This window comes from Diceros bicornis, unplaced genomic scaffold (assembly GCF_020826845.1).
Source record: "Diceros bicornis minor isolate mBicDic1 unplaced genomic scaffold, mDicBic1.mat.cur scaffold_301_multi, whole genome shotgun sequence".
NCBI lineage: Eukaryota > Metazoa > Chordata > Mammalia > Perissodactyla > Rhinocerotidae > Diceros > Diceros bicornis.
This window is the reverse complement of record NW_026691174.1, coordinates 1-69441: the sequence shown is the minus strand read 5'-3', so window position 1 is coordinate 69441 and position 69441 is coordinate 1. Positions and strand designations below refer to the sequence as shown.

The following is a 69441-nucleotide window of genomic DNA, read 5'->3' as shown; positions in this document are numbered from 1 at the left end:
AAAGTGACTACTTTTCCCTTTGCAATTCACAGATATCTTGGGGGGAGATACATCGAGACGATGCACATACCCTACTTCTCCTCAAACTTTTTCCCACTGATTTTAGCATGTGGATAGATTTGGAAGGTCAAGCCAACAGGACAATTTCCAAATTTCTAATTTGGTCACTGAGGGTGCCCCACCCACATCCCCTCAGCCCACCCCAGACGTCACCTGCTGTCAGTTCCTGAATGGTGCAAGTTGAGGGTGTTCTGTGGTCCGGGCACTGTGACTATGCCCCAGGAGTGACCTTCAACTGGTGGGACACAGGAATTGGGGGATAAAGAGAGGGACAATTCTTGAGGTGTGTTCTGTGCAGGCTCCCTGAGTCCCACAGGGCACACCTCCCGCATCGCCCCTTCCCTGCCCTGTCTCCCTTCCCCACCCCATCCAAGGGCTTCCTCTGCTCCCCCATGAAGTATGTGTCCCCACATCCTTGTCAAAGGGGCTGCTACAAAGAGCTGGTGTTCAGGGCATCCACATGAGTTCCAGCTTGGATCCGGGGATGCTTTTTTCTAAACAGCTTTATCAAGATATAATTCACATACCGTACAATTTGCGCCTTTAAAGTGTACAATTCACACTAGTTTTTTTCTGTCTGTTTTTAGTATACTCAGAGAGTTGTGCAACCATCGCCACAGTCTAATTTAGAGCATTTTCATCCCCCTAAAAGAAAATCCCCTCCCCATGAGCAGTCACTTCCTACCCCCCATCCCCAGCCCCTGGCAACCACTAACCCACTTTCTGTCTGTGGATTTGCCTGTTCTGGACATTTCACATCGATGGAATCACATACCGTGTGGCCTTCTGCGTCTGGTTCTCTCACTGAGCAACGTGTGTTCAAGGTCCATCCATGGTGTGGCTGTGTCAGGGCTTCACTCCTTTTCATGGCTGCGTAATATTCCACTGGATAGCTGGACCACATTGTGTGTATCCATCATCCGTCAATGGACATTTGGACTGCTCTCACTTTTTGGCTGTCGTGCATCATGCTGCTGTGAACATTGGTGTATACATTTTTGTGTGGACGTATGTTTTCACTTGTTTTGGGTATAGACCTAGAATTGGAATTGCTATCACCTGGCAACTCCTTGTTTAACTTGTCAAGGAGGGGGATGCTCTGAGGCACTCCCACACACACTGGGCAATTGTACCACCATCTCTGATTATCTGTTTCTTGTGGAATTGTCCATTCCCCCTGGCAAGTCAGCCCCACAGAGATGGGATCTCCCTACATTTTCTTCAACGTCCTGTCCCCACGGGCCAGCCCCGTGCCTGCCACACAGCAGGTGCTGGATAAATATTTGTTAAGTTAAAGAAAGGAAGTTAAGGCCCATGGAGAGCTTTACATGGTGCCCGGCACCCAGTGAACACAGACGCCTGCTAACTACTGATTTACTGCCCGGTGCCCCCGGGGGTGCGGGAGGTCTGGGCTGGTTCTGTTGTTCTGTCGGCTGTGTCCCCACGCGAGTCTGTGTTTGGTCCTCATCCCCCCGCCCCCTCCCCAGGAAAATCCCCCCATCTTCCTCTCTTGACGTCTCCAACTCACAATTTTTGGTTCATAGGTCTGGACCACTTTTTCTGTTCATGTTTAGTTGTTGGTGTCTTTCTCCTCTCTGTCTCTGTCTCTGTCTCTCTGTTTCTTTGTGTGTGTCTCTGTGTCTTTCTGTGGCCTTCTCTCTCTCTCTTTTTCTTTCTGTCTCTTGGTTTCCCTGTCTCTCTCTTTCTTGTTCTCTCTGCATCTCTCTCTCTTTGTCTTGGTTTCTGTCTCTCTCTCTTTCTCTCTGTCTCTCTCTCTCCCATATCCCTCCCCCTGCCACCTCCTTTCTCTGTCCCGTCTCTCCCGGTGGCCCTGGCTCTCCCCCTTGGTGGCTCTGTGCCTGCAACATTGTCCCCTTTCTGTCTCATTTTCCTCTCTCCTTCCTCGCCTGACTTTTGGTCTGTCTTTATCTCCATCTCTTTCCTTTCGTCTCCTTCTCTCTCTCTCTCTCTGTCCCTGTGTTTCTGGCTCTCTCTGGGGCCCTGTCTCCCGGCTCCCCGCCCCCATCCCCTTTAAGTGCAAGCAGGAGGGACCCGCAGCCCCGTGGGTCTGGGACGCCCCCCTCATTGGTTGCCAGGGCGCTGGGGCCGGGAGGGGCTGTGGGCTCATTACCCTAATGGTGTCTGCGGAGGGCGCCCAGCCGGCCCAGGAAATGGGCCACTTAAGCCCATCGGAGCTGATGGCAGCCTGGGCCACTTCTCCTGCATCTTTCACCCCGGGGCTGGGGAGGGGAGGGAGGGGAGAGGAGAGAAGAGAAAGGGGACAAGGGGACGGAAGTGAGGAGGGAGGGTAAGGTGGGAGGGGGCTGTGTCTCCATTTCAGGCCTGGGGCGTCCTGGGAAAATGCACCTGGGAGGCGGGACCTCAGACCCCAGGAGCAGGCCCCCCACACGCTTGCACAGCCCAGAGAGCACCACCCACACGATCCCACTCGGGGTGACCCCAGAGCCACCCCTCCCACTCAAGCAGTTCTTGGGACCCCCCAGGCCCCTGGGACGCATCTCACAGCTTCACACACGTGTGCCTCCAGAGGCACAAACATGCCAGGCGAAGGGCCCTGGACACAGTGTGCTTATGTCCACACTCATGCACACGTGGTCACAGACACACAGTCACATGTTCACACACACGATCACAGGCCTCATTCACACAACTTCGGTCATGGATGCATGATCATAGCGCACACTCACACACACAGCACAGGCACAAACGATCCTAAAACCCCAGAGCACAAGCAGACTGCTTCACACACACAGCGCTGGGCTACACGGAGAACCTAAAGGACACACGCTCACAAAATGTATAAACAGTTGCACACACAGCCGTGCACACACTTACAGGCTGCAAATGGACCCGTTGGGCACAACTACTGCAGGCCAACTCACGTGGGTTGTGAATTCACCATCACACACCCTCACACCCACGGTCAGGCACAACCCGTCGTAACCACACCTCCAGCCACACGGGTTCACAAACGCGCGGGCACACGCAGAGGTGACCCCACACTCACCAATGACACACTCGACCGCAGCCAGCCAGGCGGGGCCACCCCAGCCTCCGCTCACGGCAGCACGTCGCCGGGCAGGAAAGCCAGCCCAGCCTGGCCTGACCTGCCAATTTTTTCCAGAGAAGCTGGCAATCTGGATTTTATGTGAAATCATTTAAAATTTTTAAAAAAGAAAATAAGCAGTGTGCAGCCTAAACCAGCGGAGCTGATGGTCTAGACTTTAGCCCCCAGCTTGCACAGGGACTCCAGCCACACCGTTAATAGCTGGACAACCACCGCCCCTCCGACCCAGTCTGAGCCTCCACTTTCCCTTCTAGAACATTCTATCATTACCGTCCTCATCTCCAGGGCCTATTTTGAGGACTGTGGTATGATGCCAGCTCAGCCAGGGAACAGGGGAGGACTCCTGTGCTCTCCATCTCTCCGTGTCTGCCCGCCTCTGTCTCTCTCCCTGGATTTCTCTGTCCTGCTCTGCTGCAGTCCTACCCCATCTGCGTCTTTCTGCCACACACACACACAGACACACACACACACACACACACACACACACAGACACTCACATGAGTGGCCTGGAGGCCCCGCCGGGAGGAGGCGGGGAGGCCGCTTGGCTGAGCTGGGTTCCCCCGGAAGCTTTGATCTTGAAGAATCAGAGATGGGATGCTTGTGTCTGTGTGTGTCTCTGTGAGTTTGCGTGTGTGCGCCTGCGTTTGCCTGTGTACCTTTGCATGTGTGACACACGAGTGAACACATGAGTGTGTGCCTGTGTGTGTGCACTGGGTGGATGAGGGGCGGGGTGGTCTGGGGAGGGGTCTGCGTTTGAGACCAGCCTCTGCCTCCCCAGAGAGCTGAGTTCTTCATTCTGCTCTTTATTTCTCTCGAGCACCCTTGGGGGCCGCCTTTGGTGCTGAGCTAGAATAGAGGCCCCTCCATCCCTCCTCTGTGCATGGAGTCTCCATCCAGGAGCCCTCCCGCTCCCCTCCTGTTGCTGGGGTCACCCCAACCTGGCTTCCAGTCCTGGCTGCAACTTGTTCTTGTTCTGCCACTTTGGGCAAGTCAGTGGTCCTCTCTGAGCCTCAGTTTCTTCATCTGTAAAGTGGGGAGGAGAATAGTTCTCTATCAGGCAGGGTGATCGTGAACATTAACGGAATGAAAAAAGAACTATTAAAAGAATAAAGAATTAAAAAACCAAATGATTTGAATGGACAGTTCTCCAAAGAAGATACACAGACAGACAATGAGCACATGAAACGATGCTTGACCTCATTAGTCATGAGGGAAATGCAAGTTAAAACCACAGTGAGATGCCACGTCACCCTTACCAGGGTGGATAGGATACAAAAACAGACAATAATAAGTGTTGACGAGGAGTTGGGGCAACTAGAACCCTCACACACGGCTGGCTGGTGGGAATGGAAAATGGTGCAGCTGCTATGGATACAGCCTGGTGGTTCTTCCAAAAGTTAAACAGAGTTACCACGTTACTCAGAAATCCCACTTCTAGGAGAATGAAAACATATGTCCACACAAACCAGCGCACGCATGTTCATAGCAGCATGATTTGTGTGACCTGGGGACACTTGCAGGGGACACTACCAACCCGACAAACATTGCTTACAAAAGCAACGCATGTTCATTAGCAACGATTTAGAAGGTCCAGAAACACATGGGGAGAGGGTGTAAAAATTACCTGTAAGGTCACCCTATTCTCTTATTTGTTTGAAGCATTTAAATTAAAGAGTGCGAGTTCCCTCCACCCCCCTCTGTAGTTGTAGACAGATCGGCCTCGATGAATAGTGTCATGGGCATTTTTTGATGAGATTCAAGGCAGATCTCTGTCTCCTTCTGTCTCTCTCTTTCTCTCCCCACCCTCCACCCCTCCCACAGATTTGCTTACAAAGTATCGTTTCATTGATTTTTCATTTAATGAATTTCACGTATCACACCAAATCAGTGCATATCAATTTACCACTCTCTTTCTGTTTTTTAAATAGGATTATTTTTGCATAAGTAATCCAAGCACATGGGACAGAATTCCAAAGGCACTAAAGAATTTATCTTGAAAAGTCTCTTCCTGGTCACCCAAATGCCTTTCCAGTGTGACCACTGTTACTGGTTCCTTTTGTCTTTTTCTGAGATTTTAGTCTTATTGGGGTAAATATACATATAAATATACATTCTTGGTGTATGTTTACATTATATGATACATGAGATGTATATTACTATATATAACGTAATATAGAGAGATTATATAACATGTACATATAGAATATGTGCACATATTATATAAAATATAACATAACTTTATATAAAATGTATAATTCATCTACACGTGGAAAGATGGAGAGAGAGAGACAGTGACTAGATTTGTAGCTCTGTCCACCATTTGCCCAGTTCCACAGATAAGCACTTTTTTTAGCTTTCAGAAAAACATATTCTTACTCCCCCCATCCTTTTTCAGAGGGGAGAGGGGCATAAGCCCCTTTGCTTTTTTTTCCAGTTTTAATGAGATGTAATTGGCGTATAACATTGTATTAGTTTCAGGTGTACCACGTAACGATTTGCTACATGTATATACTGTGAAATGATACATTGTAATAAGTTTGAAAAGAAAGAATTATTGTAATAAGTTTAGCTAACATCCATCACCTCACATAGTTACAAATTTGCCTCCCTGTGACGAGAATTTTTAAGACCACTCTCTTAGCAACTTTCAAATATACAACACAGTATTACCATCATTTTATATATAAAGATAGCATGCTCCACACATTCTGTGCTCTGCTTTGTTTTTACTTAGCAATCCACACTGGAGATTTTTCCAGATCCCTTCATCGAGAGCCTCCTGCTTCCTATTTCACAGCTCCTTGATTCTTTCAACATTTCAGTGTACAGATGTTATCATGATTGATTTATCTGGTTCTCTATGAGGGGACATTTTGGTGACTTTTGAAGGATGCTGTAGTGACATCCTGGGCACCACAGCTTCATGCATGCCTGGGAGAACTTCTGCAGGTATGTTCCTTTAAAATATAGTGCATTGCCTGGGGGGAGGGGGGAATAGGGGGTCAGTGTTTCGTGGGGACAGTTTCCATTTGGGAAGATGAAGAGTTCTGGAGATGGATGACGGGGGTGGTCGCACAGCAATGAGAATGTGCCTAATGCCCCTGAACTGTACACTTAAAAATGGTTATGATGAGAAATAAATTTTAAGTGTATTTTACCAAAATTTTGTAAAGAATAAATAATTTTAAGTATTAATAGAAAATTTGAGGTATATTAAGGCCCACAGATCAGGAGACAACGGCCATTGAAAAGAGAGTTTCTTACATTTCCCAAGAGGAGAGGGCCTGCCACGCTGTGCAGGGCCACACGGGGAAGCACCAGAGTCGGTCAGCGGGGGGGGGGGGGGTAGGGGGGAAGCATGGACCAGAGCCTTTAACGTGGTTTCCGAGACAAGGAACAGGCGATGCAGGGTAAGCAGGCTTGGGATGGGCTAGTCTGAATAATTTCAGTGGGCTCCGGGGTGGAGGGGCTGGCCCTAGTTGTCTGGCACTTGGCCCAGGATAGTGACCCAGAGTATGAGAGCCTGCAAAGGAGGTGGCAGTGTGGGCACTACATTGGTTGGTTTATTTTTGAAAAGTGCACTCATGGGCAAATTGTTACCTATCTCTAGGACTTAGCTAGCTCTCGGGGGGGGGCATCCCTCCAGGGTCAATGGAGCCCCAGATGTCAAAGCAACAGAAATTAAAAGGCATGGTTAATACAGTGTTCCCACTAGGGGACATCTGGGTCCTGGGACGAGTGGCTTTCCAATCGGGAAGAATGCTGCCTCATTTTCTCCCAAGCTGCTGTTCTCTGAGGCCACCCCGAGGGCTCTCCTGAGTGCTAAGAAGCCCCTGGAGGCTGCATGTAAGGCCTGGGGAACACAGTCCTTTTTAAGAATTTAACTCTTCCCGGGCAGAATTTAAAACCAGCCACTGCCAAAGCCACCCAAGTTCAGGGGCCACTAGGGGAATGGGGAGCTCGGCTGAGACGAGACCGACAACCACCGCTTTATCATCCAGAACCTGCAACTTAACCATGAAAAAAAGGCCAATTGTTTTGGTTGCAAAATTTCAGCAGCCACCACCTTGCAGCCATGGCAATCTTTGCTGCGATGGTTTTTCTGGGCTTTATCAATTTTTGGCATCCAACCTTTCCCCCCATTTTTTTTATTGTGGCAAAATGCATATAACATGAAATTTGGGGTTTTAGCCATTTTGAAGTGCACAGTTTGATGGAATTAAGCACATTCACACTGTTGTACAACCATCCCCACCATCCGTCTCCAGAACGTTCTCATCTTCCCAAACTGAGACTCTCTCCCCATGACACACTGACTCCCGTCCCCTCCCCCAGCCCCTGGCCCCACCATCTACTTTCTGTGTCTGTGTCTGTGACTCCTCTAGGGGCCTCCTGTGAGGGGACCACACAGTGTCTGTCCTTCTGTGTCTGGCTCATGTCACTGAGCATCATGTCCTCCAGGTCCATCCACGTTGGAGCAGGTGTCAGGATCTCCTTCCTGTTCACAGCTGAGTAATATTCCAGTGTGTGGATGGACCACATTGTGTTCATCCACCATTCATCAGTGGACATTTGGGTTCCTTCTACGTTTTGGCTGTCGTGAATCATGCTGCCATGAAGGTGGGTGTGCAAATATCTGTTTGAGCCCCTGCTTCCAATTTTTTGGGGGTTTACCCAGAAGTGGAATTGCTGGGTCATATGGTAATTCCAAGTTTAATTTTTTGAGGAACCACCATACTTTTATCCACAGTGGCTTGGCCTGCAAGATTTTTGAGGTGATAAATTCTTCCTTCGACAAATACCTAAATTAGAAAACATGTTCTTGATGGTTCCGTGTTGACATTACAGCCTGCTTATCTCACATTAAGGGGAAGAACACATCACAGAAGAATACGTACATGTAATTCCATTTACGGGTATTTGAGTCACACATACATCCCTCAGGGCCTTTGCCTTTCCCCTGAGATCCTCATCTCTGCACAAACGAGACTGCCCTGAGACCCCCTAAAAATCAGCCTCTACCCCCTCTATCTCTTGCTCCCTTTACTTTCTTCCTTTGCTTATTACCACTTGTTGTGTGACAGTCAATTCTCCTTATTCATGGTGGTTCTGTTATGCATAGTTGTTGCAAACCCTGAGCTAGCCAATGCTGAACCACTGCTCCTGGAGGGAATACCGGGTTAGGTTCCTTGGAGCCTCTGGTCACAATATTTTCATCAACCGATCAATACATAACCTTGTGTTATGTGTGTTTCTATTTAAAGACATCTCATTTAACATATATTATTGATTCATTAACATCGAACTCCTGGTCAACAGTCCTATAACTCATCCTGCACGAAGCTCATCTCACACGTTATTTTCTCTGTAAGGTGCATCCCAGCCTTTCTGTGCTTAGAAACACTAGACAGCACTGCAGCTGGATGCCTGGGGGCCATTTCAAACAGCAAAATCACCCACAAAAAGCACAAAAATGCAAAAACATAGCACTCAAGAGACCCTGAAGAGGATGCCTGTTGACAGTGTGAGCTGAAATAAGAAGACAGAGCGTCGCCTTGCTGAGCCTCAGCTGGGAACACGCATGATGGGCGACCCAGGTTTATCATCATTCTGTGCACGTCCGCTAATGACTGTGAAAACAACATACATTCATTTTGGGGTTACAAATACATTTTAGTGAGTAGAAGAATTCGCAAATACAGAATCCACAAATAATAAGGATCGGCGATAGATAGATATAGATATAGATATAGATATAATATGTTATAGATAGATATATAGATATGTATATATATATAATACGTGTGTTTGTGTATACATATATAAAATATTTTTAAGTTTTTATTATTGTTTTCTGTCTTCCCCAGCTAAAATATCACATGGACAGGGGTCTTTATCTATCCTGGTCACGGGCAAATCTCCAAGAAGAGGGCCTAACACACAATAGGTGCTCAATAAATATTTATTGAAGGACAAATGTAGAACAAATGGGTACATTTTTTAAACAGCTATATTGTGGTATAATTGACATAGAAGGAGCTGCACATGTTTAAAGTGTACAATTTGCTATATATGGACATATGTCCACACCCATGAAGCCATCGCCAACATCAAGATAGTGAATGCATCCATCCACTCCAGAAGTTTCTTTGTGTTCCTCTGTCATCCCTCCCCTCAGTCCCCAGGTGACCACTGACCTGTTTGCTGACACTATAGATGAGTTCACATTTTCTGGGGTTTTCTATAAATGGAATATTACTGTATGTACTCTCTTCGTCTGGTTTATTTCACTTAGTCTAACTGTGTGAGATTCATCCATGCCATTGTGTGGATGCATAGCTCGCTCTTTTTCATTGGTGAGTAGTATTCCCCTGCATGGATATACCACAGTTGATCCATTCACCTGGAATAACATCTGGGCCATTTCCAGTTTTTTGTGATAGACTACAATTCCAACACTACACGTGGAGTTATTGAGACCCCATAGGCTAAAGGCACAGTCTCCAAGAAGACCATCCTACCTTTAGATGTGTTTGCCTACCGGGAAGCTCTGCCAAGCTTTGGCGTCCAGAGTTTTTATTGGAGTCTCATGACATTGGTATAATTGACCGAGTCATTGGCCGTGAAATTGAACTCAACCTTCAGCCCCCCATGCCCTGAGGTCAGGCTGATCTAATCACCTGATCTGTGTTTCTGGCATGACAAGCCCCCATCCAGAGTCCTCGCCTTCACATAAACTCAGGTGTGGTTGACCCCGCTGTGAAAAATAGACATTCTCATCTCTTCGGGAAATTCCAAGTACTTAGAAGTTTATTATACAACAATTGATTACAAATGTGCCCACCCCCAGTCTCAATTCCATAGCCATTCCCAGACACCACGTCTCATTCACAAATATTTTAATGGTCTCCAAAAGAGAAGGACTCTTTTTAAAAAGCGTAGTCCCAATATGGTCACCACTCTTGAAAAAACTAGCAATAATCGCTTAACAGCATGAACTAGGCTGTCAGGGCCCACGAACATTTTTATACAATTGGTTTGTTCAAAGAGCCCACACGTGGTGCTGAAATACATTTTTCTTTTTTCCTTTTTTAAAAAAAAAATCTAAAAGAATATTCAACAAAAAGTAACTGGTGGGGAGTGGAGTTATGAGTGGCTATTTTCTTCTGGTTATCAATGGTAGTCACGAAAGTTAAAATTTATTCTTAAAATGTTTAATGTTGTAGAACTGGGCTCAGCGTCTGTCACTTGTGAACTTTCAGTGCTCTCTGAGTGTCTGCTGTGTCCTAGGCATGAAGCGCTTTACATGGCTTATTTTATTAAATCTGGACCACAGCCCTCTGTGGGAGGTATGGTTATCCCATTTTGCAGAATTGGAAACTGAGGCTCAGAGAGGTGAATGACTTGCCCAGGAACGCTCAGCTACTTAGAGGTGGAGGTCAGGCAAGGAGCCCGGGTGTGCCCGACTATAATTTCTAAATCGAATATATATTTTCTAAGGATTCTACCATAAACATCTATGACTTTGTGGATATAATAATACAAGTGTATTCATTTCCTGTGGCTGCTGTAACAAATCACCCCAAACTGGGTGGCTTAAAACAATAGAAATTTCTTCTCTCACAGTTCTGGAGACTAGAAGTCATAAATCAAGGTGTCGGTAGGGTTGGTTCCTTCTGGAAGCTGTGGGGGAGACACGATCCCATGCCTCTCTCCCAGCCTCTGGTGGCCGCCAGCCGTCCTTGGTGTTCCTTGGCTTCTAGACACATCTCTCCAACTCTGTACTAGCACCTTCTCTGGGTCTCTCTTGGTGTCTCTCCTCTTCCTAGAAGGACACCAGTCATTGGCTTCAGGGCCCACCCTCATCCAGTATAAATTCACCTTATCTGAACTAGTTACATCTGCAAAGACTCTATTTCCAAATAAGGTCACATTTGGAGGTTCCGGGTGGCTGTGAATCTGGGGGGACACGTTGAACCCACGACATAGGGTTACCTTTGTAGACTTGCAAAGGCAGGAAGGAGGCTCCGATGCCCACTCTCCATGGTCTGGTACCTCGGGGGCCCTGTGCCTGGCTCCTCTGGTCAGGAGGGGGCCGAGTGCCCAGGTTGGGGGTGCAGAGCCAGCAGGGAAACTGGGCATGTGGATGGCTGGGGGACACACAGCCAGGGAAAGAGCCAATCTTCAAGGCCTCTGCGCTGGGGGTTTCTGATGCTTCCAACCCCCAGCCAAGCTCAGGATGGGGACGCAGAGGCGGCCGAGCAGGGCAGGGACATCGGGGTTCAAGGGACACCTGCCCCACCTCTTTCTGCTGTCCCCCCAGCCCTCTTTGCACGCAGTCACCGGAGGGACCGTCTATGGTATTTTTTCTACTTTTGATTGACACATCCCTTGCAAACGGTGAGGGAGACAAATCTTCCGTGTTCGATTCAATTTATACACATGGGTAGATGGCGTAACCACCATCCAGCTGCTCACATGGAACATTCCGGGCCCCCAGACCAGGAAGACCAAGGAAGTGGTAAATCCAATGGTAAATCTGGTCTGGTCCTCCCTTGCCTAAAATCGTCCCATGAGTCCCATCACCGTGAAGATCAAACCCACAATAATAATGATGATGACAACAGCATCAACAGCCAACGGGCGGTGGGCGTTCCCTGTGCGCCAGGCACTTGATCTGCTCTAAGTAGATTGTCTGCATGGATCCTTTTCCCTCCTGACATTCTTTAGAAGCAGATGCTCTGAGGACACCCATCTTGTAGATGGGGAAATAAGGCATAGAGCATTGAAGCCACATGAGCTAAATTTGAAGCCAGGTGGTCTGGCTCCAGAGCTGACCCTCTCAAGCCCTCTATGACACTCATGGCTTGCTTCTGCCTCAGGACCTTTGCACCTGCTGTTCCCACATCCCAGAATGCCCCGCCTCTAGATGTTCACACGGCTGCTTCTTGTTACACAGGTGTCTGCTCCCAGCTTTTCCCCATGTCTCTCCGTCTCTCGTCATCGAGTCTCTCTCTGGGTCTCCCCAGCAGCCAGTGCTGCGGGCGAAGGGGTGTGTCGTGTGTGCGCGTGTGTTTGTGCCGACCGCAGCTCCTGTGAGTGGGGTCTCCGTGGCGGCAGCTGACACCTCATACACACTCATTCACGTTGCAGCCCCCGCGTGCACGGGATCCCCAGGAGGACACACCCACGGCTGACAGCCACAGAGTAGTCCCAAATTTCAGCCACCACCCCATCTCATGCACGAAGTGTTGACTGTAGACCCACACACAGCCTGCTCTGACACCGAGACGAGGGACCGATGGGAGCCCCTCTCGCCACTAAACCCCCAAAACCTGGCTGGACAAGAATCACGAGGCCTCTCAAGCCAGGCCCGGCTGAAGACTTCTGGCCCCAGGTCCCACGGGAGGGGGACTCGGGGGGGGATGCTCAAGAGGGTGAGGAGGTTCCAGAAGGGAGGAAGTCTCAGAGGTGGTGCTCAGGAGGGGGGAGTCAGAGGGGGAGAGGAGGGGAGGGCACCTGGGCATTGGGGAATCCCCAGCCAGCGGCCTGCAGCAATCCCAGAGGGCTTCCAGGCGGCTGGCCTGCTCTCCCCCTGGGAGGGTCCTTCCTACCCCCCAGGAGTGGACCCCATGATTAGTGTTCTCCTGGGTGGCCGAGGGGCACTGAGGGTGGTGCTTCCCAGACTGTCCTGTGTATTTTGTCCCCAAGGGGCCCTGTCGCCCTCTGGGTCCCGTGGGCGTCCCTGTCTTTCTGGTAGGGGTGGGAGGGGACAGGTGTGGAATTCTGCCCTCTCTATGCTTTTGGGGGTCTAGATGCCCACACGGCGTGGCTATCCACACAGGGCTCCGTGGGCCTGGACACTGTAGCCCAGGTGCCCTCCCCCACCCCGGCTCCCGTGGTCCCACATGCGGCCCCCTCTCCCTTCCCCCTCCCCTGCAGCCCACCGGACTCGGCCCCCTGCCGTCTTTAATTGGCTCTCCAGAGCTGAATTGCACAGGCCTGCGAGGCGGGGCCGGGCCGCAGCTCCCCCTCTTCCCTGCCCGGCTAATTGGGGGCTCCACTGTGGAGAGGTGGCCCCCCAGCCCCCTCCCTGCTCCCACAGACGATGCCTGGAGCCTGCAGTGCTTAAGGGCGGGCCGCGGTAATTTGGTCTAATTCTGCCCGGGAGACAGCGATTACAGCTGATAAACAGACCCCTACTCCACTGTGTCTCCCCCGCCCCCCACTTTGCTACCATTCCCCCCTGCCGCCACCCCCCTCCCTCCCCCTCAGCCAGGGAGGGCAGGGAAGAACAGAAGGGCTTCCAAGCCTCAGTTTCTCCATCTAGGAAATGGTCACAGCATTGGCCCCCAGGAACTGGAGTCCACCTGTCTCCCCTGCACCAGAGAGGCTGGGTGGCCGCTGCTCCAATCCCCCCCCAACCACATCCTAGAGACGCCAACCGCCCCATCCCTACCTCTGGTCACCCTGCCCTCCTCTCTCTGTCTCTCTCTTTAGTCTGCCCCAAATTCAACGTCAAGGTTTGCGATGTGGTTTGGGGGTATGTTCCAGGATGGAACTGACCTGCTCTAAATGGTGGATCAGATGGAGGAGAACGCCACACAAGGCTTATTGCCGTACAGAGGTGCAGGCAGGGCTCACAACAGGGGCCAGCCTCAGAGGGCTGCGGGCCTTCCAGGTATCTGGACATCCATGGTCCCGTCAAGTTGACACATAAAATTAACCCTCACAGAAACCCACTCTTCCTGAGGATTAGCTCGTTAAACCCTTCACAACCTCCAGACCTCACAAGTGAGAATCTAAGGCACAGAGAGGGTCAGTAATTTATCTGAGGTCACACAGTAATTAAGTGGCACAGCTGAGATTTGAACCCAGGCCGTGTGGCTTCAAGGCCTGTGTTCCCAACCCCTAGGCTATGATATTTGATGCACCTTCTTTGTGGTTGGTTGGAAAGGTAAAGTGAGTTGATGGAAAATGGAGAACCCAACAAACTCTTCCCCATGGGGGGTAAGGGGGGTGAAATGCTTGATGGAGAATGTAGGCTATGACAACGCCACCCATGGAGGTTTGGTGGATAATGGAGATGATGACGCTTTCCCCCTGGGTGGGCGGGAGGGTGAGCCGGGATGAAGGAAAATGGAGATGATGACCACGCCTCTCCCCACATAGCCGGGGAGTGGCGGTGGTGGAGAAGATGTGGTGACTTCGCCCCACAAGGCTCTGAGTGGGGTCTACAGAGGACCTGCTTGGAATGCACAGGATTGGGAGAGCAGGGAGGAGGGCTGTCTGCTCTGGGGCCTGACAGATCAGCAGGAGTTTTTATGGGCCAGACACAGACAGCCTGTAATACCAGGGAGAGCCCTGCCTATGCCCTGGCATGATCGGCCCTCAACGCTGCCCCTCTCCTCCCTTTTGGCCCGTCCCAGCTGAACCTCAGGGCCCTCACCTCAACCCCTCCAGTGGTGCCCAGAGACCCCCAGTCTCTCTCCTAGGGTCCACCCATGCCGGCAGCATCTCGAGAACACCTACCAGTCCCTGATGTCTCCCCCACCCACTGCCTCGCTGTGGTCCAGCCAACTGGGGCAGAGCTCAGACCCCCGTAGGGCCCTGGGTCTGCACCTCCTCAGACTGTGCCCACAGTCTGTGCCACTTGGGAGCATCCTCCTTGCTCCGTCACCCTCCCCAGTGGCCTTCGGTCATCTCTGCGACCTCAGGCTCTCAGCACCCACCCTAATTGCCCCCCATGCAGCCTCCCCTAATAACCTTGCCCACCCGGGTCCAGCCCCCCAGGATCTCCAGCCTGTGCCTTCTGCAGGAGGGGATGGGCGTCTCCAGCCAGCAGACAGGCAAGTGGGGAGCAGTCGCTGCTGGACACCGGGCAGGCTGGTGGACGCCCCGCGACCTCTTTCCTCAGCCCCCTCCAAGCATGGAAAGTGAGAGGATGTCCTCAAGCTGGCGGGGACCTGGACGAAGGGAATCGGAGTTACTCGTGTATCCGCCTTGGGGCTGTGATGGGCAGGAGGGGGCCCGTGGTGGGCAGGGAGCCGAGCATTTCCCTGTGCTTTTCACGGGGTTCTCCCCACGGCCCCGGGGGCTGAGTCTCTCCTCACACCCACGTTCAGGGTCGCAGATGCCACCTGCCTGAAATTGTACAGTGAGAAAGGGGTTAAGCAGACCATCCACACGGAGACCTTCTGGCTGAGGCCAACGTCCTTGCTCCGTCCCCCCCGTGCCGACCAGGACCATCTTGACCTCACACAGACCTCGCATCTGTGATCACAGAAGGTCACAGAAGCCGTGAAGGCCCATGAGGCCGTGCCTCAGCGTGTGTGAGCATCTCCCGTGTGCGGGGACTGGGGATACAGAGAGGACCCCGCACGGCTGCCTGCTTCCAGGTTGCTCAGGGTGGTGGGAAATGAGACATTAACCAGATGGACCCACAAACCATATGTGATTACAAGGGGGACGGGGCAGTGAAGAAGAAATCAGGGGGTCTGAGCCAGTGGGGGGCCAGGAGGTCCCCGGGAGGAAATGACTGAGCGTGGATGATGGGCAGCACTAGCCAGGTGGCCGACACTACGGAGCGAGGGAGGAGCACATGCGGAGTCCCAGGGACGTGGAGGAGATGGGCCAGTTCTGGCAACTGGAAAAAAGTCACCGTAGCCGAAGAGGAGGGGGCTTTAGAAGTCATGAGCGTGGGCAGGTGAGGAGCCCCACTCCTGGGACAGCTGATGGGGAGATACAGACCTAGGAGACCTCATCCCTGGGGAGCCGTGGATTGGGGAAGGCGCCCTGGATAGTCAGGGATCAGTGCATCTCCATGTAACAAAACGCTGACAGAACAATGAGTGCGAAAAAAGAACGTGAAGTTCTTCTCTCTGCTGTAAAGAAGTCTGGATTCTCTGCGCCAAGACTAAGAGCTTGTCTCCTCTCTCTGCTGCATCTCCCTCCCGTGGCTTCCAGCCTCCAGGCTTCACCTGAGGGAGTCCGGCCATCGCATGTGCCCTCCACATCTGCAGGAGGAAGAGGAGACGGCAACGAAGGGGCCGCTGCCTCACTTCCAGATCCTTCTCAGAAACCCCACACAGCCCTTCGACTCAAGACTTAGTCCCACGGCCACACCAGGGCTCAAGGGAGCCAAGAGACTGGTCTTCGTAGGGTGGGTGCGTGGCTCTGTAAGGAAGAGGAAGGGGGGGTGTGCATTAAGATGACAGAGCTGCCTGGAAAACTGCCAACACCCCACTGGCTTGTCCCACAACACGCTCACCTCAGAGTTTGTAGAATTCCTGGTCTGTAGGCAGGATGTGGGGGAACACAGGCCCTTCGTCTTCAGGATCCACGCTCCTCGGGGCCAGATCTAGACTGTCCTCTGACTGCTTCCACAGCAGTGACCACAAGGGGTACACTGAGTCATTCAGGTTCTCCATCTCTCTCTCTCTGATTTTTTTTCTTGTTTTGTTTTGTTTTTCACTAGTAAAGATATGCGTCTGGGGGAAGGGCTGTGCCCTGTTCATGGCCCAGACTGTCAACCATTCATTACACACTTTTATTCGTGACACATGTTTAGCACTGACTATGAGGTAAGCAAGATGCTAGGACACTGGAGGGCACACAGGGAATGAGACATGACTTTGACCTACAAAGACCTATGTCTTATCAGGATAAATACGATTTTTCAGAGTGAGAAAGTTGAATTGGCACAAGCAATATTTAGATAGGATATTTAGATTATTCTGAGGATGAAATGGATCAGCTAGGATGCCTTCAGATTCATGTCTCAGAATTTCTGGCCCAAAGTGGCCTCAACGCAGGTGGCTATGATCTCACCAGCAGAGTCCAGAGCCAGGAGGCTCCAGGGTTGGTGAATTCATCTTGTCAGCAGGGGCGGGCATTTGCATCAGCTCCTCTGGGATTCTCTTTACCTCTTTCCTCGTGGTCTCACTGTGGCTGCTACAGCTGCTAACATCACATGTTCATCCTACCAGATCAAAGGCAGAGAGCGATGGCTGATTCTTACCTTCAGCCTTTCTTTAGTAAAGAGAGAAAACGTTCTCAAATACACCTGCCTCCTCTAGCAGGCGGCCGCTGAGGCCCCATTGGCCAGAACGGGGTCAAATGCCCTCCTCACCCCCAACCAATCCTAGCGAAGAGGAAAGGGAGGACCGTGATTGATTTCCTCCTGTCATGATTGATTCCCTGGGAACGGAACACTTTCTCTGAGCCCACTGCATCAGGAGACCAGAGCAATTTACATGTTATTTATTGGTATTACCGTTATTCGGTGGAGAAGAAAGAAATGATTGCCAGGGAAAATACCAGCAATGTTTGCACCAGGAGGTCCTTGACCAGAAGTCCAGGTATAGAATGGATTGGCATTGTGGATGTAGAAGTCACTGAAAATGACGACAGGGGTGTAGTGGAGCCAGCAGCGAGCAGGCTCAAGTCTTCGAGGATGACCACAGTGATGGGGAAGGGGCAGAGGCCTGCAGACGAGGGGTGCGGGGTGCTGTCCAGGAAGGTACTTCCACGTTCTCAGATGGACAGCCTACGCCCTCTGTTGCCCTGGACCCTGGGAGTGAGGATCCTCCCTCTTCTTGGAGTCTCTCCTCCTCTGTCCCTGCCCCAGGCCACCTGCAGCCCATGCCCCCTGCACTCGAGCTCCCTTTCCTGGAGGTCCTGTCCTCAGAACCGGCCGTCAGGTGCGAGAAGCTAAGGCAGCGAAGGAAGCACGTGCAGCGTCAGGATCCAGGCGCCCTGAGGGTCACCATGGAAACCCCTGGGCGGAGCTTCGGTGATGGGCGGGGCCCAGGGAGGACCACGCCACGTGATGAACAGCCCGCCCTCTGCTGGCTCTCAGATCCCAGCAGGTCCTGGGACCACCTGGTCGGACTGCGCCAGGGCCGGCTTGGGCATCGGTGGTCTTCATAGGGGATGGGGATGGTGTCCGGGCGGTGACACCAGGAGGGCCATGGGGAGAGCTGCCTGGCGATTGGCTGGCCGAGCTGCCTGGTGATTGGCTGTACAAGCAAAACTGAGCTGAGAGCCGGCTGGCGATTGGCCAGGGGGTGGCTGTGACGTCAGAGGAGGCACTGTGACGCAGGGGGCGGGTATAAAAGCCGGGGGCCTGGCCCAGGCCTCCCTGAAGGGAGGGACGGTGTTGGGGTCTTTGCAGCGTTTTCCCCCACTCTCCACCCCAGAGGACAGCGCCCCCCACCCACTCGTCCTGCCCCGGGCCTCTCGCCCACGCCCTGCGCTCTGCCTTCTGTTCACGTCCACCTTCCTGCCCCTCTGCGGCCAGCGAGGCCCCACACCTGTGCCCAGCGCCTCCTGGACCATCACCCCAGGGTGCTGCTCGCCCACGCCTTCCGATTTGGCAGGGGGACATCGGGAATCAGAGTACAAAGGACCCACATCCAGCCGGGGAGGGCCCCCCAGACCTCCAGCATCGCAACCGCGTTCAGCACAGGGTGAGCCATTCACCCCGACTCCTGGCCAACTGCAAGCCCCCTGACCCAGCGCCGCACAGGGCAGCCCCCGACCCCGCTCCCGTCCTCTGGACCCCACCTAGGTGCACACCGGGTCCAGCCCCAAGTCTTCCCCGGACATTCCCCAAATCCTCATCTGCCTGTGGGGCCGCAGCCCTTCTCCCAGGCCCACGTGAGCTGGAAAAATAAAAATACCTTATACCAGTCATCGTGCGCCCCCCACCACGCTGCACGCGGAGAATCTGAGCCCAGAAGCTGCAAGGAGCTAGGAGAGTGGCCTCAGACACTTCCCGTCGCCTCCTGGCAGCCTCGCCCCTGGCTGTGTCCTGGCTCCCAGGTGGTGCCCCCACTGGCAGAAAGGCGAGAACCAGTCCCAGCCACCCCTCCCGTCCACCGCCATTCAATCAGTCTGTGAAATAGATAGCAGGCCAGGAAATGGGGCAGGAAGAACAACCTGCACACAAAAAAGTGGGCGTCTTGACTCAGACACGAGACATCTGAGCCGCCAGTCCGGGCGGAAATCCATCGTCCAGCGGAGGGGCCGGGTCAGGGCTGTCTGGGAAGGCAGAGGTCGCTGCCTCTGTCGGAGACGGGCTTGGAAACCTCAGTGGTTCATGGCCGGGTGCTTGGAGCCAGTCAGAGCGCAGTCCCCCTGATGGGTCACTGTGCCTGGGTGCTGGTGGGCTCATGACCTGAAGACCTTTGGCCTGAGACCAGCATCAGCCTGCTGTCCTGGTGGCATATCACTAGGGGAGCCTTTTTCTTCTGGAGAGTTCTCTTGTTCAGAGGGAGCAAAGGCTGCTGCGCCTTAGACCAACTCAGAGATAAAGGTTTGACGGACCCTTAGGGACAGCCGAAATTGACAAAACCAGCTCTAAACGCCAGCAGGGAAATTAATAAAAATCTCTCTAAGGAAGTGTCTGAGCTACGAGATTCCCTAAAATGGTGTGAAGAAGAAAATCTAAAGCTGAAAAATCTACTTGTCAACTTGGCATCACAGGAAGGACACGATTTAAAGAACTTGTCAGAAAACCAGGCTGCCCCGGACGCGGCGGGAGATGAGGAGGGGGCTGTGAGCAAGTGCTGAAGGAGACCCAGGCCCTGGGCGCAGAGGAGTCCTGGCTGAGCTCCTGCAGGCTGAGGACAGGTGCTCCAACTGGAGGGGACGATGGAAGCATGACAAGGACGGCCGAGCAGTGGTGCCAGTGGCAGGCTGAGGTCTGCGAGCTGGAGGGCTTCTACGGTGAAATTCGATGATGCCTGGAAGCTTCTGGCTTCCAGGTGACGTTTTCACAGTACCAGGGGGTGACACCCCAGGAGGGCAAAGGGGAGGAGCTAGGGTGGAATGTAGGTCGCCTCCTCGAGGGGAGGTGGCGTGAGCCTCATCATGGATAAGTTTTAAAGAAACATCTTGGGGGCCGGCCCCGTGGCTTAGTGGTTAAGTGCTCGCGCTCCGCTACTGGCGGCCCGGGTTCGGATCCCGGGCGCGCACCGACGCACCGCTTCTCCGGCCATGCTGAGGCCGCGTCCCACATACAGCAGCTAGAAGGATGTGCAGCTATGACATACAACCATCTACTGGGGCTTTGGAGGGGAAAAAAAAAGGAGGAGGATTGGCAATAGATGTTAGCTCAGAGCCGGTCTTCCTCAGCAAAAAGAGGAGGATTAGCACGGATGTTAGCTCAGGGCTGATCTTCCTCACAAAAAAAATTTAAAAAAATAAACATCTTGGAATACAGAAGACGTGTCCATGGGTGACTGTGACTGGCTCACAGTCACTGCCCCAGGCCACAGTAGTCATCGCGTTCTCCAGCTGGATGGGTCTCAATGGGCGAGTGTCTAATGTGACCCTCAGAACAGAGCTGTGACGGAGGCAGGGGTCCCCATGGCTCTGAGAAAGTCTCGGGGAACCACAAGGAGCTGACACTGAGCACAGCCTGACTCCCCTGGAGTGCTGCTCCCCATCTCCATGTGCCTTGGTGTCCTGGAGACCCCCCTGAGGACCCCTGCAGAGAGGGCCTCCTCCCCAAACTAGCACGTCACCCAGCCCCCTCCGTCCCTGCCCTGAGCTTACATTGCTCCTCCGCACACACTGTAGGCTGTTAGAGTCATTGAGATTGCTCCCCTGGGCTGACATCTGTCCCCCAGAATGTGACCTCGGTGGGCGCAGGGGCTGCTCTGAGCCCCACCACCTAGTAGATAGTTTGCACTGATGAGTGTGTTGCTCTTTACAAGAGGCCACATTTAAAGAAACAAACGTGATCCAGCTCTGTGCAGTAGAGAATACCATTTGAACAGTAGCTGTTGGTCCAGGGGTCCCACAGGGATCCCCCAATCTTTACGAAGCGCCTGTGCCTTAGAGCATGGTTCCCATGCGCAGGACAGGGTCCGCCCCTGGACCAGCGTGGGCTGCTCTGCTGTGGGTGAACCACGTGGGGAACGCAAGCGGGGACGAGTTCCTGGGACAGATGAGCCTCCAGACGGCCCAGCCACCGGGGAAGACAAGCCTTGGGTCCGAGGGGCCCACAGCTGTGCACCTCGGGGCGCCGTCCAGGCCCCAGGAGCTTTGCACCAACACGGAGCAGGTGCCAGCCTCACCCGCCTCCTGGCCCGCACTCCTCAGAGCAGCATCTCTGGTCTCACGTGGCCACCGTTCCAGAACACCAGACCCGTTCCTGAAATGGGAAAGGAAAAATGAAGAACTAGTTTTGTGGAGCACAGAGAAACATCCAAATGAAGGACCGTGGCTTGTCTGCCTGTGGACAGCTGGAAAGGTCGCAGGCTGGGCCAGTTCACGGGCTGTCCGCACCAGCAGCCTCTCATGTCCCGGACACTTGTGAGGTTTCAACAGGCCACTGGGCATTTCCACTGCCGTGAGAGGAATGAACTCGATGCTTCTCACGCATTGTTTTTCTATCATATTGGGTTTAGGGGACGATGTAAGTGAACATTTTTCTCTATAAATGTTGGTGGAAAGTGCTGTATCGAGAGGCACTTGGTTCTGGCTGGGTTGGGGTGCTGAGCGAGCCACGAGAGAGTGACCTTGTCTCATCTGCTTCCCAGTCTGACCCCACCCAGGGCGTCCCTCACACACCACTCGTGCAGAGAGAGACTCAGTAAAGGTTTGTTGAATGAATGTGTGAACAGAAAAAGGAGGCACCAATGCCAGAAGAGGTGTGGGTGGCAAGTGGCCACGTTCCAGACCCAGGAATCCAGGACAGGCGCCCCGAAGTGGGACCCCCATGCCTTTGATTTCAGGGGCCAGCAACAGGCCAGGGCACCCTGGAGGGCTGCCATCCTTCTATTTCCAGAAATAATAACATGAAGCACAGCTTCATCCACACCGTCGCCTTCTCGTCTGAGGAGGGAGATTTTCCCACCAGCTGGCAAGGACACGACTGCAGAGAAAAGCCGTCTGAGAAACGGGGATGGGTGGCTGATTGTCCAAGCCAGGCCCCTTTAAGGGTGAAGGGACGTTCCCCACTGTCACAGGACGTGGGACAGCAGGTGTCACTGATGGTCGGGCACAGACAATGTGCAGTCACCCTGCCAGGAAAGGGCGCTGTGACCACTCAGGCCCCGCCCCCTAAGTCAGAGGCTCACACACTCTGAGCCAGGTCGGCCCCTTAGCCCTCATCACCCCTCCACCTTCCCCACCCCAGACAGAGCCAGCCGGGACCCCACGTGGGCTCCAGAACCATCTGCCGGGATGGGACGCCACGCGGGCAGCCCAGGACCAGGATGCCCCGCCCTCAGAGCGGCCAGGCGTGGGGCTGGAGGAAATCGCCGGACACAGGATTTGGAGATGGAATGTGGTGACAGTTGCCACCCTCTCCACCAGGCAAGACCCTCCAGCAGCAAAAGATTCCAACTCTCTGAAGGCTCACACAGTGGTTAGCAGTTTTTAGCACTAAATTGTTTTTAAATTAAGGTATGCACATTGTTTTTTAGACATAACGCCATTGCACGCTGAATAGACTACAGTATTGTGTCAACGTTACTTTTATATGCACTGGAGACCCGAAAAACTCGTGTGACTCACTTTCTTGCAATAGTCGCTCTATTGCGGAGGGCTGGAACCGAACCCGCGCTATCTCCAAGGCGTGCCTGTACTACCTCAGAGGATGAGTGTTGAGGGAATGTAGTCGTCTCTTGGGCAAGTCAGCCTTATTTCCTCAAAGGAAAGAGATTGCTAGAAGGGAGTCAGCAACTTTCATTCATTCATTCATTCATTCATTCATACAATTAATGTCTTTCCGGAACACTCAGGCTGTGTACCGTGGACGGAGCAGTGGCTAAGACACGTGGGCCTTGGGGAAAGCAGAAACAGCAAGCAGACCTCTGAAGGGACAATCTGAAGACTGCAGTGTTCCCCGCCTTAGTGGGGACAGGTCAGGGGTCATTGGGGAGGGGCTGGGGTGAACGACAGGGGAGGGGCAGGTCTTCAGCACCACCAGGCACCAGGTGCCAGCGGTGGGAAACCTTCCTTCGCATCCCGGCCCATTGAGTGCTGGCGACGACTCCAGGAGGTGGGCGCTCTGGTGACCTCCATCTCTCAGAGGACAAAACTGAGGTGCACAGCTCCCCACTCGCGCAACTTCACAGGCAGCGCCTGATGAGAATCAGCTGTGATTGTTGGAACCTCCGTGCTCTTTATTTGTTATGTGACCCTCCAGTGGTGTCGGGGGGCGAGGAGCAGGCCTGGTGCACAGAGAGCGTGCAATGAAGGCACCGGACAATTTGGCTGAAGATTTATAGCCAGACTTGTCGCATGATGGTTCAGTCCAGTCAAGGGATGGGGAGCGGATTCTTTTTCATCGTGGACTCCGTGTGGGTCTCGGGGGTGAGGATCCCCATGTTGGATCTGAGGCTCTGAGAACTGTCGCTGTGATGACACCTCCAGTCAAGGCAGGACTCATATCAGTGTCCCCACTGGGAGGAGCCCCAGGGCCAAATAAAAATCACCATGGACCCTCTATACGGAGCACCCACTCTGCGCCAAGTCCCATGGTTCACCCTTACTTTATTTAACCCTCCCACGACCCTCCACAAGAGAGCACTGTGGTTATCTTCATTTCAAGGATGAGGAAGTTGGGGCTCAGAGAGGGAAAGCCACCTGCCCAGCCTCACGCAGCGAGGCTGAGTTTACCAGGCCACCCAAGAGAGAATGAGAGAGAAACCCAATCCTGGGGAAATTCTAGTAGGTTCTGGGTGTTGGGGGAGGGGGTGGAGAGCCGGACATTGGGAATAAGGAGAGCTGTCTTACGTCCCTCCATCACTCTCCCTCTGACATCCCCTCTCTTGGTACATTTAGCCTTCAGACGGGTGATGGTTTGATTGCGCCGAGCTAAGAATATCTCGGAACAATACAAAGTGGCCTCGAGATCCGGGAGGTGAGAAGCAGAGATGGAAGGGAGGCAGGGGGGGAGGAGAGTCGCATCCATGCATGCCCCCCCCAAGACCCCCCTCCTGTAGCGTCTGCCAACCGCACTGTTCCTGCATCCCCACGGCAGGAATAACAAGCCTACTTGGTCATCATCTCTTGATGGAGAAGGCCGTCACTATATCTACAGGCGCTGGGTTAAGTGTGGAGAGGTTTAGAAACATGCCTTCTGGGGTCAGAATGCCGGGGTTAAAATCTCCGCTCCTCGGCTGGCCAACCCCGTGACTTCACCTCTTTGGGCCTCAGTTTCTCCATCTATAAAGTGGGATTCCTAATTACACCACTTAGGGTAGATGTGAGGACAAAATGCGTTCGAAGAGGGCCCAGCACCCAGGAGTCTTCGATAAATGTTATCTGTTGTTAGGGTTGTGGCCATGGCCGTGTGTGGGATGGAATTTAAGGACCCCCAAGTGGCAGAATTGGGGGGAGGGGGCCTCCACCAGGGGCTGCAGGGGAAAGGTTTCATTTCATAAATCGATGAAAATCGCAAAGATAAGGGGGACTGGGAAGTTCCCAGCTACTGCACACCTCCCTCGATAATCAATCAAAGATTTGCCACTGTGGCATTGAGAATAAACATGGTGATTGTGGTTCTGATACCGAAGGAACCAATAATTTAAAAGTATTTGTCAATAGTAAAAAATTCCTCTTAGTTGAAATAGCACCATTGCAGGGGCCCAGAGTGGGGGTGAAGTGAATCAGATTATTCACAAAATTTCTCTCTCTGGTACACAGCTCCTTGAGTAACTTAAGTCTCCAAGCCTCAGTTTCCCCATCTGTAAAATGGGTATAATGAGAGTCCCGCCCCCCCCCATAGGGTCAGTTATGATAAAGAAGCAATTAAAACAGCTAATTGGGGACCTGGCACCTTTATTATCATTATTTAACTCATGATAATGAGTTAAATTCGTTAAATAACTATTTAACGAATCCGTTAACAAGTAGTTAACTATCATTATTTTCTTAACGAATTTTTAACTGAAAAAGTAATATTAGCTCACAGAGATCAGCTGTCTCAGAAATGACTTTCTTACTGTTTTTCAGAGACTCAAAGCAAATATTCTATATTCTTACTATTTTGAATGGGTTTTAATTATGAAACCGACACTGGGCTCATGAAAATTCAACGGTACAAAAGAGTGTGCTGTGAAAAGAGAGGCTCTCTCCCACCCCTCTGAAAAAGATCTAATGGCCTCTTATTTTATTTTAAGTTGTGCTGATTACCTTGAACTTCATCTCCGTAGGGGGCAGGCTGGTCTCGTTACTGCCAGAAACTCCTCCGAGGTGTCTCCTCGTTGATTCCAGCAATTTCTCAAGCGTGAGTATTTTCACGTGTCGGCTCAGGCCAAGGAGAACGGCCGGACCTGCGTGTGGTTTGCTCTTTTCACTTCAATATCTTGGAGGGAGGGGCTCTTTCGACATCAGCGCATCCTCCTTGCTCTCTCCCTAACTCCACTGAAATCAGGGGTGCCATCCTTTATCTAAATGCGTTGTGGAAGAAAAGAGGTTTTTGTACGTAAGCCGTGGTTTCTACGGCCCCGCATACTTTTCTGTGAGTTGGAGATCGTTTAGAAAATAGAAACTCAACTTGTATAAAAGCAGAGGGGTGGCAAGTCGGTCTCCCCGATGCCCCCACTCCCCAGCCCCCAGGTGCTTTGGAGTCCTTCATATATTTGTATTCTTTTTGGATTGCAATTTCTATCAATGGTGGCGGATGACAGAAACTTCCCCAAATTGCCCCAGCTCAGGACGCAAAGGGCCTCCTCATACGTTTTCTGGCCTCCCCAAACTGTGGGTGGGCATTCGGGCTGTTTCTGTTCTTTTGCTGACAAAGCCCTCAGGCTGCTATGTCTTGATATGCCCATGACCTCGTTAAGGCCCAGGCTGGATGTTCTAATGGCTGATTCAGATTCAATAGCCTATTTTTTTTTTTCAATTTTATTTTTGGTTACTTGATTACTTTGAACTTCCTCTGTGTAGTAGACAGTCTAGTCTCGTCCCGTGGACTTTGGAGCGAGACCACCTGGCTTCGAATCTCGATTCTGCTACTTATAAGCTGTGTGACGTTGGGCAGGTTACTTAACCTCTCTGTGCCTTCTTGAGCAAGTTATTTAACTTCTCTATACCTCGGTCTCCTCACCTATTAAAAGGGGGATGCTGCTGCTGATAGCGCCCATATCCTGTGGTTGTTGGGAGGACGAAATGAGTTTAAAACGTGGCATTTTCTTAAAACGGTGCCCAGCACACATTTCCATTCTTTCATGCATGTTATTCTCAGACATACAAAGGGATCTGACACAGCGAGCATTTGCAACAAATGTTTCCCAGACTGGAAACATTGAATCCGTATGTGCTTCCCTTCTTTCCTCTTTCCGCTTCCTGCCTCCAACATTTGCTGAAGGCGCCTGGAGTGGTTAGACACCTGGTAGGACAGGCCGGCACCCTGCCTACTGAGGTGGCCTGCTTGGGGACAGAGACACTTCTGCGAATCCTGGGGTGTGTGATGGGGCGGAAGTGTCTGACTTTGAGATGCTGAGGTCTGGGGCTCAGAGTGGAGCTGGGAGGGAGGTTGGGGTGGGCGGCGCGGAGGGGGCGGTGATGGAGGGTGGGGGGACACTGCGTGATGCCCGGCCATGCTCCTGGCGACACCTAGTGGAAAGACGGAATTATCATCCTTTTAAGCCAAGGCACCTCTCTGAGATTGAGGTCTCCCCCAGAACACCCACAGGACCTCACACAGGCAAACCCAGGCTGAGAGAGGGAGCAACTTGCTGGGCGTCACACAGCCCGTTGGCTGCTCCAGGTGGGTTTGAAGGACCCAAGATATCACCTCAAAGGAGAGCATTTTGGGGGGGCAAATAAAGTCTCAGGCCTTGATGGAGTTCACGGAGGAGATAACACATTTTCCGAGCTTTTATTCCTCCACCAGGAAGCCCACCTGTATTGCTCCATCCCCACGCCCAGGCCTTTTCTCTCCTCTGGCCAGCTGTTAATTTGTTCAGCATCTTAACAAATGTTTCCTGAGCCCCTAGTGACATGTAGGGAACAAAATATTTTATATTAAATAACAACAAAAAACCCTGTGCTGGTGGAATTCACACCCCAGTGGAGGAGACAGAGGAGAAATGAGTATACAAATCTATAAATGAGATTATTTCAGAGACTAAGAAGCCATTGAAAGAATAAGGTGAAGTGATAGAGGGTGAATTTGTGGATGCCAAGGTGGGGGGAGGAGAGGTTTAAAGTTAGCTGGGCTCAGCAAAGGCCTCTCGGAGGAGGTAACATTGAAACCAAGAATTGAAGGAGGAGAGGGAGTGAGCCCTGGAAATACCTGGGGGAGGACACAGAGCACAGCCTGTGCAAAGGCCCTGGGGCAGGACCAGGCCTGGCATGTTGGAGGAACAGCGAGGAGCCCGAGTGGCTGGAGAAAAGGGAGTGAGGGGGAGGGGGGGGGAGGGGAGGGGACGGGGCAGGTCATGCAGGGCCTGGTGGGTCACAGGGAGGACGTGGGCTTCTCCCCTGAGGGAGGTGGGAGCCCTGGAGGGCTGTGGGCAGAGGAGGAAGAGATCTGGCTCCGGGGCTCGCAGGTGCCATCTAATGGCTGCTGCGAGGAGGACGGACTGTGGGGGTGAGGGTGGGAGCTGGGGACCGGGATGCAGGGGACTGTGACAATGGGGTAGACCAGGGAGATGCCCATCGAGGAGGGAGAAGTGATCAGATTCTGGGTGTATTTTGAAAGCAGCATTAATTGGATTTGCTGAGTGACTGGATGTGGGTGGGAGAGCAGGGAGCCGAGGGCAGCCCCCAGGTGCCGGCTGAGCCCCTGGAAGGAAGGAGCTGCCCTCGGCTGAGCGGGGAGATGGAGGGAGGTGCAGTCTCCTACTTAGTCTGGTCTGCTATTGCAAACTACCAGGGACTGGGCGGCTTCTAAACAACAGACATTTCTTTCTTTTTTTTTTTTTTAGGTTTTTTGTTTGGTTTGGTTTGGCTTGGTTTGGTGAGGAAGATCAGCCCTGAGCTAACATCCGTGCTAATCTTCCTCTTTTTGCTGAGGAAGACTGGCTCTGAGCTAACATCTATTGCCAATCCTCCTCCTTTTTTTCCCCAAAGCCCCAGTAGATAGTTCTGTGTCATAGCTGCACATCCTTCTAGTTGCTGTATGTGGGACGCGGCCTCAGCATGGCCGGAGAAGTGGTGCGTTGGTGCACGCCCAGGATCCGAACCCGGGCCGCCAGTAGTGGAGCGTGCACACTTAACCGCTAAGCCACGGGGCCAGCCGCAGACATTTATTTCTCACCCTTCTGGAGGCTGGAAGTCCGAGATCACGGTGCCAGCAGATTTGGTGTCTGGTGAGGATGTGCTTCCTGGTTCATAGATGGCATCTTCTTGCTGTGTCCTCACATGGCGGAAGGGGCGGGGAGCTCTCTGGGGTCTCTGTTATAAGGGCACTAATCCCATTCACGAGGGCCCCACCCTCATGACCTAATCAATCCCCAAATGCCCCACCTCCAAACACCATCACATTAGGGGTTAAGTCCCAACATATGAATTTGGGGGTCACCAACATTCACTCCATAGCAAGCAGGTTAGAGGAAGACAGGGAGCTCATTTTGGGCCATGATAAGTTTGGGATGGCTGTGACACCCCCACCCCCCACCCTGCCTGGAGACATCAAGGGGCAGCTGGACCCTGAGTTGGAGCTCAGGGGTGGCCTGGGCTGGAGACAGGACTGTGGGAGTCGATGGGGCATAGATCAGATTGGAGCCCAGAGAGCAGACAAGGCAAGGGGTGTGGGGGGCAGGGAAGAGGCCCGGGGACGCAGCCCTGGGCCCATGAGCAAGAGATGGGAAGACCAAGGGAGGCCCAGAGTGGTGGGAGGGAAGCCGGGCGAGTGCGGGGTCCAGGGCTGCGCGAGGATGGATTCCCTATGATGAGGGGGGCACCCGCCAGGTTGGATGTTGCCTCGAAGTTACCTTTTTTCCTTTTCGTGGCTGAATAATATTCCATTGTATGAATGGGGTTACATTGTATGTAACCCCATATGGTTAATCCATTCATCCACTGATGGACATTTGAGTTGTTTCCACCTTTTGGCTGCTGTGAATCATGCTGCGTTGGACACGGTGTGCAAGTTTTTGCACGGATGTACATTTTCAGTTCTCTTGGATATATACCTAGAAGTGGAATCGCTGGGCCAGATGGTAACCCTGTGTTTCACCTTTTGTGAAACTGCCAAACTGTTCTCCACAGCGGCTGCATCATTTTACATTTCCACTAGAAGGGTCCAGTTTCTCCACATCCTCGACAACACTTGCTATTGTCTGTCTTCTTGATTATAGACATCTTGGCAGGTATGAAGCGGTAAGTCCAGTCAATATTAGATTCTAAATATCCCTCAATCACCCACTCATCAGCAGCCCCAGCCCGGCTTGAACTTCTGCCCTGGTCCCCCCCGCAAACAAGTTCACACAGTAGTTGGTCAGTAAACACTTGTTCAATGAATGAATGAATGAATGAAATACTATGCCGCTGTCAAAAATGATGGTATAAAAGAATGTTTAATGAGGAGGAAAAGTGTGGTCGGCAGAATAATGCCCCCTCGATGTCCACACCCTAATCCTCAGAACCTGTGAAGATTCTCCCTTACATGGCAAAAGGGACTTTGCAGACGGGATGAGGTGAAGGATATTGAGATGGGGAGATTATTTTGTGTTATCAAGGTGGAGCTGATTAATTACAGGGGGCCTTATAAGAAAAAGTCAAAAAAGAAAGTCAAAACCTAAGAAGGAGATGTGGCAAGGAACTAGAAGTTGGAGTGATGTGGGGCCATGAGCCAAGGGATGTGGGCTCCTCTAGAAGCTGGAAAAGGAAAGGAAAGGGATTCTCCCCTGAAGCCTCCAGAAGGAACGCAGCTCTGACAACATCTGGGTTTTAGCCCCCTAAGGCCAATTTGGAGACTTCAGACCTCCAGAACTGTGAGATAATAAAGTTGTGTTGTTTTCAGCCACTGTTTGTGGTAATTTGTTACAGCAACCACAGAAAACTAATATAGAAGGTCTTCGGAATGTATCGCTGTGGGACACTGCCTTGCTGAGCCATACTGGGCTCTGGGGCAAAGGAAAAATGTGCCACTCAATATATATTTTATGTAATTTTTTAATGGTGATGGTGAAAATGTTATTGACGTGTTTGCTTCCATTAAATGCGGGAAAGTAAAAGTCTAATAAGTTCTTAATGTTGTGAATTTTAATATAGCTCCTTCTAAGTTTCAATATTTTTTCAATGATGTTCTGGGAGAAAATAGCCATTAAAAGGACATAAACACAGGTATAAATGGGGAACATATGTTGGCTCTTGCCTCAGACTCCAATATGGCTTGGCAAGTCACTGCCAAAATCTATCTTGATTTAAGATTTTCATATTTTGCTCCTTACAAGGTTGTTTTGCCATTAATTTGATATTTTAGAAGAGTGTATTAACATGTTATTTATCTTGGTTATTGAGTTTTTTTGGCATCCCCTTAATCTTTGCACCTGAGGCCAATGCCTCACTCTCCTCACCCTGATTCTGGAGGGGGGACAGCAGTCTGACCCTAAATTCTAATATCCAAAAAAAAAAAAAAAACCGAAAACAAAAACAAGAAGACTGGTCTAAATGCTAATAAGTTACCTCTGGGTTATGAGATAAAAAGTCATTTTAATCACCTTCTTTCTGTGTCTGGCTTTTTTTTTCTTTTTCCCTTCCAAATTTCCTGCATCTAGGGTGCACACAATAGAAGTCCTTAATAGAAAGTTCTTGTAGCAAGTGGTTTGGGCAGAAGCAACAAGGTAAATATCTGTAGACACTTAGGTGGGATTTTAGATAAGGATTCTATGTGTAAGACGAATTAATGAAACGTTGGATTCAGGATGGGTTTGGGAGCAGTTTCTGTCTTGGATTGTTTTAATAGAAAGTGTGTCGATGATAAAGTAACAAAGATTGTGTGTGTGTGTGTGTGTGTGTGTGTGTGTGTGTGTGTGTGTGTTGATTGAATATTTTCTTCTGTATCTTCCTCCTTCCAGCTTCCCCTGCGTCAAGCAGAGTGATGGGTATTCAGACACAGCGAAAATCATCTTGGCTGACCGCAATCATATAATGTTTATTTCAGGAGCTACAATGTAACAACTTTTGTAACATTGTTTACCTAATTAAAGTCCCAAGAGTTACCACCTCCACCAGCTTCCTCAGCGCAGCGGTGAGCACGTGTGCTTCAGACCCGAAAGGTCCTCGGTTCAGTTCTGGCGAAAACGTGCTCGTAACAAAATTTTAAAACATTTCAAAGTGACTGTAATGGAAATTCTTGTTCCGTGCTTTTGTTCTTATTCCTCCTGTTTTTTTTAGAAATTATTATGGAATTTTAAAAGTTATTTCAAAGTAATAGAAATTCTAGTTCGATGATTTGACTAGAAAATTTTAAAAAGAGGTAAAACAAAAAAGGAAACTGCGGTTGAGGAAAAAGGAGGAACCATCATCTCGTCTGCGTTGGCCGGGAATCGAACCCGGGTCAACTGCTTGGAAGGCAGCTATGCTAACCACTATACCACCAACGCCCCGACGAGCAAGCGTTTGTCCAGGCACCTTTAATAGAAGTATCATCGGCTTGGCTGGGCGATACCAAATCTCGCGGGGGTGTCTGCCCCCCAGCGTCCCCCTCCGCCCGGGAGACGCCGTCCCTGGGACGTTCCACCCCGCGAGCTGCGAGGGCCTTGCCGGCGCGTCGCCCCCCAGAGCCGCGGGCGCTTTGGTTCCGGCCGGGCGGTGGCCAATCCCAGGCCGCCTCCTGGGCCGCTCGACTTCCGGGTCAAAGGGGCCCGAGCCGCCGGGTCCCCAGTGTCCGCCGCCCCTGCCGTCCCCGCGCCCGCCACTTCCGGGGCCGCAGTCCCGGGCATGGAGCCGCGAGCGTGAGGCGCCGCCGGCCCCGGGACGCCCTGCCCATCCCGGCCGCAGCCCCGAGCCCCGGTGAGCAGCGCCCGCGCGCCCCGTGCCGCCTCGGCCGCGACCCTGCACCCGCCATTGACCCGCCCTGCTCGGCCCCGACCCCGGGCCCGCCATCGAGAGGCCTCCCCGGCGCCCGCCGGCCCCGCCTCGGGCTCCGCTTCGCCCCGGCCCCTCCTCCGCGGCCCCGGCCGCCCTTCGGCCTCTTCCCACGGCTCCCGGGCTGCCCGAGCCACCCTTCCGGGGGGGGGCAGGGACGCCCTCCCTCCCTGCAGGCCCCGGAGGTCCCCTCCTCTCCCCTCTCCCTCCACGACGGCACAGGCCCCTCCCGGGCCGCGTGCTGCCCCCCCTTCTCCCAGCCTCCCCCCCCAGGCCTGTCCAGCCTCCCCACCTTCTCCCAGCCTCCCCCCCCAGGCCGGTCCAGCCTCCCCCTTCTCCCAGCCCCCCCTTCTCCCAGCCTCCCCCCAGGCCTGTCCAGCCCCCTCCTTCTCCCAGCCCCCCCTTTCTCCCAGCCTCTCCCCCAGGCTTGTCCAGCCCCCCCCTTCTCCCAGCCTCCCCCCAGGCCTGTCCAGCCCCCCTTCTCCCAAGCTCCCCTCCAGGCCTGTCCAGCCCCCCCCCCTCCCCGTTCTCCCAGTCCCCCCTTTCTCCCAGCCTCCCCCCCCCCCCCCCCCCCCCCCCCCGGGCCTGTCCAGCCCCCCCTTCTCCCAGCCTCCCCCCCAGGCCTGTGCAGCCCCCCCCTTCTCCCAGCCTCCCCCCCAGGCCTGTGCAGCCCCCCCCTTCCCATGCAGCCTGAGACCAGCCTTGACACTTCCCCATCCGCGCTGCCGCTGAGCCATCAGAGGTGGCCCGTCCCCTTCCCCCCGCCCCCCCACGGTGAGGAAGTCACTTGCTTGTCTCCTTGGCCAGACCCTGCCTGCTTTCTAAGAGCCCAGGAGGCGTGCACTGGGGGCCCCAGTCCCTGTAGTGGGCCGCCTGGGTCCTGGGGTATTCGGGCCCCGTGGGAAGACTTTCCTCCCAGCTGCGGTTCAGGGCACGCAGACAGTGCCCCAGGGGCTGTGAGGTGTGGCTGGAATTACTCAGGTAGAGAGAATCAGGCCCGAGAATCAGGACTCAGGATCAGAAGGAGAGAAAGTGGTTAGCCAGTCCCGCCTGCGTTAATGACACGTTTCCTCTGTCAAGGTCCGTGTCCCATGCCCGCGGCAGAAATGGAGGCTTTCTGGACCCTTTAGAAGGTTGGTTGTGCCGGGGATGGGGTGGCCGGGAAGGCTGGAGGGTGGGCTGATGGGATTCATTTGCTGGGCCTGGGGTTGGGGGGGAGTTGGCAGGAAGTGATTTTCCACAATCCTGGGTCACTGCCTTCAGGGACAGTTGGCTGGGACCCAGGCCAGTGGCTGCAGCTTTGTGTGCTGTTGCTGGAGACTTCTCTTTCCACCCAGTGTCCCCCTCCAACTGCCTGGGGCTCCGTCAGCAAATGGCGTGGATTCTGGCTCTGAAAGGGACTTTCATCCAGTTCTCTCTCTCGCATGATTTTAAATAACTTGTATAGTTGACAGTGTCAGCTGTCATGTAGTTTCTGTTATGTCAGGTACTTTACCTGTGTCATCTCATTTAATGCTCACTGGAGCCGTAAGTGTAGCTACTGCAGTCCCATTTTATAGCTGGGGAAATGGAGGCACAGAGAGGTTAAGTGGCTTCCCCAAGGTCACACAGCCCAGAAGGGGCAGAGCCGGGATTTGAACCCGTATCTCTCTGAGAGCAGAGCCCACTCATTTCACCCCTGGACTGAGAGTGAAGCTAGTCCTTCTTTATGGGGACATTTTGCTTCACCTCTTCCGTGTGATCTCTGTCCTGTGACCGGGGGCTGCTTTCTTTTTTTTTAAGCCTCTGGGCACCTGCCCATCCTGGGGCCTGGCTGGCAAGAAGGTGGTTGCCGACCAAACCAGGGGTCCCTTTGACGTCAGACAGCATTCAAGCGAGAACAGGGACTCGTTCACTCAACCTGAAATGTTTGTTGAGCGCTTTCTGTGTGCCAGGCACGGCTCTGGGCCCAGGGATAGAGCAGGAACAGGACGGCGGTGGGCCTGCCCCCGTGGGCTGAGAGCCCAGTGAGGAGGGCTCGCTCCCCCAGCCTCGGCCCTGGTGGTATTTGGGGTCGGATCATTCTCTGCAGTGGCGTTGGGGGCGTCCTGTGTATTGTGGGATGCTCCGCAGCATCCCTGGTCTCCACCAGCCAGATGCGGGCAGCCTGCCTTCCAGTCGTGTCAACCGAACATGTGCCCTGGGGGGGCAGATGGTCCCTGGGTGAGACCCCCTGGGTTAGGCGATGCCGTTAACCCCCAAGAAACTCTGCATCCTTATCATCTGACTGCTGAGGTCCAGGATGCTGCCCACGTTTAAATATACAAACTGAGTGGGAGAGAGAGAGGAAGGACTCACAGACGCTGGGGGTCACCCTGGTGTCCACCGTCTGACCCTCAGGAACTTATTCAGGTGTCTAACCGTGAGCGGGGATCAAACTCAGCTTTTTTTGCTTGATACCGAGTGCGGAGTTTCTCCCCCTTGGCACTGTGGACGCTCAGGCCGGGTAGTCCTCTGGGAAGGGGGGCCGTCCTGGGTGCTCGGGGGGTCGAGCAGCATCCCTGGCCCCACCCACTTGATGCCAGCAGCACCCCCGGTGTGACAAGCACAGATGTCCCCAGACATGGCCCAGTGTCCCCTGGGGGGCAGAATCGCCCCCATTGAGAGGCACTGTCCTAGGGTGAGTGCTGTACAGAAAGACGTGGTGCTGAGGTGGGGGTGACAAGGTAGCAACTTCGGATTGAGTGCCGGGAAGACCTCTGAAGAGGAGCTGTCAGGACCTGAAGGATAAGAGGGAGCAAGTCATACAGGAAGCAGGAAAGGCGCCCCGGGCAGAGGGACCGGCAAGTGCAAAGGCCCTGTGGTGGGAAGGAGTCCCTGCGTTTTGGGGAGAGTCAGGTCAGTGTGGCTGCAGATCGTGGTCCAGGGCAGAGGGAGAAGGTGAGGTCGGGAGGGCCGTCAGAGCAGCCAGAGCGGGGAGTTGGGGAGTGTTCCGTGTCTGGCAGGTGCCCGCAGGTGGCGTCCCCGGAGTCATTGGAAGCGCCCATCCTCTCAGGGACCTCGCCTTGGGAGAACCGCCCGATTTCTGGCGGATGCCGGGCACCGTCTTGGATTTCAGGGCAAGGCCTGAACCATCCTCTGCGTCAGGACGCCCTGGGCGTTGGGCGGCCCCAGAATGGGGCGGGGAGAAGGGGGCGCGCGCTCGCCCTCCCCGGCTGCCCGGGGCTGCAGCTCTGCGGTCTCTCCCCGCAGGCCCCCCGCCCTCCTGAGGTCAGCCGAGCAGTTCATGCGGAAGACTAAGAGGCTGCGTCTGGACAACGAGAGCGCAGAGAGTCGGAGAAGGTGGGCACGGCCTCGGGAGCACGGAATTGCCAGCCGAGCCTTAGGTCTGGGAAGACACCGCCCCCCACCCCCGTTTCTGCGTTTCCCCGGGGCACGGTCCTGGCTGTTCCGCGTGAGGAGGCCGCGTGGGCTAGGGCCGGGTTTAGGAGCCAGGGCACGTTTGACATCGAGACTGGACCATTCCCTGCAGGGGGTGGGGTGTCCTATGCACTGTGGGGGGCTGAGCCACATCCCTGGGTTCCACCCACTTGATGCCAGTAGCACCCCCCAATCGTGACAACCACAAATGTCCCCGTCGTCGCCCAGTGTCCCCTGGGGACAGAGTCTCCCCCAGGTGAGAACTGCTGGCCTGCTGGTTAGGATGTGGGCTTTGGGACCCACAGCCTTGGGCTCCCCTCCCCTTCCTCGTGGAGGGACATTGGGCGGGCCACTTGACCCCTCTGAGCCCACTTTCCAGTCCCCCAAGCGGGATGACCCCAGAACTCCCCCCGCACAGTTACGAAGAGGATGAAACATGATTATCCATGCCAGGCCAGGTGCTGGGTCAGTTCCATGTCTGGGGCCCAGCACGAGATGCAGAGCCCAGAGAAAGTCCTCCGCCGAGCTGACCTCTCTCGGCATCAGCTCTCTGACGCGCTTAGGCTCACCTGCTGCAGCGAGCATGAGCGATCGGGGAGGCAGGAAGGGAATCAGAGAAGGTTCTGGAAGCCAGAGTGATGTTAAGCGCTGTGATTCATTCCCCAGACGCAGGCTCTGGAAGCAGGCGGTGCACATGTCTGGTGGGTGAATGCATGGGGCGTCTGTTAGTGACGGCGACCCGAGTCACCCCTCTCACACGCATAAAGCCCTGGGGGGCACAGGCCGCCCTGCGAGCTGCCTCTGAGGCTGGTCGTAAGAGCAGACAGCGCCGGGGGTGGCCCTCGTAGGGCAGCGGGGGCCTGCTGTCTCCCGGGAACCTGCACCTGCGGGGACACGGCCAGTGTCCTGAGGGCCACGCTGAGGCCTTTCCTCCCTCCGGAGTGTGACGAGCCCCTGCCCCTCACCGCCACCTGCCTGCGTCTCCCTTCCTTCTCGTGGATCACTCTGGTCACCTGAACTCGCCCAGACCCGCAGGCAGCGCTGAGAATCCAGTTTCTCCCACGTGGGTCTCTGGCGGGTGCTCGGGGGGCGGTGGTCCCGGCTCTTGGAGCCCCAGCCCGGACAGAGGTCGCAGGGCTCCCGTGGGCCTTTGACAGTGACCACACCGCGAGGTCCCGCGCTGTTTGCTGTGGCGTCACGGCCTGCGCGGCGTCCAACCAATTGGCAGAAGGAAAGCGTAGGTGGCCCTGGCCTAAGTGGCTTGGAATCCGCTTTCATTTCTCCAGCTGTGTAAACCCTCGACCCAGAAGCCCAGCACAGGGTGCTGCTGGGTGCCAAGCGGCCCGCACGGGCTTGCCTCGCCTCCCGTCCACCGGCTCCTCCGTCCCAGCCTCTCTGCCGTCGGGGCCCGCCCTCCGGGGAGGCGAGGGGCAGCGGAGCGCCAGGGGGTAGCACCAAGCCTTAGCCTCTCGGGAGCTCAGGCTGCCCGGCCACATCTAGAAGATTCCTAGAAGTTTCTCCCAATGTTCCATTTCATTTCTCCTCTCCTGGATCGTCTCTTTGCTCCTTGGGCTCTGTGCGGCGATCGGAGGCAAGACTGTTTCTGTTGTTCTTTGCTGTAGAAAGAAACCTCCTGGTTTTCTGAGTGTCTGCCAGGCTCTTGGTGCGGGGGTCCTCTGGGAGCCCTGGAGGTCACGATCTGTTTTTCTGCCGCCGGCGAGGCTTGAATTGTGGTATGAGAGTTTTGGGGGTGGTTGGGCCGGTTCGAGGAGTTCCCCTATCCTGGTTGTCTGGGCTTCTTGCCAACAGCACTTGGGGCCGCCAGGGTTCCGGAGTGCTCAGCTGGGGCTCACAGTGGATGCCCAGAAGCCATCGGCACTGTTCTCGTGTCTCTCTCTCTCTCCCTTGCTTCTCGAAGCAGGCAGGGGTCCTTTCTCCTACAGTGGGGTCTCCTATGGGCAAGAGGCCAAGCTTTCTAGAAACGGGAAGACACCTGTGTGAAAGGGGTGCACCTTGTGTATCTAAAGCCCTCAGCCCGTGCCATCCCAGCCCGCGGGTGTCGCAGTAGCTTCAGCTCCCACTTCTGACAAGTGAGCACCGGCTGCCACCAGCAAAGCCTCTAATCCCAGGGGACAGAGTCACTGAGGCCTTCAGCCGTCTGCCGCCCATGGAGGAAGGCGAGCCCGGCCTCGCTCATGTTGGCTGGCCTCAGAACCGGGTCACCATGGCCGTGTTTAGATTTCCCTAAAGCAAATATTTGCCAGGCCAGTCCAGTCTGGTCAAGAAGTGTACTCAGCGGTGAGAGTGGGAGAGCGGAGGGGTGGGCGCCGTGGCGCGGCCGCAGCTGTCCTGGAGTGGGAGGAGGGAACAGGCCGGCCTCCGAGGGAAGGGTGCGCCTCCTGCTTCCCACCTGGGTTTCCCACTGCTGTCGGCCTGCTCCTCTGAGCTCCTCCAGGGAGGGATGGGAATTGCCCCTGCTGGACAGCAAGCTGACAGCACAGGGGATGACGTTGGGGGTTTAATTCCCTGTGCTCAGGCCTCTGCATGTGGGCGAGCGTGTCTCCCAGCGGGTTTAATGAGAGGGAGTCATCCTACGGTTGTCTGTGGAAAGCCCAGTGTGTGCCAGGGACCACGTGAGGTTCTGGGGACACCACTGTGAACGGAACAGGCATGGGGGAGACAGGCGATCAATGAATAACCATTGTGATGAATGCTCTGAGGGCGGGGGCCACCACGCAGTGTGGGAAAGATGAACGGAGAGAGCAGCTTCGATACGGATGGTCGTAGAAGGTTTCTGAGGGCCTGACAAATGTTTAAGCTGAGATCTGATTGGAAGTTTGTCGAGCAAAGAGAGGGAAAAAGTGTTCCAGGCAGGAGGGAAAGCACGTGCAAAGGCCCTGGGGTGGGAAGGAGTCTGGCTTGTTTGAGGAGCCGAGAGAAGGCCAGTTTGGCCAGGACGTGGTGATGAAAGGGGATGAGGTTCCAGAGCCTGGCAGGGGTCAGAGAACAGAGAGACTTGAAGGCCGTGATGAGGTCTGGTTTTCACCCTACGGGCTGTGGAAAACCCGGGAAGGGTTGTAAGTGATGGTATCAGATTTGCAATGGATGTACAAAGTTGCGTTGAGGAGGAGTTCCAATCATTCAGCCAAGAGGTGACGGCTTGGATCTTAGAAGGGTTTGCGGTGTCAGAGAGAAGTGAGAGAATTCGAGGAACATTTAGCAGGCTGGGGAAGGTTGCACGGGGGTGGGGCTCATCTGAGAGAACCAGAGCGTCTGAGGAGGGGGCAGCTTGTAAGTGGAACTCGGGTACCACCCCCTTCTCACCGTCTTCCCGCCCCATATCCCTTCCTCCTCACAGCTTCTCGCTGAATTCTGAGGGGGCCGAGAGGATGGCCAGCGGGACGCCGACGCCCGAGCGGGGCGACACGGTGGAGATGGAGGACCCGGCCTCCCGCTTCCAGGTGCAGAAGCACTCGTGGGACGGGCTCCGGAGCATCATCCATGGCAGCCGCAAGAACTCGGGCCTCATCATCAACAAGGCTCCACACGACTTCCAGTTCGTGCAGAAGACAGATGAGTCCGGCCCCCACTCGCATCGCCTCTACTACCTGGGTAAGCCCCCGCGCTCCCTCGGGCCCCCGCGGGCTGCTCTGGACCGGGCCAGCATCTCTGGGACAGCTGTGACTAAGTCCTCTGGTCCCCAGAGGTCACTGGTCCTGTTAGTTGAAGGTCCAGAGGATGAGCCCGGCCCTGGCTGAGCTGTCCCAGGAGGCCATGCCACCCACAGGTGACTTCTGCTCACAGTGAAGGTCGGGGGCAAAAGTTTACCCGGGGGGTCAGGTACACTGGGGAGTGGGGCAGAGGGCAGTCCCGCCCCGTCTGTGCCGTCGTTCTCAGGCTGTTTTCAGTCCTGGGCAGCTGGGCCCGCCCCTGAGCCGCTGCCCAGCCACCTGGGCTGGGCTCGTGAACAGTAAGACTCCTCCAGCAGCGGAGTCGCAAGCAACTCCAGTAGGCGGTCGCTGTGGCGTGATGTGTTAAGAAGGATCCTGAGGCTCAAGCAAAGGCACCACGATTGCATAAGTGTGTGTGCCGACAACAGAGAGTAGCCTGCCCCACACCTGCTGTCCCTGCCCCAGATCCCCGGATAAGCGTGTTAATTGCTCCTCACTTCCTCCTCCGGGTGTGTGCCTCGTAAGCAGCCCTTCAACGCTGTCAGCAGTGGTCGGGCCCTGTGGGAGCCTTCAGGGCACGGCTTAGGCCTCATGCTCACTGCAGCCTCAGCAGCTGGGCCAGGATCTGGCTCCGTGCTGACAGGTGGACAGTCACTACCTGTGGAGCGAATGAATGATGCCCCCCTTTACCGAGGGTCTTACAGGGCAGGAGGGAGTGTGTTCCTTTGAAAGCGGGGTGACGTGATTGGTGACCCAATCTCGGCCCTCAGGACCTCCACGTCATTGTCTGTGTCCCCAGCCCCTGGGGCCGTGCCTGCACCTGGGCAGGCCCTCAGTCCACACTGGAGTGAATGATACAACAAATGAGTAAAGGTCGTCCCTGCTTGAGGCTGAGCCCGTGCTAACGACCATGACAGTGCCCGAGATGGGCGCCAGGTGGCTAGCCCCTCTTCATAGAGACGCACGCGGAAACCAGGTGGTGGCTTGGCCAGCACGGCATTAGAAAGAGGAACGATCTAGAACAGGGCCGGCAAGCGACGGCCATGTGTTTTTGGAAATCTTGTTTTACTGGCGCCCGGCCACGCCTGTATCTGTTTACGCGCCATCTACGGCTGCTTTCAAGTTGCAACAGAGGTCATGTGGCCGGCCAAGCCAAAAATATTCACTATCTAGCCCTTTACAGAAAAAGATTGCCAACCCCAGCCTAGGGGAGATAGGACTGCATGTGTTCAAGTTTCGTTTAGCCAAGGGAGAGCTGGCTCTTGGACTAAAAGCGGCTGAGACCTATGGATTGTGGTGACTGTTGCCTCTTTTTTCCTGTGGTTCCGTGACTTCCCAAGCCCTTTCTCCCAACACAGCCTTCGGCCACTCGCTCAGGTTCAGGTTGCCGCCCCATCAAGGTATTTTTATGAGTTCCCTATGGTTAGTAGGTGACAAGTCACCAGTGACCCGGTGGCTTGAAACAACCGACATTTAGTCTCTCACAGTTCTGGAGACCAGAAGGCCGAAATCCAGGTGTCGGTAGGGTCACTCTCCCTCCGGAGGCTCTTGGGGAGAATCGGGTCCCGGCCTCTTGCAGCTTCTGGGGCCGCCGGCAGCCCCGGGCTTGTGGCCGCATCCCTCCCATCTCTGCCTTCCTTATAAGGACACGTGATTACATTTAGGACCCACCAGGGCTGTGGACCTGGCAGAGACCCCAAAACATTCCTAGAACAGCCCAGAGCCGGGCTGCCTCTTTCGGGGTGATGTTGCTCCCCCTGGAGCTGGTCCAGTCTCCATCACCCAAAACCCTGGGGGTTCCATTGACCTCACTTCGGGTCTGAGTTCTTGGGGCAGGCCTCCCCGGAGTCCCCGAGTGTTTGTAGTACTCCTTTGCGCTAGCCCAGCACCCGGGCGAAGGCTGACAGCCAGCAGATGTGTGTGGGCTGAACGGAAGGGGCCTCCGGGGGTGAGGCCCAGCCTGCCACTCTAAGCGTGCAACCCGTGCCCTCTGCTCTCCCTGGGACCCCTGCCTCCGCGGCGGCACCCGGCTTGCCGTTTGGGGCATGTGAGCCAGTCAGCGGCCCCTCGGGGAAGGCTCTTGAGTGTGCGTGATGAAGCCTAAGGAAAACAAGACGGGGCAGAGAAGGGAATGTGCCGGCTTGTGTTGCCAGGAAGACAGGAGGCAGTGGCTCAGGTTCCTGGGCTCGGACAGCAGCGTCAGGAAACCGTCCCCGTCTCGGCTCTCCTGCCCTGTGTGGATTGGCTTCCCGCCACTGCAGATGAGCCTCGTGTCGCACAGCGGGGTGCAGGGCCCTGGACCGCTCTGGGAGGCCCTTAGAGGGGAAAGCGAGACCTCTGTCCTGTGTCCAGATCCAGGGTCGCATGCCTTGCAGGCCAGTCCCCGAGGCCGCGGTGCACGGGGGTGGAAACGGCGCTTGCACAGGCCTGGGCCATCTGCCACGCCAGTGGGGGTGGGGGTACTGTCCCCAAAGATGGGGCGGGGCTGGTCAGAGAGGGCAGGACAGAGGCAGCGAGGGCAGAGTCAGCGGCTGTCGTCAGCCATCTCAGGGCTCTGCCTCTCACGCCAACTGTCACTGTCACAGGTGCCAAGGGCAGCTTATCAAGGGAGTGTGCTGGCTGGGGCTGTGTGGTGTCATGACTTATTAATCAGCCGGGGGCGGGGGGGGATGGCTCCCATGTCCTTGGCAAGGCCATGCTGTCAACTTCCTGTTTGGGAAGCCCAGGCTCTCCCAGAGAGCCCCGCGGGCAGGGGCTGTCCGGAACACACGCCACTGCATCCAGAACGGCCACCTGCTCCCTGCCAGCCTTCCACAGTGCCCCAGACGCTTTTTTTTAAATTGAGATGTAATTCACATCCCATGAAATTCACTCCTTTAAAAGTGGACAACTCAGTGGTTTTTAGTATATTCCAGTTTAGTATATATTGTGCAACCATCACCACGATGTAATTCCAGAACATTCCATCCCCCCAAAAGAAATCCCGTCCCCATCAGAAGTCACTCCCCACCCCTTCTCCCAGCCCCTGGCAACCACTATTCCACTTTCCTGTCTCTGGATTTGCCTGTTGTGGACGTTTCATAGAAGTGGAATCACACACCACGTGATTGCCGTTCCCACTTGTCGTGTGAACTTGAGAAGGAAGAAGGCCCCAGGGGCGGCCTGGAGGGGCAGTTTCGTGTCTGTGCCTCTAGCTGGGAATGAGTCAGACCGCGGTGGCTTAGAGAGTCTTTCGAGATCAAACTGTGAGCGCTCCCTCCCACACATCTGAATTAATTTTGCATTGTTCCTAAATCCGTCTTCCAAGGAAACCTTATTGAGCTAATATTTTTCTTTAATTACACTCTTCTTTTACTAACTATACTTCGCAAGCAAACTTAAGTGGAAAACCTGAGTCGCTTGTCATAACGAGGAACTACCTGTGAAGATAACCGTGAACAGAACAGATAGTTATCCGCTCTGGCTCCGCAGGCGCCGAGCTCGGGGCCGCCCGGTCACTCTTAGAAGGGAGAGCCCGTACGAGGAGTCCCAAAAGGGGGCAAGGTCCCAGTCGAGTCTTCCTCCTGGAGAAACTCAGGACTCGGGGGCTCAGAGAGGGGCCCGTGCTCTCTGTGACCCGTTGTTAGCCCACGGCACGTTCCTGGGCCGACGCAGGACACCCCGCCTGCTGCTGGAGGCTGGCACCCTGGGGGCGCGCTGACCGGTCCCCTGGCTCGTTGCACAGACGGCAGCTTATGGGAGAGAGTTTTCTGCTTCTGCCGCTGACTTTATTAACAACAGTACCGTCATCCATCAAGTCGGAGACACTACCAGCGGGAAGATACGCCCTGATTTTATTTGCCGCTAAGAACACGACAGCACTTGCGACAGTAAGATGCATCTCAGCCTCAGAGATGTAAGAATGTGGAAACCTGCGGCTCACTGTGAGAGCTGCTGATGCCCCTTGAGTGGCAGCGCGGGCGTCGTGCTGAGGGCTTCCTATTTCTTACCTCATTGAATCCATGGGCTCCTCAGGAGGCAACTACTGTCCTCTTAGAGGGAAGGTTAGATTAATCAGGGGTTCCCAGTCGGGACACTAGGCCTTGGCTGGGGACATCTGTGGCTGTCACACTGGGGGTGCTCCTGCATCGAGTGAGTGGGGGCCCGGGGTGCTGCTCAACCCCCCACAGCGCCCAGGACACCCCCACAGAAGTGTCCTGGGCCCATGTCTGCAGTGCCCAGGGAAGAAACGCTGGGTTAGGTACCCATTTCCCAGTTCCTTTTCAGGCATTTGCCCTAATCCTGGATTAATTCTTGGTCTTCGCAAAAGCCTGAAGAGAAGGACGCTCAGGGCCGGAGCCTAACCTGTTGAGAGCAGGGTGTCACGCATTTCTTCTCTTCTCCCTGGGCTCTTTCTTCCATCCTTTAAGCCAAGATGCTCGGTGCAGGCATCTCAGAGGTGGGAGACTCTGCCACGGCTGCTGACGCACTAGAACGCGGGTCCGTAGCTTCTCTGGGGAGGGGCGGCCACCCGCCTGGCAGGGTGATGTCAAAGCTGAAGGAACCGGCTGGGCTCAGCCACGGGAGCCAGAGTCGTGGCCCGAAACCCCGCCCGAGACCCTGTCCCCGTCCTGAGCAAAGTCCCCCATTCTGTTTTCCTCTCTTCCCCCCTAGGGATGCCCTATGGCAGCCGAGAGAACTCCCTCCTCTACTCGGAGATCCCCAAGAAGGTCCGGAAGGAGGCCTTGCTGCTGCTGTCTTGGAAGCAGATGCTCGATCATTTCCAGGTGAGCCACACGGGCCGGGCCCTGCCCCGCCGCTGCGCGAGGGCGGCGGGCACAAGGCCGCGTCACCCGGCCGCACGCGAGTTCTGTGCCCTAACCCCCAAGGCGCCCCAGCCCGCCACCTGCTTAACGCAGACCCCGCAGAGAAGAGCGTCCAGCTCTGGACCCCTGCGCGGCGTGGCCCGCCCTCATCCCCAGTCTGTGCTCCAGCCCCAGCGCGTAGGCTTCTGATGAGAACTATCAGAAGCATCTCTTCCTTTGAAACACCTCACCAAAGACCTGGAGTTAGCCTGGACGAGGCCCTTTTATGGAGACATAGCTAATAACGTCATCCACAGTGGCTCTCTTCTGGGGAGAAGATGGCAAGTGAGGGCCGCGAGTGCCTTTTGCTTTGGTTTATTTTTGGTTGTAAGAGAAATAATAATAATACTGGAGTAGGGGGGAGGGGGATGACGTGACACTCTGAATTTCTCCATGCCAACACGGTGGCTGTCCCTTATAGTCCCCACGCCAACCAGCTCACATGGATGTAGCTTTCGTCGCAGCGTGGGGGTGATTTTGTTTTGGATTCTGTCTTTACAAATGTATTACCATTCCTCCAAATCTCTATGTTGTCTTCAGAATGCTCCTCGGGAGGGCTGCGAGCTGTCCACTGTAGTTTACCTGCCCGGACCCCCTCCCCGCCCAGGGTCACGTCTGGGTCGTCGGGTGGTCCTGAATTTGCCCCACCCCCCACTCATGCAGAAAGTGGGACGTGTGGCGTTGGGGGCTTCAGACTGAATGTCCTCAGAAGTGGGTTGTGAGTGGGCGGGAGGGAGGGTCTGTAGGATTGGCGTTGGGACCAGGGACGCACGCTGTGGCGGTGTCCCTCTGGGCCCCGTCTGCCTTGGAGAGAGTCCGTGGGGAATTGTGGGCGCAGGCGAGTCCCGAGGCGGGGCTGAGGGGAGGAGCTCCGGGCGAGCCCCAGAAACTGCTACCCCAGGCCCGCTGGGCACCCTCGCGGCCTCCAGGCACGGCCCCCTCCGGCCACCGGGTCGGGGCTCCGCCACCCGGTCTGCCTTCCAGCACGGCTCTGCTCGTCAGAAAGTTCTCTGGCGTGGACCGAGGTCGGGTGGTCAGGTTTCTCCTGGGAACGCACAGCCATGGGTCTGTGCCCAGGGTGCCGGGGCCTCCAGCTGATGAGCCGCCCGTCCCCGTCCCCGTGTGTCCCCAGGCCACGCCCCACCATGGGGTCTACTCGCGGGAGGAGGAGCTGCTGCGGGAGCGGAAGCGCCTGGGCGTCTTCGGCATCACGTCCTACGACTTCCACAGCGAGAGCGGCCTGTTCCTCTTCCAGGCCAGCAACAGCCTCTTCCACTGCCGCGACGGGGGCAAGAACGGCTTCATGGTGAGCCCCGGGCCCTGGCGGGGGCGGGCGCGCGGGGTCCTGCCCCCCTGAGCCGGCTCTCTGTCCCCAGGTGTCCCCCATGAAGCCGCTGGAGATCAAGACCCAGTGTGCGGGGCCCCGGATGGACCCCAAGATCTGCCGAGCCGACCCCGCCTTCTTTTCCTTCGTCAACAACAGCGACCTGTGGGTCGCCAACCTGGAGACGGGCGAGGAGCGGCGGCTGACTTTCTGCCACAGAGGTGAGGCTGCCCCGGGCCCCTGCGGGCTTGACGGGGTGGGCGGGGCCCTGCACCGCTGGGTGTGGTCTGTTGGCTGGGCTGGGCCAGCGCTTCCTGTGGACGGCCGTCATAGCCGCAGGCCCAGCTTCTAGAAAGGTCGCCACCCCCGCTGCACTCCCCCCACTGCCTAGCACCTTCCTGGACCCTGCTCTCACTGGTCACCCGCCCTCGGCCCTCCACTGGCTCGCAGGAAGGCCAGCCACCTGGTGTGTGGTTTTTCTCTGCGAGGATTGGCCCGGCCACAGTGGCCCGGCCTCCCCCTCCGGGCCCTTGTTCCGCTCTTCTGCTCTCCTGTCTTGACTCCATCAGGGCAAACTCAGATCTCACCTGCTCCCCGGGTTTTCCCGCACACCCCTGCTCGCCAGAAGTGACCTGACCTTCTGCAGGTGTCTGCAGGCTCTGCCAGTCCTGGTCTTGGATCATGGACTCCCGCCTGCCCCGTCCTGCCCCACAGCCCTGGTGCCCTCTCTCCAAACCTGAGCTGCTCAGCTGGGGCGGCTCTGACACTGGCCGTGTCCAGAGACATCTGGGTGGGGGAACTTCTGGCATCGAGTGGGTGGGGGCCAGGGATGCTGCTCCACCCCCCACAGTGCCTAGGGTGGCCCCCCAGAGAGAACGCTCTGGCCCCAAAAGTCAGCAGTGCCTGGGGAAGGAGCCCTGCTCTGCACTCGACTCCTCACCTCTTCCCCGGCTCTCCCGCTCCAGGCTTATCCAATGTCCTCGACGACCCCAGATCCGCAGGCGTAGCGACCTTCGTCATCCAGGAAGAATTTGACCGCTTCACCGGCTACTGGTGGTGCCCCACAGCCTCCTGGGAGGGTAGGTCCCTTTCCATTTCATGAAATGCGTTTGCACACACTCCTTTGATTAACAGAATCACAGTTGCCTTTCTGCTCTTTGCTCTATTCTTTTAAAATGAACCTCAGCAACCTTTCTATCAGTACCAGCATCTCAGTCCGTTTGGGATGCTCTAACAGAATTTCTCAAACCCGGTGGCTTATAAACACCAGACGTTTCTTTCTCACGGTTCTGGAAGTGCAGTGCAAAATCAGCACCCCACGGTCCACGGGCCGGTCCCAGCCGGGAGAATGGTCCTGCCCCACGTCCACAGTGCTGAATATCAAAAATCCTGCTGTAGAGAAAATTCCCAGCTGTAAGAAAACTGAATTGAAGCTACAGGCATCTGAAATCTTGATGGAATTTGCCAAGGATTTATGAGAGAAGCCAGATCAGTGGGTCCTTCCGTATCTGTTTCTCTGCCCTGTGCATGGGGTGGGGGTGTCTTATTCCCCGCTCCCGTATTCAGTCAAGCAGAATCGTCTTCTAAGCGTCTGGGAGTTGTTTCCTGGGATGCACTGGTAGTGTCAGACCCTCTGCCGCAGGAGCAGCCGTGGGACCGAGGTCTCCTTGTTTATAGTCCCTGGGCCAAGGTTTCCCGGGCCCCGGGGCTTGGGCGTGGACCAGGCCTCTGCTGCTAAGTGGTTTCTCCAGCGCCTGAGCCCTGACTTCTGTGTGTTTCAGAAGAGCACATGGCAACAAGAGCAAGCTTTCTGGGGGAGCTCCCTGACCTCTCCTGCTGCCTGGGCCGGGTCTTGAACCACCGCAATGCCGGGTGTGCCCCGGTGCTCTGTGTCTCTGGGATTGGACCCCAGATCAGGAATCAGGGTCCGGGGTCGAGTCATTCAGCCTGTGGCTCCCTGCGGGCCTGACAGAAGGGACCATCCCACGCTTCGATTTCTCGGTCTGTAAGATGAGATTGTTGGCTAAGATGAAGGTCTCCCCCCTCGGCCCTGTGGACGTCGAGGGGGGCCTCCATTCTCTGGGGGCCGTCCTGGGCCCTGTGGGGCCCTAAGCAGCGCCCTGGCCCCACCGTCTCGATGTGTCACCTGAGTCGTGACAACCACAGACGGCTCCCGGCATCGCCATGTGTCCCCAGGGGGCACAGAATGGCCCCGGGTGAGATCCACTGGCCTAGATGACGTCAGAGTTGCTAACTCTGGTGTTCTGTAGCAGCTCAAAAACCCCTTTAATACAGCCCCCCAAGTGCCGCGGCCAGAGAGGTGCGTATCCCCCGTGGTGCGGCGCCCTGCGGCCGCCTTGGGAGCTACTTGCACGGACCGTGCCAACCCAAGAGGGTTCTTCCTGGCCGACAGACTCAGAGCCCCAGGATGATCCATGCCCTGGATTTGAGTTTGAGCCGCGACGCGGCCAGTCGCATACCACGTGGCCTCATGCCAGCCACTCAGCCCCTGGGGCCTTAGCGCTCCCCCTAAAGCAGGTGTGGTGACGTCAGCGTGCAGGTGGGTGGGGCTTGGCGGAGGTCTGCGGTGGGGATGGTTCTGGGAATGTTGCTGGTCAGTCTGTAGTGCATCTTAGGTGAGGGCACAGGAAACAGCAGGCCAGGACCCTTCTCAGCGGCCGAGGAAGGAAAGGGCTTGTTCAGGAAGGAACGGCCGTGTGACGTTCCTGTGACGTCAGCATCACCAGTCACCACGCTCCTTTCCAGGCTGTCGCCACCCGGTGATTCGCTGATTTCTCATAGCGATGTTTAGTGTAACCCTTCTTGAGCCATGCCCGTGGGTGAGTTTGCTCGGGTGGCCGTAACGAAGTCCCACAGGCCAGGGGCTTAAACAACAGGCGTCTCTTTCCTCCCAGTGCTGGAGGCTGGAAGTCCAAGATGAAGGTGTTGGCAGGGCTGGTTCCCTCGGAGGCCTCTCTCCTTGGCGTGAAGACGGCCGTCTCCTCCCTCTGTGGTCTCCCCTCTGTGTCCTCGTCTCCTCTTCTTAGAAGGACACCAGTCATGTTGGATCAGGGCCCACCCTAGTGACCTCATGTTACCCTAATCACCTCTGTAAAGACTCATCTCCAAATGCAGCCACGTTCTGAGCTCCTGGGGTTAGGGATTCAGCATAGAAATCCAGCAGGGATGGTTCAGCCTGGAATATCCCAGATGGCGTCCTTGCCGTTTTGTGCTGGGGACAGCTGAGTTCTCGTGCCCATTGTACAGTGAGGAAACTGAGGCCATGAGAAGAGAGGTGACTGGCTGCAGGTGTGGTGAACAGCAGAGCTGGGGTTCCACCCCCAGGGTCACGCTCTTGTCTGGCTCAGCGTGGCAGAGCGGAGTGCCCCTGCGTGCAGGAGGAGGTGGGGTCGCGGCGGGGACCCTGGCCCCCTCAGCAGCCTCCCTGCCCCCTCCCAGGTTCAGAAGGCCACAAGACGCTGCGAATCCTCTACGAGGAGGTGGATGAGTCCGAGGTGGAGATCATCCACGTGCCCTCCCCTGCACTAGAAGAAAGGAAGACGGACTCCTACCGATACCCCAGGACAGGTGAGTGCCCAGGGCAGGTGAGGGCGGCCGGGCTGTGGCCTGAGGTCTCATAGAGCAAGGCGTGCACCAGCCAGGCCGGGCCCACAGGCCCCGGGGTGGCAGGCTGGGCACAGGAGCAACAGCAGGGCCCCGCCACCTTCCGCGGTGGCCAGTCTTCTGCCTTGGGGCTGGAGAGAGGCAGTGGGAGTGCGCAGTCCCTATCCATGGCCTTGTGAGAATACAGACTCAAGTCTGCCCCATTTCTCAGGAGAAGCTAGAAATCCAGGCTCATCTGAGATAGCTCCCAGTTCTTAAACGTCGCTGAAATTATCTGGAAATAGTAAGCCACAAAAATACTCATGCAGGTCTTCAGGCCTCCCGCTTGTGACTTCTGTGGAAGCGTATAGAAGAATCACTTTTGCTAACACAGTGAGCACTGCCACGTGCTGTGCCCGGTGGAGCCTTCCCAGAGGACGTCTCCACTGCCGGGGCAATGGGGAAAGTCAGTCTTTTCCCCCGTTTCACGATGAGAAAGTGAGACTCAGAGACGTCACCTGCCCTGGGGTGCGAGGGCCAGAGCTGAGACGTGGTAGAAATTACTGGAGCCTGAACCGACCCCCACCTCTGGGAAGTGTGCTGCCTGCCTTCCCAAGGCTGGGGCCCCTCCATGTCTCGTGGTTTGTGCCGCCTTCCTGCATCCTTAGTGGTTTTGTTAACGATGTGCGCCATCTTCACAGCCAGCTTTCAAGCGCTCCAAGGGCCGGGACAGCGTCTTCCTCCTGTCTGTGTCCCTCCCCGGCCCCCCCACCGGTGCAGGGTCTGGTTTATGTCCTTAAACCGTAAAGACGGTGTCATGTCTGAGTCAGGAGTAAGGTCCTGCCCGAGGGACTTTGTGCCTGGACCAGAGAGGGTGACGTGTCCGCGGAGAGACCTTTGGACGCCCTTCCTCCCCCACCCCCCACGCCCGTTGTGTCACCTTGTGGTGGGCGTCACCCCGTGGCCTCTGCCCCACACACCTGCTTTTGACCCACGTGTGCGACACCGGCCCACTCACCTCGCTCTCATTTCTGCAGGCAGCAAGAATCCCAAGATCGCCTTGAAACTGGCTGAGTTTCAGACGGATAGTCAGGGCAAGGTGAGAGTGGCTGGGGAAGCTTCCAGATGAGGAGGGGCCGGGGTGTGTGGGGAGACAGGTGGACGGTTGGGCGGCACCAGCAGGCTGCTCGCCCCCTTCCCGGGGGCAGGCGCTCCCTTGGCCAGCTGAACCCGAAAACATACTGCCTGGAGTGCTGGCTTCTCTGCTGCCCCCCGTCGCTCTGAGCCTCAGCCTGTCAAGTGAAGAGTGGGGGGTCCACCCTCACCTGCCTCCAGGTGGTCGTGAGGCACAAGGGGGCGAGGCCAGTGGGCAGCTTCGAGCAGAGGTCCCGCAGGAATCGGGGCCGTGGGGCCCTCTCAGGCTTCCCTTCACGTGGAGGTCCAGACCTCTCTTTGAGCTTCCGGAAGAGAGAGCTCCATGGGGCAGTCGTCTGAGGGACCCGGACCTCAAACTGGGCTGTTCCCCTGTCCAGCATTTTGGGCAGATCCTCACCCATTGCTTCACCAGACCCACCAGTGTCCAGATCTTTCTCTCTCTCACCTGGTCAGCATCGAGGACAAGGGTCTTCATCACCCAGGGGGTCGTTGCTCAGACCCTCACAGCCAGGAGGGCAGTGGCCAAGAAGGGAGCTGGCCGTGGGGGCGCCAGGCGTCAAAGGGAAACACCACACCCATCAGAGGTTAGAGACTCAGGCAAGCCAAGGAACCTGTGCGTAGTTTTGCCAAAACACCTTTCTGTGTAATGTTCCAGAAAAAAGCAAAGCATGAGGTAAAATACACTTATTTCCCTAATTCAGGGGTTGGTTTTTGTTTGGGGCATGATTAGGCCCTGACCAAACCCCTTCTCCACTCATGACCAGAACATTCTGGCAGCTTTGACAGGGATCTGCCGTAAGCGGCCTTGCTGAGCTCCCCCAGCTGTTTGACATGGTTCCTGGCCCTGTCCAGCGAGCAGAGTCCTGTGGTGGGCCTCGAGGCATGCCCACTGAACAGGCAGCCAGGGGATGTGGGAGTGGTGGCCCACACGGGTATGGGGCGTGCTGAGGCCCTGCCTGCCTTTCTCCCCTCGGTCCCTCTGGGCAGATGCTGTGCCAGCCCCATTTAGGCTCGAGGAAGCTGCGGCGTCCAGGGCTGTGTCTTGCCCAAGGCCACTTGGCTCTGCATTGACGGCCCAGACCAGAACCCTCAGTTTCCAGCTGACAGGCTGCCCTAACAGAGTACCACAGACTGGGCGGTGTAAACCAGAGAAGGTTATTCTCTCCCAGTTCTGGAGGCGGGAAGTCAGAAATCAAGGTGCTGGCCGGGCTGGTTCCTTCTGAGGCTGTGAGGGAAGGATCTGTTCCAGGCCTCTCTCCTTGGCTTGTAGATGGCCGTCTCCTTATGTCTCGTCACAAGACATTCTCTCCCTGGGTGGTGTCCCTGTGTACATCTCCCCCGTTTATAAGGACACCGGGGACACCAGTCCTCCTGGATGGGGCCCACCCTACTCCAGTACAACCTCATCTTAGCTGATTTCACCTACAACCGCCCTGTCTCCAAATAAGGGCGCTCTCTGAGGTAGTGGGAGTCATGACTTCAACATCCGGACTTGGGGGAACACAGTGGGCCCGACAGTGGCCTGGGCAGTGTGTGGTCAGGCCGGAGTGTGACCAAGTCTGCTTTCTTTCCTTTAGATCGTCTCGACCCAGGAGAAGGAGCTGGTGCAGCCCTTCAGCACGCTCTTCCCAAAAGTGGAGTACATCGCCAGGGCCGGCTGGACCCGGGACGGAAAATAGTGAGTGTCCCTGTCAGGCGTGATCCGGGCAACACACACTTGGGGCCCAGGGACCCTGGGTGGTGAGAAACACAGCGTCACCAGATAGAGGGGGCCCCTGCTGCCCACATGAAGGACAGAAATCTCTAAATCAGGGCCCCCAGCCACCGCCCGCGAGCCAAGTCCAGCACGCTGCCAATCTTTGTGTGGCCTAGGAGCCAAAAACGGCTTTTATGGTTTTAAATGATTGAGAGGAAAAATCCAAAGAAGGATAATATTCAGTCACACATGAACATGATGTGAAGTCCACATTTCAGCATTCATGAGTAGTACAGTTTCGTTGGCACGTGGCCATGCACAGCAGACTCGTTTGTTTACGGCTCATCCGTGGCCGTTTTTGTGCTACGACCACAGCGTTGGGTAGTTTTGAACAAAACTGTGTGGCCCACGAAGCCGAGATATTTACTCGCTGAGCCCTTTACAGAAAAAGGTGCTTCCTGCTCTCCAGACACTCGCCAGGCCCCTTCCCCACAGAGACAGCCAGGCTCAGCTCAGTGCCGTGGGCAGGCCACAGGCTCACGCCCGGTCTCACATCTCCACAGGTTCTGCTCTGATCTGGTTTTCGTGTTCCTGTCAAGGTGCTGCTTTCCACTTGTAGTACCGACAGGTCTCCATTTAAAATACATTTAAGGGCTGGCCCCGTGGTTTAGCGGTTAAGTGCGTGCGCTCCGCTACTGGCGGCCTGGGTTCGGATCCCGGGCGCGCCCCGACGCCCCGCTTCTCCGGCCATGCTGGTGCCACGTCCCACATACAGCAACTAGAAGGATGTGCAGATATGACACACAACTGTCTACTGGGGCTTTGGGGGAGAAAAAGGAGGAGGATTGGCAATAGATGTTAGCTTAGAGCCAGCCTTCCTCAGCAAGAAGAGGAGGATTAGCACGGATGTTAGCTCAGGTCTGATCTTCCTCACACAAAAAAAATAATAATAATACATTTAAGTTAAAAAATTGTCCGTTTCGGGCTGGCCCTGGTGGCATAGTGGTTAAGTTTGGCACGCTCTGCTTTGGCAGCCTGGGTTCGGATCCTGGGCACGGACCTACACCACTGGTCTATTAGTGGCCATGCTGTGGCGGTGGCCCACGTAAAAAATGAAAAAAGAGGAGGATTAGCAACGGTTGTTACCTCAGGGCAAATTTTCGTCAGCAAAACGAAAACAAAAAAATTTTCTGTATTGAGCAAAATATGAAATGAAACAAAGGATAGTACGCGTGGGCTGAGGATCTGGCAGAAATCGTGAAGTTTGCAGGACGCTGTTCTAAGACTTAATGACGTGGGACGTTTCCAGAACAATCAGATGATGGAGTTCTGGTGTCCCTCCTGTCTCCCCCGAGTGCACTGCCAGCCAGGACAGCTTTGTGTGCTGCGGGGTTACTTGTCACTGTAGGTGAAGTCGGCAAAGGGGCCCGTCCGCCACCTGGCTTGCCTCCGACGGCCCCTGAGGCCCGGCTCCTCTCTCCTGCCCTCTCAGTGCCTGGGCCGTGTTCCTGGACCGGCCCCAGCAGCGGCTCCAGCTGGCCCTCCTCCCCCCGGCCCTGTTCATCCCCACCACCGAGAACGAGGAACAGCGGGCCGCCTTCGCCAAAGCCGTGCCCAGGGACGTGCAGCCGTACGTGGTGTACGAGGAGGTCACCGACGTGTGGATCAACGTAAGGGCAGGGGCGGGGGCACGGGGTGTGCAGGCTGAGTGGGCCCCCGTGTGGAGAGGCGAGCTCGGGCGGGGGGGGAGAGAGCCCGCGAGGTTTGCCCTCCACCTGAGCCCGGCCAGCTGCCAGAGCCTCACCCTCCTCGGTGGGGCGGGGCGGGGCCCCAAGTTCTTGCACCCCACCTTCTGACGAGTCTTCTCTCTTCTGCCCGGACAGGTTCATGACATCTTCTATCCCTTCCCCCAATCAGAGGGAGACGACGAGCTCTGCTTCATCCGCGCCAACGAATGCAAAACCGGCTTCTGCCACCTGTACAAGGTCACCGCCATTCTCAAGCCCAGAGGCTACGACTGGACCGAGCCCTTCAGCCCCGGGGAAGGTGAGTGAAGCCTGACTCAGGCCTTGCCCATCGAGTCATCCATCTGTGACTCAGTGCACTGTTTGTTCCCTGACTCCTTCCTGTGACCATGGGCACGCCCCACGAGGGAGGAGCACAGATGAGTAAGACACCAGCCCTTCCCACACATCATTCACACTCTGGATGCCAGGCCCTTCGCACACCAGGGGTCGGCGAACTATAGCCCGCAGGTCAAATCCGGCCCACCACCTAGTTTTATAAATAAAGTTTTATTGGCATGTGGTCACGCCCATTCATTTACGTATCATCTGTGGCTGTTTTCATGCCACAACAGCAGAGTTGAGTGGTGTGATAGAAACTGTACGTCTCACAAAGCTGAAAATATTTGCTATGTGGCCCTTTATGGGAAAAGTGCCAACCCCTGCTCTTGGTGCTAGGAATATTGTTGTAGAAAGAGGAAAGGAAAACCCTGCTCTAGTGTAGGAGACAGGCAGTAGTCCCCGAACAAGGAAAGAGGCTGTGTCGGGAGGGATGAGCATGGCGGAGGGAAATGCAGCAGGATGAGAGGGTAGAGAGGGAGGGGCCTTCTTTTTAGAATGGGAGATCAGGAGGACATATCTGGATAATCTGCCATGGAGCAGAGACCTGGACGAGTTGGCAGAGGCAGCCACACAGAGCCCTCCAGGCTGCGGGAGCAGCCTGTGGAAAGGTCCTGGGGCAGGACCAGGCCTGGCGTGTTGGAGGAACAGGGAGGAGGCCGTGTGGCTGGAGCAGAGGGAGCGAGGGGGGAGAGAGGGAGGAGGGAGGGCAGGGAGGGGACGGGGTAGGCTGTGCAGGGCCGTGTGGGCCATGGGAGGACTTGGGCGTCGGCCATCGATCTTAATTCGGTTTAAATGATTCCTGTGGTTGTTTTGTGGAGTATAGCCTGAAAGGTGAGGAGAGGTGACAGGACCAGGGTCATGGCTGCGAGTGAGCTGCCCTGGGTAGATTTGATACGGGACATACTTTGAATTGTCAGCGTTTTGCTTTTCGGTTTGTCTGTCTGGCTGGCTTACCCATCACCGCCCAACGCTGGGAGGTTGCACTTGGAAAATCCTCGTTTCCGCCTCTGGAAATGGGTAGGCTGAGAGCGGGATTTTGCCTGGTGGTTGTCGGGTGGAACTTGCAGCAGGTGCCCCTCGGGGGGCCTCCTGCCTCCGCGGTGGGCCCACCCGGTTTCCCATCCACCCTGCCAGGGGGCCCGCCTGCGTCCCCACTCGCTCTTCCTGTCACGTGGCTCCCACCTCCTCGATGGCAGTTGAACAGATGAGAAGGCGAGACCCCAGTCACTTGGGAGCAGGAAGAATGAGTTCCTGAGAGGGCGCCCGGGAAGTGGGAGGGAAGTCGGGAGCCTGGGGGACGGGGTGAGGGCCGGGGACCGTGCTGGTGCTCGCAGGAGGAGGGGTCTTCCCACAAGGTGGCTTTCGCAGCAGAAGGTCCTGCAAGAGACGGCCGGGCAGGTGTCGGCGGGACCGTCTGGGCCGTGAGGAGCGTGGGCTTGAATCCCGAGGGCCGAAGAGACTCGGGCGAGAGGGAGCGGAGAGCTCAGAGGAGGTGCAGCGAGGCAGGGGGCCAGCCAGGCTGAGCCATCGTCCAGGCCTCACGGGGGCACAGCAGGAGAATTGGGGGGCACGCCCGGCCTAGGATGCAGAGGCTGTAGGCCGGCAGTTGGTGAATCGGTGGGGGCGCGCCCAAGAGGGGCCCCTGTGCAGTTTAGCTCCCACCCCGCACACTCCTCCATGGGCCCAACAGAGAACGGGCGTCGGCAAAGGTTTGAATGAGCAGGAAGCCAGGCGTGCGCAGCCTCCACATGAGGGAGGGACACGGGAGGAGCGTCCTTCCCTCCCAGATCATGATGGGACCGTCGCTCGGCCCCTTCTCTGCACCAGAAGCTTCTGTCTGCCCACGCCCTAGTATTTGTGCACAGGGCACTTGTCTCTCCCTGGATAAACGTTTACCAAAGTTGGCTTTAGACCCGAAAGAATACAAAAGAAGCATTAGCCATCGCTCGTGAGCTGTCTCAATAAGTTTCTGACACATTTTAATCAAGATCTGGTTCTCCAAAATCCCAACCTGTCCTAAGAGGTCACCAGTCCAGGGCCTGAAGGGTGGCGGTTCGACTGGCACAGGGTTCTAGAATTGGGCACTTCTGATGAAAATGCAGATTCCTGGTTTGTTTTGGGTAATGCTGGGCCCACCGTCAACGTGATGGGAACTCTGCCCACAGCCCCCTAGGCCAGTGTGGTGCGTCTGCCCTGTCTCAGGCTCAGCCCACCGCCCTCCCATCGACCACCTGGCCTGGGACGCGTGGGCTCCATGGCAAGTTTGCTTCGGTGGAGTTTGGCCTGGGTGCCTTGGGGTCCCCGTCACAGCTTCCCCGATCCCCCTTCACCTCTTTTCCTTTGCTTACTTCCAGATGAATTTAAATGCCCCATCAAGGAGGAGATCGCGCTGACCAGCGGTGACTGGGAGGTTTTGGCAAGGCACGGCTCCAAGGTACCAGAGTCTCCATGCACAGTAGTAAATGCACACATGCACACACACACATGCGGACACACACACGCATGCACACTCCAGCCCCCTTCCAGATCTCTCGTGCCTGTGCCTCCTCTCTTCCGTCTCAGCCCCTCTTCCCTCCTCCTCTGCTCCCTCCACTGCTCCACCACGCCCAGGGCCACAGGGGCTGTGGCTCCAACCAGCCGGAGACACCCTGGGTCCAGGACACGGGCGGTTCCGAGCACCCGCTGTTGGATCCTGGTGGGAGGGCCCTGGCGCATGCTCAGTGCTGCCTGGAGCATCCCGTTAGCCTTCTTCCGCTCCATGAAACCATCTGTCCCCAGGACAGCAGTTTGTGGGACATTCATGGTGCCTACTGTGGCATTGTCCCGCAGCTTCCAACCAGAGCCCACCCCCACGCCTGCTTCTGGGGGATTCTGGAACAAAAAATGCAGCGACAGGGACGAGAGATGTACCTTCAACTCCCCCAAACGCACCGTCGTAAACACGTGGCGAGCCTTTGCCTCTGCCTAGAGTGTCTTTACAGGGCTCAGGTCTACAGAATTCGAGATTTCACGGAGGGTCCCTTAATCAGACTTCCTGGATCCCTACCTCACACCAGCACCATCGACTTAGACATAAACAGTGAAGCCGTACAAGTGACTAGGGGGAGATGTAGACAAACTCATGGTCCAGAGGTTGGGGAGGTCTTGTCAAGTTGTGAAACTGTGCAGCCGGTCCTGATACTGTCGGATTTCACATGCACATCTTTGTGTGTGAGGCGAGGTCAGAGGTTGGGCACCCAAAGGTTAAGTGGCAGTCACCTACCCTCAGCGGCTCTGCCGTGGTTGCAGCCAGTCCTGCTGGAGGCACCCCCGGCTCACAGCCCAGCTCTGCCCCTCACCCTCTGGGTACTGACACTCAGTTTCCTCATCTGTAGAATGGGACCACTGGGACCATCGGGTAGCTCTCACCTCCTCGTCTCTACAGCAAGGTCTCTCTCTTGGGCACTGCTGACATTTGGGTCTAGATCATTCTCTGTGTGGGGCCATCCTGGGCACTGTGGGGTATTGAGCAGCACCCCTGGCCCCCACCCACTCGATGCCAGGAGCACCCCACCCCCACCTCAGGTGTGATGACCACAAATGACTCCAGAGGTTGCCACACGTGCCCTGGGGGGCAGAATTGCTCTGGGTGAGGACCCTGGCTTAAAGTAACTTGAAGCCCTCGGCACACGTAGCGTCTGACACACGCGGGGTTAAAACCTTTCTCTGTCATTGTGACTGTTACGGTTGGCACGGCTCTTTACCCAGAAGTGAAAAAAAAAAGCAAGAACATTTTAAAAATTAAAAAGGGCAAGAGTGGCCTCTCCCGTCCCCACTGGTGGCCATGCACACCGTCTACCTTCCAGGCAGCCTGTGCTGGCAGAGGGCGGTTCTGGCCTGCCCGGCCCGTTTCAGTGTCCCCTCAGCCCCCCGAAGGCCCCACGGCCTCGCTGGGACACGAAGCCTAGCGAGCTGGAGAGCGCCTCCTTCCCCATTTGTGTAACTTCTCACGGGGTCCTCGTCACAGAACTGGCACATAATGACGTGGTTTGGGGTCTTCCAACGACATCCTTTATTTCTAGAAAATGTGCATTTATTTTAAAAGTACGGTAACAACAAACACGTCAGCATTTGTTGTAAAAATGAAATAGTTCCATGGGGCTGGCCCGGTGGCATAGTGGGGAAGTTCGCACGCTCTGCTTCGGTGGCCCGGGGTTTGCAGGTTCGGATCCTGGGCACGTACCTATGCCCCGCTTATCAAGTCATGCCTTGGCAGGCATCCCACGTATAACGTAGAGGAGGATGGGCACGGATGTTAGCCCAGGGCCAGTCTTCCTCAGCAAAAAGAGGAGGATTGGCATCGGATGTTAGCTCAGGGCTGATCTTCTTCAGCAAAACAAAAAATCGAAAGTTCTAGACAAGACTAAAGTCAGAATCCCCCTCGATCCCCACCCTGGACCCCCGTAGCCTCTTCCCCTCGGTAAGTGACCATGGTGGGAAGTCACTGCCGATCTTTCTTGTTTTCACGTGTCTCCGTAGGATATATATAGCATCACTGTTTAGGGGAGTTGTAGGGTTTTTGAAAGTAGTTTTATGTGGCCACAGAGAGTTGTGCCATAATTGTGAAACCAATCCCGTCTTCCTGGGGGCATCACCTGAGAACCACACTGGGCTCTGATGGGGGTCCTCCCAGGAAACGGGTGGGGCAGGGCGTTACCACTTCTGAACACTGAGCACCTGGGTCAGAGGGACAGGCTGACCCCGCTCAGGGCCAGCGCGGCGGGGCTAGTGTGCCGAGGGCCCAGGACGGCCCCTCCCTCAGCCTCTGTCCCAGGCACTGCTCCCTCCCTGTGGGGGCAGCAGGAGGGGCCGGGACCCCTCCACTGGGCGTCAGCCCTCCTCCCCCAGCTGCCATGGGAAGGGAGGCACGGGAAGCCTGGGGCCGAGTCACGAGGAGTCTGTGCCCCCGCAGATCTGGGTCAACGAGGAGACGAAGCTCGTGTACTTCCAAGGCACGAAGGACACGCCCCTGGAGCACCACCTCTATGTGGTCAGCTACGAGTCGGCCGGCGAGATCGTGCGCCTCACCACGCCCGGCTTCTCCCACAGCTGCTCCATGAGCCAGGTGGGCACTTCCCCGATGCTCCTGACGGCGCTGTCCCGACACCCACGCTTAGCCTCTTGGAACATTCTAGAACGCCAGGCAGCAGATGTGCACAGGGCCACTCCCGGCCCAGGGCAAGCATTTGGCTGTAGAACCAGCAAGATGAGTGGGCTCTGGCATCGGACAGATCTGGGTCTGACCCCTGGGACCATCAGTTACCCCTCGGGGGCCCCTGGCCAGGGGCAGATTCCTCCCGGCCTCAGTTTGCTTATCTGCAAAATGGGGTGATGGTAGTAGCACCCGCCCCGTGTGGGTGGGGTTTTGAGGTTTAAATGAGGGAACACACAGCGCAAAGTCGGTAAATGGTCGATGAAGGTTGGTGGGCGACGGGGGCCCAGGGAGCCGAAGCCCAGGGGGTGAGAGGGGGGTGCGCACAGGCATCGTGTGGTGCTCAGCGTCCCCGTCCGCCCGCAGAACTTCGACATGTTCGTCAGCCACTACAGCAGTGTGGGCACACCGCCCTGCGTGCACGTCTACAAGCTGAGCGGCCCCGACGACGACCCTCTGCACAAGCAGCCCCGGTTCTGGGCCAGCATGATGGAGGCAGCCAGTGAGTAACCCCGGGGCCCCTGACTGCGTCCTTCCACCCGGGAGCCTTGGCTGGCCCGGCTGTAACGTGGGATGTGGCCCCATTAAATGACGCTGGTGACGGGCTGTCCTGGCGGGCGCGAGGCGGCGAGCGGCCCAGAGCCCTGCCTGCTCGGCGCCCCTGGCCCCTCCCGGGAGCCCCAAGAACTTGGCATCGAACATAACCACTGGCCCTGACTGTCCTGCGGGCCCTGCCACCCGGGACGCTCTCATTTCTGTGCCGCAATTAATAGGTGACAGCACAGAGCACAGACTCAGTTCAGGAGCCGGCCTCCCAGACAGAGGGCCCCCGCACAGGACATCCTCGTCCTCACGGGCAGCCGTCTCCAAGGGCAGAGCAGACGCTCAGAAGCCTTTGTCTGTGGAAGGGACCAGGGGGTCAGTCTCGAGTGGGGCCTCGGGGAACAGGAGCTTGTCATTTGGCCATGAGCCTGGAGGACGGCCAGGGCCCTGATCAGGGGACCCCGGGTTCCAATTCTGGCCGCAGAACTGTAGGCAAGTCAGTTCGTCTCCCTTAAATGTTCCTTATGTACAGGATGGTACAAAGCAGTCTGTAGGATGAAAACCAAACGCACTGTACAGCGCCTAGGGCACGGGAATCCCTCACTAAAAGGATCCCTTCCCTGACTGCAGACCTGCCACTTGCCAGATTTCCAGAACATTCTAGGAAATAAGAATCTCTGGCGTGTGTGGGGTGTTTTATGGGCTACAAAGCATCTTGTTATATCCTCACTCCCCGGAACCTCAGTAGATAAAAGGCCTCCTCCATCCCATAGCTCAGCTGTGACTCTCCCCGCATCACCACGGGGCGTGACGGAGCAGGAACTCTGCCCTGGTTTTTCAGATGAGGAATCCTCCGGTCCCCAGCCCTGGGTTTGCAGGCAGGGGGACTAGGGCTCGTTTCCCACACTCCCAGCCTTGCCGTGACCACCTCTGTGAGGAGTTGGCAGACTACAGCCCGTGGGCCAGGTCTGGCCACAGCTGATCATTTATGCGTCGTCTGTGGCCACTTTAGCGCTGAAATCCTGAAGCTGAGGCAAAGGACATAGAATGTCTCCTAAAGCCAAAAATATGTCCTCTCTGGCCTTTTACACAGAGCATTTGCCGACCCCTGACTTGCGTTACCTCTTAATTAACTTTCCATCCACTCACCCTATTCACCTAAATGCACTTATCTTGAGAAAGATTTCTCCTCACCACGATTGCAGACTAGTGTTGCTTTGCAACAGTAAAGGTAATCATAAAAATCAGAGAGAAGCAGACCACAAAATAGGCTGTGAATCAAATTCCAGAGGTGTTGTCAGCTCCGTAGGGGACCAGCGAGCCTCGGGCCTGCTGCAGAAGGTTCTGGCCAGACGGCGGCCTGGCATGCGCACGCTCACAGGGCACAGAGTCACTTCTGGTCCTCAGATTTTGATGTAAACCGTCGGGAAACACAGGTGGGGTGCGGCTGGGGGCCGGGCAGTGGACTGTGGGTGTCAGCCAGACGTGCGGGCTCCCCAGTAGCCACAGCCCCTCTGTCCCCGCAGGCTGCCCTCCGGATTACGTGCCCCCGGAAATCTTCCATTTCCACACGCGGACCGACGTGCGTCTCTACGGCATGATCTACAAGCCGCACGCCGTGCAGCCAGGGAAGAAGCATCCCACCGTCCTCTTCGTGTATGGAGGCCCCCAGGTGGGTGCCGGCCCTGGTCCCCAGACCCCCCTCCCTCCACGCCAGGACTCGGGGGGCCCTGGCACCTCCCAGTGCCCCGCCCTGTGCCCACTGACCGCGCAGGGCTCCAGGGGCCCCTCACTCCTGCCTCTGGGTCTCTGCACACCCCACCCTCCCCCACAGCTTCCCCCTCCCCTTCTCCCTCCACCTGTTGATGCCCCCTGGTGCCTCTGGGAAATGCCCTCGATCCCCCTGTGTCTGTCTGGGCCACCTGCCCAGCAGTGACCCGCCCTCACCCTGGTCACCTGCTTGGGGATGGAGGTGGGCGTGGCCCTGGGCCCAGTGCCCTGAGAAGGGGCCAGCAGGCAGCCTGGCAGGCGGGTCCATCTAAGGCAGCCGTTCTCCCCCGGGGGATTCTGCACCCTGGGGACACCTGTGGTTGTCACAACTATGGTGGGGGTGCCCCTGGCATCTAGTGGGTAGGGGCCAGGGATGCTGTCAGTGCCCTACGGTACCCAGGACACCCCATGACAGAGAAGATCCGACCCCTGAATATTAATAGTGCCAGTGTGAGGACTGGGTTAAGTCACTCAGAAGACACAGCCGCCCGCCGCCACCAGCCTGCCTCCCTCCCCCACGGGGTGTGGTGTCTGATGGAGACAGCCGAGGGGAGAAAAGAGGCAGAAGGCGGCTGAAGAAGTGGAGAGATTCCAGGGAGGGCCTGGGGCTGTGACGGGGGCCTGGTGGGGCCTTCCTCTCTGCAGCACGTCCCGAGCACAGGGCCTGCTGCAGAGTGGGCCCGTCTGACCCGTGCACTCCCCTGCGGCCACAGCCCTTCGGGCCATCTGTAGGCTTCACGATACAGTGCAGGCGCCCCACTTAGGCCATAAGCCCCCTGCCCCCGATCCTGCTGGCGTCTGGGGCTGGATTTCTTACCATCCGAGCAAAGCCGCATGTCCTCGCCTCGCCCCACAGGTGCAGCTGGTGACTAACTCCTTCAAAGGAATCAAGTATTTGCGGCTCAACACGCTGGCATCCCTGGGCTACGCTGTGGTCGTCATAGATGGCAGGGGCTCCTGTCAGCGAGGGCTTCGGTTCGAAGGGGCCCTGAAAAACCAAATGGTAACTGCTCTTCCCAGTCTGTCTGGGCCCTTCCTGTGTGGTGAAGGGAGATCTGGGGTTTGAGGCGGCCCTGGGGGCCCTCCCTCAAGGACAGTGCTGGCTGGGATGCCAGGCAGAGGGGGGGACCTTTTGGAACCAAGGGGAATGTCTGCTCTGCTGCTCAGCTCTGAGCTGCGCCCCATGGGGACAAAGGTGTACACACATCCCCCTGGTGCCTGAGACCCAGATACAGCCAGACACTCAGTACAGGCCCCGGGCGGCAGGAAGTCCCAAGGGCTGGGCCAGGCAGGGAGGTGGCTGGAGAAGTAGTGCTGATGGTGATGGTGGTGATGGTGATGACGGTGGTGGTGACGGTGGTGATGATGTTGATGATGATGGTTGATGATGATGGTGATGTTGATGATGATGATGGTGATGATGATGATGATAGTGATGTTGATGATGGTGGTGATGATGATGGTGACGATGGTGATGGTGATGATGGTGATGATGATGATGGTGGTGATGATGGTGATGTTGATGATGGTGATGTTGATGATGGTGGTGATGATGATGGTGATGTTGATGGTGGTGGTGATGATGGTGATGTTGGTGGTGGTGATGATGGTGATGGTGGTGATGGGTGGTGATGGTTGGTGGTGGTGGTGATGATGGTGGTGATGGTGGTGGTGGTGGTGATGGTGGTGATGATGGTGATAATGATGGAGATGATGATGGAGGTGATGATGGTGGTGATGATGGAGATGGTGATGGTGGTGGTGGTGGTGGTGATGATGGTGGAGGTGATGATGATGATGGTGGTGGTGGTGATGATGGTGATGATGATGGAGGTGATGATGGTGGCGATGGTAGTGGTGGTGATGGTGGTGATGGTGGTGATGGTGATGGTGGTGATGGAGATGATGATGGTGGTAATGATGGTTGTGGTGGTGGTGGTGGTGGTAATGAAGATGGAGATAATGGGCATGGTAAGGATGATGAGCATGGTGGGCAAAGTTGGTGCTGGGCTTGTGTCTGACTGCCACCCTGGAGAGCAGGCAGGGAGGGTGTGAACAGGGCCTGGAGGAGAGGTGGCTTCCAGAGAGCTGCTTTTGATCCAAGAGGGAGAGGGCTCCCTGCAAGGGACAGAGGTGGGACAGCAGGGCACACGCCCGGGAGGAGGCGACTCAGAGGTGCCCGGCCTCGTCCCCCAGGGCCAGGTGGAGATCGAGGACCAGGTGGAGGGCTTGAGGTTTGTGGCTGAGAAGTACGGCTTCATCGACCTGAGCCGGGTCGCCATCCACGGCTGGTCCTACGGAGGCTTCCTCTCGCTCATGGGGCTGATCCACAAGCCACAGGTGTTCAAGGTGGGTCCCGCCCCGCCCCTCCCTCCTGTCTGCCGGCGCCCGCCCGTGCCCCTCGGAGCCCGCCCCCCGGGAGGCATCTCGGCAGGGGCCTTGCCACGTGGCTGTTTCTCCCCGCAGCAGCCCCAACGGGGCCGAGCCCCCCTCCTCATTGCCCGCCACTGCTGACCCCAGGATGGCATCCGGCTGTACAAAACCCCGCCAGCAGCTCTCTGTGGGAGGCTGAGCCCGGGACCCCGGCCTCGGATGGGCAGAGGTGGGGCATGGTGTGAAGAGCGTCGGGGGGAGGGGCCCCCAGGCCGGCGGCACTGTCAGGGCACCGCGGGCGGCGATGAGGAGGAGGAGGCAGGAAGGCAGTGGGACCAGGGAGGGGCCGATCCCGCCCTCCCTCGACAGCGCACGGTCCACGGGGGACACACGGTCTGAGGGCCCCTCCCCCGCCAGCCCCGTGTGCATGCCCGCTCCTCACGTCCTCCTGGGGAGGCCCCGGGACGGCCGGCCGAGCGTGGGCTCCCAGGTCCTGACCTGTGTGTGTCTCTCTCTCTCCTCCTGTCTCTCTCTCTCTCTCCGCCTGTCCATCCCCTGTGGCCCTCAGGTGGCCATTGCGGGCGCCCCAGTCACAGTCTGGATGGCTTACGACACAGGGTACACGGAACGCTACATGGACGTCCCGGAGAACAACCAGCTCGGCTACGAGGCGGGTTCCGTGGCCCTGCACGTGGAGAAGCTGCCCAATGAGTAAGGCCCCGGCCACCCCGGCCGTCTGGGCTCTGAGGCCCCCAGGCTGCCCCATGAAGCTGGGCGGCTGCGCCCTCCGCCTCCTGCTGCGCTCCTGTGGCTTCACTCCTCCCTGTCTGCCTGCGCCTCGCATCCCCTCCTGCCACCCTCCCTCCTCACCGCTCCGCGCTGAAGCGGCATCCGGGGTGCTGTCCTTCCAGAAAGATGGAAGGAAGGATCTAGAATCATGCCACTTCGCACACATGGGCTTCCCTCACCCCCAGGCCCGCAGCCCACCGTGAGCCCGTCCATCAGTCTTGAACCTGAACGGCCTCGGTCTTGCAGGCTTTGACACTCTGTGGTTCGGGCCACGGGTCCACAACGGTTGTACCATCCGGGTCTGTGGGACCAGCTCTGATGTCCCATGTCACAGTTTTGGCATTGGTTTCTGAGTCTGACTGAAAGAAGACGATGTTGGGTGCTTCCTGGTGCGGCTCTGCTGGTGAACCTCCGCCCCAGGTCCACACCTTGATGATGGTGTTCTCGGGCTTTCATCACAGGCCGACCCCACCTGGGCCCCTCTCCCAGCGAGGCTGTCAGTCTGGTCTGGGGTGCAGCCTGGGTCAGCCGTGGGTGCCAGCGTGCAGCCAAGCTTGAAACCCACTGCTCTAGACCTGTGCTATCCTAGAGCCAGCAGCCGCCATAGCCACTGAAATTCAAATTTACATTCATTCACATTCACTGAATTAGTAAATGCATCGAGACAGACCAGATTGGTGGTTGCTGGGGATGGGGAGTGACTGCTGATGGGCACGGGGTTTTCCTTTGGAGCGATGGAATGTTCTGGAACTAGATTGAGGTGATGGTTGCGCAACATTGTGGATGCACCAAATGCCCCTGAACCGTTCGCTTTAAAATGAGTTAGTTTTAGGTTACGTGAACTTCACCTCAAGAAATTATTTTTAAAAATCAAAACTGAAAAAACAAAGTCTCTTGGCTACTGTTGTCACATTTCAAGTGCTCAGTAGCCACACGTGGTGATGATGGTGGAGACGGCGTGGGGCAGGACAGGTCTAGAACATTCCATCCTCCCAGAGTGCCATGGGACAGCACTGCTCTAGAAGCTTCCCAGTAGCTCAGGGCGTCCTGCGCACAGCCCCGCACACACCCCTCGACTCCTTGCCTGGAAGGAAGCAAAGGGGCCTCGGGGGAGCGCCAGTTGTCCCCAGGCTTTCCCATCCGCCACCGCCTGTTTGCTGAGCTGCTGCTTCTATCCTCCCTGCGCTGGGGCTGGGGAGGGACTCGGCCCCCCGGGGAGAGGAGGGTCCCACCTCAGACCCTCACCCCCACCTTGTCTTCCAGGCCCAACCGCCTGCTCATCCTGCACGGCTTCCTGGATGAGAACGTGCACTTTTTCCACACCAACTTCCTCGTCTCCCAGCTGATCCGAGCGGGGAAACCTTACCAGCTCCAGGTGGGTGGCTCCTGGACGTGTCCGGGCCCCTCCCCAGGGAGCCGGCGGGGTGGGCAGCGGCGGGTCGGGGCCAGGCCGCCTCCCCGGGGGCCTCTGGTTCACTGTCCGCTGCCCGCCTCCACCCCACCCCCGACTGCCCCGCTCTCACCTGGGCCCCGTCTGGCGACGTTCATTGTCCTTTATCCAGCAAACACGGAGTGCTCGCCCCCGTCTGACTGCCCCTTGTGCCGGGAACACCAGAAACGGGCCAGACTCGCCCCAGCCCACGGCCCAGTGGGGGAGGTAGATGTTACCGAAGTCGTTGCGCGTGCGTTTCATTTCAAACCAAGAAACTTGCTCTGAAGGAACCGTACAGAGTGCTGAGAGCATCTAACGGGGGGTGTTACCTTGGTTGGGGGTCAGAGAAGATTTCCCTGCGGAGGTGACATTTAAGGGGGCTAAACAATGAGTGGGGAGTCAGCTAGGCCTGGGGGAGCCGCCCTGCCCTGGCTGACACCAGGCAAAGGAAAGGGGTAGGAGGGAGCAGCTCCTGGACAGGAGACCAGGGTGGCTGGAGCAGGCCGGAGAGGAGTTGGGGACCAGGGCAGGGGTGCTGGGTAGGGCCCGCTGGGCTGGCCTCGGGTGAGGGCGGGGCTTCAGCAGTAAGGAGGCGGTCCTTGGAGGGTGGGGGCGGGGCCTCAGCAGTAAGGAGGTGGGCCTTGTAGGTGAGGGCGGGGCTTTAGCAGTAAGGGCGCGGTCCTTGCAGATGAGGGGTGGGGCCTCAGCAGTAAGGAGGCAGGCCTTGGAGGTGGGGGCGGGGCCTCAGCCGTGAGGAGGCGGGCCTTGGGGTGAGGGGCGAGGCCTCAGCAGTAAGGAGGCGGGCCTTGGAGGTGAGGGCGGGGGCCTCAGCAGTAAGGAGGTGGGCCTTGTAGGTGAGGGCGGGGCTTTAGCAGTAAGGGGTGGGCCTTGGATGTGAGGGCGGGGGCTTCAGCAGTAAGGGAGCGGTCCTTGGAAGTGGGAGCGGGGTCTCAGCCGTGAGGAGGCGGGCCTTGGAGGTGGGGGCGGGGCCTCAGCAGTAGGAGGTGGGCCTTGGAGGTGGGGGCGGGGCTTCAGCAGTAAGGAGGCGGTCCTTGGAGGTGAGGGCGGGGCCTCAGCAGTAAGGAGGTGGGCCTTGTAGGTGAGGGCGGGGCTTTAGCAGTAAGGGGTGGGCCTTGGATGTGAGGGCGGGGCTTCAGCAGTAAGGGAGCGGTCCTTGGAAGTGGGAGCGGGGTCTCAGCCGTGAGGAGGCGGGCCTTGGAGGTGGGGGCGGGGCCTCAGCAGTAGGAGGTGGGCCTTGGAGGTGGGGGCGGGGCCTCAGCAGTAAGGAGGCGGGCCTTGGAGGTGAGGGCGGGGCTTTGCCAGTAAGGGGTGGACCTTGGATGTGAGGGTGGGGCTTCAGCAGTAAGGGAGCAGTCCTTGGAAGTGGGAGCGGGGCCTCAGCCATGAGGAGGCGGGCCTTGGAGGTGGGGGCGGGGCCTCAGCAGTAGGAGGTGGGCCTTGGAGGTGGAGGCGGGGCTTCAGCAGTAAGGGGGCGGTCCTTGCAGATGAGGGGTGGGGCCTCAGCAGTAAGGAGGGGTGGCCTTGGAGGTGGGGGCGGGGCCTCAGCCGTGAGGAGGTGGGCCTTGGGGTGAGGGGTGGGGCCTCAGCAGTAAGGAGGCCGGCCTTGGAGGTGAGGGGCAGGGCCTCAGCTGGATTTTGTTCTAAGGGTGAGGAGCAGTGTCCTGGCCTGTGAGCAGGGCTGTGACTAGTCTCCTTGCCATGTGACCAGCACCCCTCTGCTGCCCTGCAGACGGGCCCAGGGGGACCAGTGTGATGTGAGCCACAATCAGTTCTCCGGGCAGGAGAGGGGCCGGCAGTGGGGAGCGAGAGGCCTGGTGGATTCAGGAGGTGTGCTGGAGACGCGGGATAGATTTTATTAAACGCTGCTGCCACACAGTCTTTCTGCTTTCCAGTCACCTCCACGGGCTCTGCACTCTCGGGAGCGCCATATTGCCATGCAACAGATGGGGAAACTGAGGGTCCCGGGGTGGGAGGGACAGGCCTCAGGGTCCTGTGGCTGGGCACGCGCTTGCCAGACATGGCAGGAGGGAGACAGAGCTCCCTGTGGGGGTGAAGAGCTGTTGGGGTGCCTCATGGCGGCCTCTCTCGCCCCCCCCTCCCACACACACACCACCGCACATGCTCCTCGAAAACAGGCCAGAGGCAGCTGTAGATCAGAGCGAAGAAGTCAGGTGAGGCTGGGATGGAACCTCGAAAGTCCCTTCTGAGCCCCAGATCCTGAGCCGGGTAGCTGGATAGCCGCTCCCTGCCTGTGTGGCCGGCCGTAGGCGGCAGGTCCATGAACCTCGGGCCTCGCTTCCTCGTCTGTGAAATGGGCACGATAACCCTTGCCTCCAGTGGGGCTGTGCCGGCCAGTTCTCTCGGGAAGAGCATGTAGCACACAGGCCGGGGCCTGTGTCCTGTGCCCCTTCTCCCCAGCGGAAGTCGAAAGTGAAATGAGACGCGCCATGGAGGTCGGGGTGGGGATGGGGCAGTGTTTGGGGGTGATGGAGCACTCCTCGCATTCTGTTTTAGACACCCTGAAACAGCGGGGCTGGGAGCACAGACAGACCCCCTCCCTGCCCTCACAACCCATGGGGAGGGAGAAGTAACCAGGCAGCCAGAACCCAGGGTAGTGTGAGGGGGTGGGGGCGGCAGGGTCTGTCCCAGGCAGCAGGGGCCCTGGGCAGGGAAGGAGTGGGGCCCGTGAGGCTGCAGGGGCAGCAGGACCCAGGAAGCCGGATCTTGACGTCAGGCTGGCAAGTACTTAGAGAGGTTTGAGCTGAGGACAGCATGATCAGAATTTTGATTCATTCAGGGATGGATTAAAGAAGGCAAGGGTGGAGGAGGGGAGACCTGTGGGCAGTTTGATTCGTTCCCCGGGGTAATGGGCTGGGGCAGCAGCGGTGGGTCTGGCGAGGAAGGAATGGTTTAGCTCAGAAACCCACCTCGCTGGCAGGAAGAGGTGAGGAATGGGCCCCCTGGCCCTGGTACCAGCCAGCGTGAGACCGGGGCTGGGTTCTTGGGGCGAGTGTGGAGCACGTTCACGCCTGTCCCACGAGCCTCCAGGGCCCATCAGAGAACAGTTGGGGTGTGGGAGCCCTCACGTCATGGCCAGAGACAAAACTTGCGCCCTGTCACCCTCCACCCAAGGGCCTGGATGTCGGCCAGCCAGGTCTCAGGGACTCGGTGATTCCTTGGGCACGGCTGTTGGCACCAACACGTCCCTGCCCCTCTCCGGGGATGATCCCTGTCAGGTGAGGGGAGGACCCACAAAACACTTGGCAGAGCCTGGCAGGGTGCGGGGCCATCCTGGGGCCCTTCCGTGTGCAGTTCAAACGCGGCCTTTGGTAAAGTGGAAGTGACTCGGGTC

General features: G+C 56.5%; 1 protein-coding gene and 1 non-coding gene across 6 annotated transcripts; one reads left to right on the top strand and one right to left on the bottom strand.

The window, feature by feature from the left end:
- Nucleotides 1-31596: 31596 nt before the first annotated feature.
- Nucleotides 31597-31668, bottom strand: TRNAG-UCC (transfer RNA glycine (anticodon UCC)). Its single transcript has one exon. It is a non-coding gene; the product is annotated as a tRNA-Gly (tRNA).
- A 394-nt stretch (nt 31669-32062) lies between these two features.
- DPP9 (dipeptidyl peptidase 9) lies at nt 32063-66677 on the top strand. Of its 5 annotated transcripts, XM_058537355.1 has the most exons (21): nt 33239-33285; nt 35384-35473; nt 38910-39163; nt 43876-43988; nt 45199-45372; nt 45443-45611; nt 46356-46469; nt 48850-48978; nt 50031-50092; nt 51726-51826; nt 53337-53514; nt 53728-53890; nt 56325-56404; nt 58922-59074; nt 59528-59663; nt 61231-61376; nt 62331-62477; nt 63671-63823; nt 64416-64558; nt 65900-66011; nt 66199-66371. In XM_058537355.1, the coding sequence occupies exons 2-21, from the start codon at nt 35418-35420 to the stop codon at nt 66295-66297; spliced, it is 2682 nt and encodes an 893-aa protein (XP_058393338.1). In that variant the 5' UTR covers nt 33239-33285; nt 35384-35417; the 3' UTR covers nt 66298-66371. The 5 variants fall into 5 exon arrangements, 4 of the variants coding, with proteins under 4 accessions (XP_058393336.1, XP_058393338.1, XP_058393335.1 ...); XM_058537353.1 differs by lacking the exon at nt 35384-35473 and adding an exon at nt 32063-32077 and having other exon boundaries at nt 33233-33285; nt 65900-66677; XR_009219008.1 differs by lacking the exon at nt 66199-66371 and having other exon boundaries at nt 64416-65056; nt 65900-65961.
- The last annotated feature ends 2764 nt before the right edge of the window (nt 66678-69441 follow it).

Coding starts and splice junctions, on each gene's coding strand:
- DPP9 (XM_058537352.1), top strand. CDS start 35,418: ATGCGGAAGACTAAGAGGCTGCGTCTGGACAACGAGAGCGCAGAGAGT. Junction 50,093..51,725: donor AGACGGATAGTCAGGGCAAG/GTGAGAGTGGCT, acceptor TCTTTCCTTTAG/ATCGTCTCGACCCAGGAGAA. Junction 53,515..53,727: donor TCACCGACGTGTGGATCAAC/GTAAGGGCAGGG, acceptor CTGCCCGGACAG/GTTCATGACATCTTCTATCC.